At 38.5% G+C, this 57,931-nt stretch overlaps 4 protein-coding genes across 4 annotated transcripts; 1 reads left to right on the top strand and 3 right to left on the bottom strand.

The window, feature by feature from the left end:
* Window positions 1-12,614: 12,614 nt before the first annotated feature.
* LOC130712580 (cyclin-D4-1-like) lies at window positions 12,615-14,454 on the bottom strand. Its single transcript, XM_057562407.1, has 6 exons — window positions 14,188-14,454; window positions 13,889-13,975; window positions 13,686-13,784; window positions 13,388-13,589; window positions 12,986-13,107; window positions 12,615-12,851 (listed from the first exon to the last, which is right to left on the bottom strand). The coding sequence occupies exons 1-6, from the start codon at window positions 14,452-14,454 to the stop codon at window positions 12,615-12,617; spliced, it is 1,014 nt and encodes a 337-aa protein (XP_057418390.1).
* A 12,343-nt stretch (window positions 14,455-26,797) lies between these two features.
* On the bottom strand, window positions 26,798-27,742 carry LOC130712579 (uncharacterized). Its single transcript, XM_057562406.1, has one exon. It carries the CDS (start codon window positions 27,740-27,742, stop codon window positions 26,798-26,800), a length of 945 nt encoding a protein of 314 aa, XP_057418389.1.
* Window positions 27,743-40,932: 13,190 nt separating this feature from the next.
* On the bottom strand, window positions 40,933-42,337 carry LOC130709957 (mitochondrial uncoupling protein 5-like). The gene has a single exon (XM_057559094.1). The coding sequence runs from the start codon at window positions 42,115-42,117 to the stop codon at window positions 41,185-41,187; it is 933 nt and encodes a 310-aa protein (XP_057415077.1). The 5' UTR covers window positions 42,118-42,337; the 3' UTR covers window positions 40,933-41,184.
* Window positions 42,338-52,432: 10,095 nt separating this feature from the next.
* Window positions 52,433-57,611, top strand: LOC130714732 (uncharacterized). Its single transcript, XM_057564668.1, has 6 exons — window positions 52,433-52,709; window positions 52,805-52,846; window positions 53,783-53,898; window positions 56,337-56,442; window positions 56,662-56,715; window positions 57,163-57,611. Exons 1-6 carry the CDS (start codon window positions 52,482-52,484, stop codon window positions 57,319-57,321), a joined length of 705 nt encoding a protein of 234 aa, XP_057420651.1. The 5' UTR covers window positions 52,433-52,481; the 3' UTR covers window positions 57,322-57,611.
* Window positions 57,612-57,931: the final 320 nt, after the last annotated feature.

The following is a 57,931-nucleotide window of genomic DNA, read 5'->3' as shown; positions in this document are numbered from 1 at the left end:
AATTTGTTGCTTCAGCATCAATGCTGATCCAATTGTCCCCTCACCCTTTTACAGATCAAATTCAAGTCTATCAGATCCAATTCCTGATAAATGTATCCAAACATAAATCACGTCACTCAAACTCACGTTTACCAGATCCAATTCTTCCAGATTCAATTCTGGCCAGATCCAATTCTACTAACGCTAATCCAAACACACACTTAATATAAATCACTAAGAGCTTTTTGGAGTGTCTTAAGAAGTAGCATTGAGGAACATAGCGCCTTCCCCAAGTAATTGCTTGATTAAAGAAATGTTATGTTGGTTTCCTACCAAACTCACACGCAAACCCTAAACCTGAAATTTTTTGAACCAAAAAATTGGCACACGGAGCACGCCTAGTGGGGCTTGTATTGTTATTGATAAGTTTCCATCTCCAACTTACGACCTTTGTTGGGACATGCAAAAAAATTGTATAACAGTTACCTTAAGTTAATTAGTAAAAAAATTAGAAATATGAAACCTTTGATTTTACCCGCAAAAGATTAATATCAATGTATTTTTCACTTTATGTGATTCTTGGTTTATGAAAGAATTTTTTTACTATTGATTATCTTAGCCTGACATGTTCGACTTTGTTCCTACGTACTCCCTCTCACGATAGGAAAATCAAGGTTACATAGTTATTAACAAAGAACATGAGTTGGTTGACATTTTTTATTTTTCAAATTGGTCTTAAAAAAGACTTTTTTTTCGAGTGCCTGGCGAGTTCAACTCCCGATTATACGTATCTCTCAAAAGAGAAATCAAGACTACATTGTTATAAAGTTTGAATTTTTATTTAGTTAAGAAAACTTGTTTTCAAAAGGCGGCCTTAAAGATGACTTTTATTTTTGGAGTGTTTGGCGGATTCGGCCCCTAATCCTACTTATTACTAAAAAGGGTAACTAGGGTTACGTAGTTCTAGATTTCAAAATTCAATTTTTGTAGATTCGTTTCAATTTTGAAAGGATTAGAGATATGTCCTATGGTAAGGTGAAAGAGTCCATAAGTTAGTTAGAGTGTAAACCCTAAGAAATCTAAAAAAGTATTTTTACTTTTTTCGAAGGGATTAGAGACATATCCCACGACACGATGAAAGAGCCTTTTTTGGTCATGACCAAGGTATCCTCACAGTCGATAGCCGTGAGACTAATCACTCGCCCCACGGTCAGCGCACTAAGCGGTAGGGGGCTGAACAAGAAGTTTTTTCTATTGATGAAAGAGCCTTTAACCAAATTAGTTAGAGAAACACATTTTGATTTTATGTTAATTTTAAAGGGATTAAGTATATGTCTCACAGTAGTATAAGAATGTTCCTAAAAAAATTAGTTAGTGTCAACCCTAAGATATTCAAAAACGATTTTTTTTTTTTCAATTCACAAAGGGATTAGACGCATGTCCTACACAGTATGTTAAAAGTGCCCCTAATCAGATTAGTTAGTGTGTAATTCATAAGAAACATAAAACAAATTTTTATTTATTCAATTTTTGAAGAGATTTGAGGCATGTCCCACGGTACAGTGAAAGTTCCTCTAACGAGATTAGTTAGTGTTTTTGTTTTTTTTTTAAAGCCAAAAGAATGCATTATAAGGAGTACAAGGGTGAGGGGTGATCCAACCAATATAAGAACTAAAAAAACAGGGAAACAGCAGCTAATTTAGCTGGAAGTAAAAGAAGAGAAATAGCTTCTGTTAGGGATGCCAGGCCGCAAGCAATACAGCACACATAATGGCCATCACCCTCAATAGAACCATCCGCCTTTCCCACCCATCAAGTACAGCAAGACCACCCAACAAATTCAAGGCCCATTAGCTAGACAATAATTAGGATCTGTCTCCCCTTCATAATAGGATGCTATAAAGGATGAGACTCTTGCTCTTAGCCATAGCCAAGCCTTCCATTTGATTAAGCCGCAAATCTCCTCCTCACCAATTGCCCTTGCGTTGAATCTAGCAGTATTCCTACAAAGCCATACTGTAGCAACCAAATGGTCCTCCACAAGCCATCACTTTTCTCCCTTTTCCAAACAATTGGTGCTTTCATGAGATATGAGATATGGATGTTAAAGTGTAAACGTAAGAAACCCAAAACATATTTTTTATTTTTTAATTTTTGAAGGCCGTTAGAGGCATGTCCCAACGGTACGATGAAGTGTCCCTAATTGCTAGATAAATAGATATATCATTCCCTCCCCTTTGGGAAAAAAATAATATCAGTAAAAAAACGCATGGGCCCCCACTTTCTCTCTTGCATTTTTACATTTATATGGCATTTTAGGGTGCTTGCTCCGGTGCCCCAACATTCAGACGAGTGTACCATACACTAGTGATGTGGGCCAATAATATTAATACATCTGTGTTGACATGGATAAGTAAGTGGTGATTGAATATTAATTTTAAACAATCATGTATTGACCCTCGTATTTTTTAGTTTTGTATATACAACCCACATATTTTTTATTTAGTTTTTAATCAAGCACTTGACTCTCTTCTTATCTCCTTCTTCATCCTAGAATAAACAGAGCATGCCCAAATTAGGTTATCACCCCTGTTTCCAACCACCGCACCACCACCCTTCTTCCTCTTGAATGGGTCGCAAATCTTCCAACATCGTCCAGACTCCAGATCTGAACCGTGGTTCACCAAGCTTCGAATCAGCCTCCACAACCAGCACAAACTCAGAACTGAGAGATCGGTAGATCGAGAGAGACATCGAGGGAGGAGAAAGAGGGCTTCAGACGATGATAAAGTTTTGAACAAAACAATGATAAAGTTTCGATCTTGTATGTTTCAATTTGGAACAAAACCTCTTAAGAACAAATCTTCAACTTTTCTGGGTTTCATTCAATTTGTGGGTTTTCCAATTTTGGGGCAATTTGTTGGTTTCTTGAGGTAGATTCTCACTTGCAATTCGTTGGGGCAAATTCTCTTGGAGCAATTTGTGGGTTTTACAATTTGTGGATTTTGTCATTATAATTTTTGCTGTACACATAAAGGAATGGCTTGCGAGGCTGCTATATATATATATATATATGACAATGGTGGTGCAGCATTACAGATTTGGATAATTGTTGCAAAGGAGGGTGGGGCTAATATTGGATTTCCCTTTGTTCCTGGAAACTATGATACTTCAATTCTCCTATTTCTTTCCCAAATTTTGATCATTTTGTAAATGTTGTTATCTTTTGGGGCTGATACATAAATTATACGTAAATAGAAAAGTATTTTGTCATATAATTGTTACGTATGTTGCATTTTTTTTTTTAAAAGTACAGGTGTTAAATAATTAGTGGTACAACTCATTCCTGTAACATGCCCATAAAAAAATTGCTTGTACCACACTAAACGCCGCATTTTAGTAAGAGAACCTTTTGACCAAAAAAATGTAAGAGAACCTTTAACTACTTCACGTTTTTCTTTCCTTCAACGTGGATTCAACTAACATATATCGTGGATTCTAAAAAAAAGAGATTAATTTTGATGTTACCTTGAACATAAATAGTACATGCACACTTGTTCACATTAATAACGGCAAGCCAACTAATACCATAAATAATGAATCAAAGTGGTTGGAGTTTTACCAAAAATGAACTACCGACACAAGCTAAAGCCTAAAGGGGTCTCTTTCCTGTGTAGCAAATGATGCTTTCGGCTGTGCTGCTCCTCATGGACCGGTTACTCTGTAAGCTTTGCAGTGTCTTTGACACAGAAGTGAGCGGAAAGGACGCTATGATGAGAAATTGGAGCACGAGGTAGAACAAATTAAATGGTGATAATGATGATGGAGTCACTACAATATTTTTTGCAATTCGCATATGATGCTTTCGGCTGTGCTGCTCCTCATGGACCGGTTACTCTGTAAGCTTTGCAGTGTCTTTGACACAGAAGTGAGCGGAAAGGACGCTATGATGAGAAATTGGAGCACGAGGTAGAACAAATTAAATGGTGATAATGATGATGGAGTCACTACAATATTTTTTGCAATTCGCATGCAGCAGCTGAAAATGTAGTCATAGATACAAAATTATCAATTTTTGTTTTTCACAACTTTACACAACAACTAGTAACTGTTTCATATTCCGGCATTACATATTCTCTATGGGGACAATTTTTCATACTATATGATAATATGATAACGCTTAGAGAAAATGTAACTTATTGTAAGGAAAAAGACAATAATTATTACGTAATACTTGTTTCATATTATTACATAGAGAACACTTATTTAGTTTTGTTAAAAAATGTATCGCCTAAAATAAACCATTTATGGCAACATGCACACACTAATATCCGATGCACCTTTAGGCAACATTTTTTGCTTGTTACATATACCTTCATTGCTTAAAGTAAAATATGGTGTAGTGAGCTATGTGAATGCTTCCATGGAGTGGGAAAGTGTAAGAGGCTAGAGATATGGGTTGTTTGGAAGCTTGGAGCATGCTAGAATGATGTAGATGAAGGTATGGTGGTTGACGTTGGTGTGTTGCAGCTAGGGTTTTTGAGTGGGAAGAAGGAGAGGAGAATTTAAAAAAACGTGTTGCTCTCTCTCCCCTTCCTCTTGTGCGGCTGTTGTCGTCCCAATGATTCGGGGGTCTGGAACAGAGTCTGAAAATAGATTTCTAGGAATGCCCAGACATAATTTATTGTTTAGTAAATTCTAAAATTTTGTTTGGTAGATGAGTTACATGATTGAAAATATTTTCAAAAAAATGCAACATAAAAAATAGAAATATATGTGATAAAATATGGTAGAAATGTGAAATTGTCTTAAGAAATAACTTTCACTCCCATGAGAATTAAAGATTGTTACCATTTTCCTTGAAAATAGAAATATGACAGAACATGTCAATTCATATTTCCTGGGTATCCAACATACTTGGGAATATCTTTTTCAAAAATTGTACCAAACTTGAGAATATAACATTCTCAACCCCACTTTCGTGAAAATGTTTTAAAATGAGGGATTTTGGGCTTTAGCTGGTATTTTGTTTGAGAGAATTTAGGCCTTTTTCGTCTTGTGTGTGATTTTTTGATTTTTGTGAACATGGGAAAAAAATCTATCCGAAAAAAAGCTAACTAAACACAATTAAAATGAACTTGAACAAATTTGTAAGTTCATAACATTTTTTTTACTTTTCTAGGTTGTTAACATTTTTCATGGATTTTAAGATTTTAAGGTTTTTATGAATTTAACTAAATAACCACTACATTGAAAAAACGGGTAAAATTTGGGTGTTTACATTTACAATGAGATATATTTTGGAAGAAAAAAGTCTTAGAAAATACAACTTAAGTCAGCAGCTTATGTTGTCCAAACCATACCCTTGGGAGAAACCTGTCCAAAAATTGGGCGTTTACATTCACAGTATGGGCAGGTATACGCGGCAAAGCGTAATAAGGGTCTCAAAAGTTGTGGTTTTCCATAACCAAATTTGACCCCTTATAACACATTGATCACCGATAGGACTTCATTGGTGCAGTCGATGCCCATGGGAGTGGAAGAAAAGACAACTTAAGTCAGCAGTTTATGTTGTCCAAACCATACCCTTGGGAAAAACCTGTCAAAAAATTGGGTGTTTACATTCACAGTATGGGCAGGTATACGCGGCAAAGCGTAATAAGGGTCTCAAAAGTTGTGGTTTCCCATAACCAAATTTGACCCCTTATAACACTTTGATCACCGATAGGACTTCGTTGGTGCAGTCGATGCCCATGGGAGTGGAAGCCACATGGACTAATGCTTCCCCTTGGGTCGGCAGAGATAACGCCTAACCATGGACACCGATGAACAATCAATGGTATGGAGGAATGCCTTAACATCCATTCTATGAAAAAGAAACCCCACCATTAGATGTTCAGTACCAGTGTCCTCCTCCCCAAGTTAGGCAGACACAACCACTGTTGGGGATCCTAGGGGGCCAAACCTGATTGACTGAGCATGATTTTCGATGTAAACATGTGGCATTTCGACATTCAGGTCCGGCCACTCGATATGCTTGTCTATTGGAAGTAATATCCTGAATTGGTTGATAGGTTCGTACCCTTTCTAAGGGAGTTCAAAGTTCATGACTTTACTGCCTTTTCACGTGAAGACGAAAAAATCAACTATGGAACATGTAGGCCGATTCATGACCCAATTTAGTGAGTAGAACCAGAATGAGTTTTACAAGTTGTAGTTTTTCTCAAGATGCTTTAGATATAGCAACATGGGGATTAAGATTATCTCTCACTAGGGAAACCTTCAGCTGGTACTCTTCATTGCTGCTTAGTTCTTTACAAAACTTGGAAGACATGGAAATGAGTTTCCATGATAGGTGGTACATGCCCTACCTTGATATTTTGATACCTGATCTAATATCTATAAAATTAAGGGCTGATGAATCGGTTAACAAATACATGAAAAGATCTAGGAGGCTTAGGAATCGTTTCCAGGTATAGTGTAAGACCAAGTTTTGGTCAGGTTGTACAACTCTATGTTTTGATGATAACAAGTTTATATTTGTGTATGAACAATTATGGTACTCTAACGTTTGTCTTTTAAGTGTTTGACAAACAGGTTATGATTCTGATTCAAAGACATATTAATCAGAAGTTAAAGACCAAAGAGTAACCAGTAAAACGCTTCTGAAATCACTACGTTCTTCTGAACGGTGGTTAATGCTTCAGATGTTATGAAGATTAAAGCTCTGATGTGGGCTCGGAATATTCAAGTGCTGAAGTTTCTGAAGACCAGAAGTTCTGAGCGAACGGTCCAGAAGCTGAAGACTTGAAGATTCTGAAGTCCAAGAGAAAGCTTGGCTCTCAAGACCAAAGTACTTCTGATTCTGAAGGCCAGAAAAGTTCTGAGTGAACTGTCCAGATGCAGAAGTTATGAAGGTAAGAGGATCCAAGCTTCCTCGTGACTCTGATCAAGTTATCAGAAGTCAACTAGGATAAGGCAAAGGTCATAATCAATAGTACAAAAGCAGTGTACTATTCTACCGCCTTACCTAACGAGGTTCAGCCACAGCAGGTTCTGGAATTTCCAGAATTGCCCTCCAACGGTTAGATTCTTTCAATGGATACAACACCAAGACCTTGGAGTATTTAAAGGCTGAAGAGAGAAGAAATTGACTAAGAAACTATTGTGCAATCCAAGTGAAACTTACCCGCGAATACCTTAGCAATATTTCTTCATTGTTCTTATTGTGTTTACTCTTGCTTGTTTAGAAGCAACTCTTTGTAAACCCAAACCTTTCACAAATATGTTTGTATTTCCTTAAGGGACCGGGTAGGTCATATTCCTTGAGAAGACTAAGACTTGTGTGTCTTAGTGTTGCTAGTTCTTAGATTTGTTAGCCGCTGAGCAAGGTGTGCTAGTGCAGTTGTAACAATCTTTGATTAGTGGATTACCTTCATTCTAAGAAGGAAGAAATCACCTTAACGAGTGGACTAGATTAACTTGAAGGATTTATCAAGTGAACCAGGATAAAACACTTGTGTGCTTTTCTCCTCTCTTTATCTCTTGCACTTTGTGTTCTTAGAAACCGAGAAGATTTGCTAAAATCTTAAAGGGAAAGTTTTTAAACGTAAAACCCTATTCAAACCCCCCTTTCTAGTGTTTTTCATACCTTCATACAGGTCCCATAATTCAAGTATGCTTACACAGTCACAAAGAACATGCATCCTCAGTTAACTAACAAATTGATCTCCCAAGAATTCAACGACTTGGCCAAACTCAAAGATAAGACTTCTCACATTGAATCCTTCACCAAGGAGAAGGTATTTAAGTTACTAAACAAAGAAGGGAAATAACCCAATTTGGTATGCATCATTGATGGTGTACTCGAGGATTAAATGGATAAGGATCCTTGTATGGATATCATCTGTACATAACTCGTTAGGGGAAAGCCTTACACTTTCTCTACCTCAAGACCCCTAAAGGGTAAATGGGTTGATAGTTGAGAGGAGTATATATTTGATATATCTCAGGCTGACCATAAATTTGACTCACTTTGGAAGGACCAACAAGACAAGCTATCAAGTGGTCCTAAGGTTCCTCAAAATAATGAGCTTAAGGGGAAGAAGTACTGATGACCCGAGATTTAGGGTAATTTTTCTAATCATTTTGCATAAAGTTTCATTTATTAATTAAGGTATTTTAATCATTTTAGGATACTTCAGCCTAAGTTCATGCATTTTGGTGTTTTTATAGATTTTATTTAATTTTGGTTCGATTTGGTATATTTTCTCTTTTTTTTAGTTAAATTTTTTTTATTAGAGTTTGTTAGGATTTTATTGTCTTTTAGTGTTTTATTTCAAGGAGCAATCGAAGAAAAATTTCACATAAGTGACGTGGCTGCATATGTTGTGAGCTGTTTCTCTTAGCACAAACATTTGATTGACAATGCGATCAATAAGATTGAAGATCAATGTGTTGTCAAGTCTTGACCAATTATTTTACGAAAAAAGGTCAAAGTTGTCAGCTTTATATATAAGCTTGAATTTTATGATTTTTATCACATCTTTGTCATACTAAACCTATTGAACACTTTTGGGAGACTCTTGGAGGCACTTGCTTGGGGGAGAGGAAGGCTGGACCCTTGGGGGAAGGTGTCAGGTATCTTGGGTTGCACTTTCCTCTTTATCCTCTTTTTGTGTTTTTACTCTCTTTTTCTATTTGGGGTGATGTAATTTGATTCTTTTTTGTTCAATACATCTTTATACAATTATAATTGGTGGATTTTCATTATTTGATGTATCTCTTTGCGTTTAATGTGTCTATTGACTTATTTATGATTTCAACTTTCAAGAGTTTATATTAATTCATAGATAAATTGGTAAATTGGTATGAATTGATGTATGCTTAGTTCATCGAATGGGGAACAACACCTATGTCTAAGGTTTGTTGATTCTCTTTGTGAATTCATGTATCTATTGGCTATATGATGATTCTTAGGATTTCCATGACAATTGAGAAGTTAGTGTGAATCTAGTTTGTCAGAGGAACCACCCTTGCATCAGTCATCTTAAGAAGGAACCACCGTAGAATCTAGTTTGTTAGAGGAACCACCCTTGCATTGCGTTTGTGATGTAATGAAATAACACAAGAAATGGAGTTTGACTTGTGTTTTGATAAAACTTGATTTTTCAAAGTAATTATTAGTTTCAAAACCTTTTCACAATCGTTTAGTGCAGCGGATAGATAAACAGTATTAGTAAACGATAGAGACACAATATTTTTATACTAGTTCACCCCTTAAATGCTAGGGCTATGTCCAGTCCTTGGCTATCACCAAGATTTCACTGATCACCAAGTATCAAGGACTTCTCCTTTACAAGTATTCTACATGACTTCACCTTTACAAGTATTCTCAAGGACTTCTCCAAGTTTAAGTATTCTCAAGGACTTCTCCAAGTTTAAGTATTCTCAAGAACTTATCCTACAATCATTCTCACGATAGTTTTCTTCTACAAGGTTCTCTTCTTACAAGAGTGACCGTAGAAATATTCTAAGCTCAGGAACTACAAAGTATTGGATTTGAGTTTGACTCTAAGGTATACTTTAAGTTCTATATGTAGAGAGAGTTAGATGAAGAGATTTGACTCTTAGGATTTGGTCTCTCTTATGAGCGGACGAAGTGGATGAGGATATTTTTCTTAGACTTGATGAAGATTTCAGGATCAGAGTTTCAGTTGTGTGTTCGTCAATCTTATGTTGAAAATCTTCAAGTCTTCCTTTTATACTTCAAGTGCTTCTATGAGTGGTGATAGCTGTTGGAGCGTGTAGATCACACGAAGCTCTAGTCGTTGGATAAAACGTTCTTTTTTCCAGGTGCATTAAATGCATGCTACTTGTTTGATGGAAACTCTTTGCCAAAAAAGATGTAGCTTGTCAGCTAGTTGGTGGCTCTTGAACTCAGTTACCTTCTTTGATGAGAATATTTGACAACTTGATGTGACAATGCTGTACCTCTTGCTTTGGTCAACGTATATTGTAGAGAGTCACGTTATTTTGCTTCTTGAACTCTTCTCCAAGCTTGTCAGAGATATTTTCTAAAATCAAAGATGGTACCCATTCTGGATAAGGAAAAATAAAACATACAGGGAAAAAGAAAGCAAAAAACAAGACCAGAAAAATAAACAAGAGTCACATAACAAAAACAAAGACAACAAACAAAAGCATAGGAGATCATCAGCGGTCTAGGCAGCAAAGTTGAAAAAGAAACTCAAGTTTCAAGAAGAAAAGATCAGCAAGGGAAGAAATCTTCCAGACCTAGGCAACCTGTCATATGGGTGAAGCAGTGACTACAAGAATGATACCGGACAAAACCGCAAGATAGCACCCCAGAACTAGAAGAACCAGAGCAAAAACTCAATGAGAATCTGAGCACCACAGCATAAGTCTTTAGCTCTATTACAGCTTGATTTAGCTAAAGAATCGGCCGAAGAATTTGCTTGACGGGAGATATGGGAAACACCCTAACAATTGACTGTAGGCAGCAGAGAATCAATTTTATTCAGCTTATTAAGAATTTTGCCAGGGCGGTTTCTCTTGCAGTTTACCCAGCCCACAATGATAGAAAAATCGCTGCCTATCAGCATGTTGCTTTGAAGAAATTGATGACAGAAAATTAGAGCCTTAAGTATGGCTTTCTATATATACAATACATTTATGTAATTAAATTTAAATAATATAAAATCACTTTTTAAAGTAGAGACTAGTCTTTGTTGGGAGAAGGAGATAGGGAGAAATATTTCTTTTCTGGGGTCCACGGGTTGGGAGGTTGGGTCGGCCCAACTTTGAAAACTCCTCCATGCTGGTTTCAAGCTCCTCTAAAAATGTTATAGGGAGTGGGTCGGGTTTTGTGGGTGAGACAACCCAGATCGCTAAAGGAAATTCTCTTTTTCCAGACTCAGGTTTTGATTCTTTCAATGATCCTTTCCCCCATTCGGTTAAGGATCTTACTTTGTTTCCCTCAACATAGGCAGGTACCCCAATCCCGACAGAAGGTGCTTCTCCCTTTCCGTCTCCATTTCCCCCTACGCGACCAAGAGGTAGGCCTAAGGGGAGCAAGTCCAAGCGCGTCTCGCGGCAGAGTGCCCCTTCTCCCTCTGGTGCCACCAATGCTAGTGGCATGGACTCTTCTTCTCCGGTTGCCACTGAGTCCAACCAATTGATGGTGCTGCCCCCAGAATTTCAGGAGCCGCAGGGAATATTGACAAGGGCCATAAGCGCTTTATTGATGGGGAAAAGATTAGGGATGGAGTTTTATTGTAGTGAGGAATTTGATTTGAAAGGAATTGTTGCCCAAATATTGGCATGACGATAACAAATAGGTGAAGGGAAGGTGCTAGGAGTCAAATTTAGTAGAGGATCGCCCCATTGAGCTTTAGCGGTGGGCGGAGTTGATGATTATGAATATGAAAGCTGTGGGTGTTGTGGGTGCTGCAGGTGGCCTTGTCACCCTTTGGTAGCGGGTTCACTGTGGTCAATTCTATTAAAAGCTCTAGGAGTCAATGTGCCTCGGAGTAGAGTGGAAAAATTGGTTGTTTTTTTAATTCTATTTGGCTAAGTTCGGGTGCTTTAGGGAGAACCAAATCTGGTCTGTGCTAATACTGCAGTGTTCTTGCAGAGATTTGGATGTGGGCTGTTAATTTGCTTTTGAGTAAAGTAGCAGGTTAGAGGTTCTGTTTGTTGCGCGTGATTCTTTCTCTTGGGATGTAGACCAGCTTCAAATTTGTGTGTTGTAGCTCGTGCTCTCTTCTTTTGCTTCATGTTGATTTCATACTTTTCGTTGGACTTGTTTCTGTTTTCTTTTGTTTTTTGTTTTTGTTTTTTAGTGTCCTAAACTTAATGTCTTTTGCTATGTTTGTGTTGTCTTTATCCTGTATTTTACTCCCTTAACTTGAGAGGGTTGTTTTCTTAGATGCTTTTTGATTTATTAAATTATTCTTTTTTCGACAAAAAAATATTTGCAAGCATACATAAATTCATTATTATTCTTAAATATATCTTAAAGTTAATTTTTAATAACGCTTCAAGAATCACTTTTTGAAAGCAAAAATAAACATATCGATATTGGATAATCTTTATAATTCAAAGGTTAAAAAAAATTAATTTCTTTCAAGATCAATACATGATTTTTATTTTCCACATTTTTTAAAAATTTATATAATAATTAAATTAATTAAATATTTAATCATATCCTTAAAAGAAATTGGGTGACAATTTATAAGTAAGTTGATATATGTAATTCAGTTTATATTTCATCTCTTAAAAATAAAATGAAAAGATATAGCACACAAAATAATTGGCCTTTCTGTCGAAATATTCATTTATTAAAAGTTCCTTAACAACACATTATTTTTTATTTAAATTCCTCTCCCATTGACATCTTGATAACATTTATATTTTCTCCATAAATCGATTTATAAAATAAACTAGAAGCACCTCTTCTCCATGCTATAACCATGAGATTACAAAAATCTCTACCATGTTCATCCAAAACATACCCTTATTGAGTTTTGTCAATGGCTAACAAGAACACACTAAACTCACATTCAACCAAACCAAATGAACTTTGGTGAATGAGATAAATTCAAATATCTTAACTAGAAAGTCCCATCAGAGGGTCCAGATGATTTGAACCTCTTAGGATTTGGACTATAATACCAAGAATCTGTATATGATCCAACTATTAATGCATCACTTTTTGAGCTCAAGCATGCACTATCCAGTACCCCAACAGGGCTTTCAGGTATGAATGATGCCAAGTCGTTGCCTAAATCATCAGAAACTTTAATCAAAGAAAAATCTCTCATCAGATCAAGACACTTCAAGACTCTCTCCTGAAAAATGAAAAACCCCAAACTCATAAGACCGATAATTTAGAAAGGAAGATGGTATTAAACAAAAATTATCAATTTTCAAGGGAAAAGCACTGATATAAAATTTGTTCTTTCCGCTAATTCCACCATTGTACCTTTGCTACCATGGAGATACAAGTTAAGGCCTCATCTATATCTTTTGGTTGCGATTCTCTTGAAACAGATATTGCCACTGCTGCTGCAATTTCAGAAGGCTTGAATTCTAAGAAATCAACACCTGCATTGGTTTCCAACAAGCATTTCATTATTATCAAGACAACAAAAAAAGGACGAGAGTATAAATACTAAGTATTCATATTCTCTATAGCCTCTACAACCAATAAATCATCATAACTTCTATAATTTAATACGTTATCTTTAACTTTTTATTTAGAGTAATCTTCACTGTGAAATACTAAAATCAAGGGCCTATTATTTCATAATAGAGAGTTGTAGAACCTCTACTAGAGAGGAACCAAATTGAAAGACTAATTATGCTTGTAGAGTAAAGTGAATACATTTAGTTATGTTGAGGACGAGTTCTACTGATCTCGCAAATGACAAGTCTGTTAGTTGTTGCTCATGACTCATTTTTTCGAGGAAGTAGTCTAAGAAGGAACATGGCGTTAAAGCTTGCATTTTCCAATTCAATTTGCTTAACATCATAAGTTCCATTCTTTGATGGGCTTTACCATCAAATTCAAAATTTGGTTCTCCAACCTACAAATTACCAAGTATTAATTGAGATAATCAGAGGAAATACACAGGACAAAAAGTAAATTGACAGTCTTATAAGGTCATATAGTTCTATTATACCAGTAAATCTTTAGATTTCGTAAATTTATTCCCTTCCACTTTAGAAGCAATTGATGCACATGCTACAGCCAAATATCCCACAGCCCAATCCGGACCACTCTAAATCAAGAGAATAAAGCAGCAAAACCAATTAGACAATAAAACTAGAGATTAGGAAGTAAAACCCTTGTAGCACTAGTTTTCTTTCAAGTATTTGATCTCACCTGTAATTCATGCACTGATAGAAACCGATCCAAGTAGTTCACAGAGAGACAAAGGCTAAAGGGTCCCAAATCATGATTTGCATGAACCTGTTGAAAACAAAGAACAACACTGAAAATTCACTGCCAAAGAAGAAAGTAATAAATTTCAAGAAAAAAAAATCATAGAATAGAAAATCTAATCTTTTCAATAGAAAAATTACATTAAATATACTTGATCCATCAAGGTAAAAAAATCTACACAAATTAGTCATTAAATCTTAAAGGATTTTACTCTCCATGAATGAAACAAGCAAAAATACCTTTGAAATCAGTTCAAGAGCCTCCATTCTAGCACCCAAGTCCAAGTCCCCACTACGCAGCCTCATCAAGTAATCATCCCGGGGCAAATGTGCTTTCTCCCTCTCAATCAGAAACCCAGCATATTCATCACTATGAGTGAGAAAACCCATAAAAGGTTTCGATCCATGGTTGTCACTAATCAAACATAGATTGTTAAATTTACGTTTTTTTTTTTCCCACGAAGGTGATCCATCAGCAGCATTGCCTTCCCAATCATCAAAGCACATGTCGATATTTTCCAAACAAAGCAAGGTTGGGGTTGTAGGGTAAATTCTATCTGCCATTGGCAGAACATGAAAAACAGGGTAGAGACTGAGAGTGGGTTTGAGGAATATAGAGACGAGAAAAGTATGAATTTTATGGAAGGAAAAAACTTAGAGCCAAGGCCAATAGAACAATTGGAATCCTTATATACGAAACAAAAAGAGAAAGTAAATAATGTAAATATTAGAGAAATGAATGGTATTCGTGAATAATAAATAGAGAGTGACATTTTACAGCAAAGAAAAGACTGGTTTGTATATTTAATTAGGGGGCTGGTCTGGCAGGGAAAAACGTTTCGCTTTTCTCCACTTAGATAATGATTTTAGTTTAAACCAAGTGTATCCTCAAATAAGTCAATTTTGTTTACTTCGAGTTAGGTATGAAAAGTGGGCTGCAAAACCTTTTCTAACTAGTATTTGATGCAGTTGCATTCACATAGACTCTAAACTCGAGATCTCTATTAAGCTAGAACAACCCGACCTCATTTGATTTACACGCTCGACGGAATCCACTAATAATAATAAATAAGTCAAAAGAAAACTGATATTATTGTTATTAATTAATATTAATATTAAAGTTCATATTAATAGTAATTATAATGATAAGTAAGTATTTTTTTATATTTTTTTGACTTCTCAGAAGAGTCAATTTTGTTATGTTCAAGCTGCGTACAACCAATTGACAAAAAAAACTTTTTCTAACAAGTATTTAACGCAGTTACATTCACATGAACTCAAATTGGAAACATCTGCTTAAGTTAGAATAATCCAACATCGATTGGTAAACATGATCGTTGGTCTCCACTAAAAATAATAATTACGTCAAACAAACACTAATATTAACAATAATAAAATAATAATATTAATATTTTATAATAAAATACTAATATTAATATTTGATATTTAATATTTAATATTAATATCATCGATATTAATATCAATATTACTATTAATTACAATAAAGTATTTATTAGAGTTTCGGTTTTCTCCACTTAGTCAAAAACATTTTTTGCTGTTTATTGTGAATGGGAAAAAAAAATTAGGCTATGTACAACAAATTGACGGTCGTTCATTTTTAAAAATTATTAATCGTTGTTCTATTCACATGGACTCGAACTTGAGACTTCTACATAAATTAAAACAACCCTACCAGATTTGATCTCACATTTGGCTGTGTCCAGAAGTAATGATAAGTACCTCAAACCATCAAATTAATATCAATAATAATAATAATAATAATTATAATGACAAGTAAGTATAAGTTAGATGCATTTCAGGTAAAATGTCCAGAAAGAAAAAAGAAGAAAGTAAAAGAAACAAAGAGTAAAATGCATTTCAGGTAAAATGTCTCGATTGAAAGCCAAAAGGAAAATATGAAAGGGAGTGTAATCACTCATGAAATTTCTTAACCTCTCATTTGAAAAAGATGATCTTTTTGTGCAATCAAAGGGTAAGCATATAAGTAGAAAACTCGCGAGGGGGGGGGGGCGGTATTCTATCTCTTTTAAAAAATGATAAATCCTTGCTTTCTCTTTAAAATTTTCATCATAAAAAATGGAGAAATTTTAAAGTTCAATCGCTAGTCATATCGTTTATCATATTTTGAATGATAACAATTTTCAATGATATAAGTGTAATGATGATAGGAATTTATATATGGTTTTTACCTTAGTTTTCTTGTCTTTTGTTTAGGTTTTATTATCTTTTTAGTTAATTAAGTAGAGTCTTCAGTTGCATTTAGGTCTTTTATTATTTTAGAGTCATCATTTGCATTGGGGGCGGTATTATTTCTCTTTAAAATTTTCATCATAAAAAAGGGAGAAATTTTAAAGTTCAAACACTAGTCATATCATTTATCATATTTTGAATGATAACAATTTCAAGGATATAAGTGTAATGATGATAGTAATTTATATAGGGTTTTTACCTTAGTTTTCTTGTCTTTTATTTAGGTTTTATTATCTTTTTAGTTAATTAAGTAGAGTCTTTAATTGCATTTAGGTCTTTTATTATTTTAGAGTCATCATTTGCATTATAGTCCTTTTTGAGTTTTTTATTGCACTTTTAGTCTTTAGTATTGAGTCTTTTTGCATTAAAGTCATTGGTCTAGAATGTTATAGCAATTGAGGGCATAATGGGAAGGAACTTTGTGATCATAATCTGAACTTCAAAAGGCATAATATGCATTAGATTAGTTGTTTATGGTTACAAATAATGGCTTGATTGTGTGTTCAATGTGCAACCCTTAGTAAAGACACTTAAAGATGAAATTCCCTTGTCCACGAAATCTTTTTGATGAGGAATAACAAGAGTTGATGAAGAGTTGGAGCAAAGAGGTTTCATAAATGGACAATAAAGGCTAGAGGAGTTACAAAGCATTTATGGAGGAAATGAGCTGAAGAATTGAAGAAGCTCCTCCAGCGGAGCAGCACGCACATGCCTGCCAAGTCAGGTCCTTGGTAAATGGGGAAGGGTTGCACGCATGTTCATGCACCATATGGCACGCACGTGCGTGTCAAGTCAATTTTTTGGCTGTTTAGGAAGTGTTGCACGCACATGCGTACCTGTGCGACATATTATTCCTATAAATAGGACTTTATTATTTTAGTATGGATCTTGGTTTTTTCTTAAGTCTAAACTTGTGTAAGGTGTTTTGGAGCTTCTCTAAGGTTCTTTCTCAGGTTAGAAACTATGTTTACCTTAGCCATGCATGGCTAAGTTTCTTTTAGCATTTGCGATGTGAATCCCTAACATGTTTATGCTTTAACTTCTGAGTTTTATATAGAATAAGGTTTTCTTTATATGAGTTCATGTTCCCTTTTACAATATTAGCTTGAATGCATGCAAGTTATCTTACTTATTCTTTGCACAAATGGAAGTTTGGTTTAGAATAGGGGATCTAGGATGAGATTTATTAGAGCACTTGCACCTTAGGTATAAGGGTGAGGTCTAGTGGTTGATGGCTTGAACTAAAATGAACTTAATCTTCTATTAGATTGCTCAGTGATGAGGAATCAGACGGTGAAATCTATTGAAAGCTCTATTTGACTTGAGGAATCAACACTTAGAGAAATAGGTTAGATCGACAATAAAATTAATTCCATTTGCATTCCATATAAGCTCATTTCTTTTAAAGCATAACTTGTTTTGGTGAAGATAACCCAAGTGCAAGCTTCTAAACATTGTTTCTTCTTCACTTCTAAATTCTAAGTTCTTGACCAACCAACCAATTATAAATTGTTTTTACTTTTCTTTTACTCTAAACAATCATTGCTTTTGTAAACTGGTTCTTCCCCAATCTTTGTGGTTTGAAAATTTTATATATTACTTCGGACATTCTGTACACTTGCAGATTGCGTATCATATTTTTGGCGCCGTTGACGGGGATTGGATTGAATTACCAATTTACGGTTGTTTTTGTTGTTTATATCATTTTTATTTCTTTGCTGAATTTTGTTGTTGGAATAGGTGCTTTTATCTCTGGGTTCTTGTATGCGAGGTACAGTTGATCCTAAATCATTGCTTTTTGATCCAGAGATTGACAAGATGTACCGACGAAGGTTAGCATAGTAAAGAAGGACCAATCAAGCCACTGACATGGCTGAAGAAACTCCAGCATAGCTTGAGGCAAGGCCTCATGCTGAGTTCGATGCTCAGCTCGAACAAGAAGTCGTAAATCGGTTGCTTAGACAGTAGCAACTAAGGGATGAGGAGAATGCTCAAAGGTCTCTCCGAGACCTCACAGCTCCACGAGTGGACTACAACTTTGAAGGAAGCATCATGGTGCCTCAAGATGCTCCTCCCAACTTCCAAATTCCACAACACTTCATCACTTTGGTCTATGAAAACCAATTTGGTTGAGGTGCCACTGAAGATGTTCACACCTACTTGGAGCGATTCACTCGACAATGCTCCGGCATTATAAGGACTGTGAACCTTGACACAATCAGGTTGATGTTCTTCCCTTTCTCACTTAGGGATGTACAAGAGCACTATGACTAATCTTCTATGCCTACTTTGCTTTGATCAAGCCAAGAAATATATATATTTATATGAAAGAAAATTCAATTCCTAAAAAGAAGCTACATTTGATTGATCAAATCTTATCGTCGAGCTCAAAGTGATAAATAGAAAGAAAACAGAAGGATCGTCTGAGGAGAGGAGACTATTATACAAAGAAAGTTGCAGTGTCTGAAGAATGAGCGCCATCTTCAAATTAAAAAAGATCTCAGGCACTCTTGGAAAGTCTTAAGAGAAGATCACGTGATCTGACAATGCACAATGGCCAAAGATGAAGTACAACGTTGTCACAATCAAGTTGTCATATCTGCTCATCAACGGATAGAAGCAAAGACCAATGTTACCTACCAGCTGATAGACGACATCTTTTCGGCAAAAGGTCTTCGTCAAGCAGTACCATGTATTTAATGCACCTGACAAAAGCACTGTTTGATCCAACGGCTATAATCTCTGTGAAGTACAAGCTCCAACAACTATTATCTCTCTTACAAGAGATCTTGAAGTATAGAGAACAAGATCTGAAGTCACTGCAAGTAGCTTTTCAAGCTCACACATAAAAGACTTATCCACATCGTCTGCTTTAGAAATATAGAACTTTTCCTAAGAGTCAAACTCTCCAGAACCAGAACATAAGTTAAATCTCTAGAGTCAACTAATATCATATACTTTATAATTCATGTGCTCAGAAAGGGGTAAATAGCCAACTTGCTCCATGAATGTGTATTTAGTCAACAACATGGTCCCTAAACTTCGAAAATGTCTCTTGTGGTCCCTAGAAGTGGTAAATATTCTTCACGATTGTCCCTAGGTTAAAAAAAGAAGACAGACGTTAATGGAAGCGCGACATGGATTTTTTTTTGTAAAGCCAGAAGTATGACATGTGAACTTTAGGAATGTTTGGGAAGGGTTCAATTTAGTCATTGCCTGCGTTTATATGATGGTGAACCCTAAAATTTGGGGTAAAATCCCAAATTCTCAATCACTAATAGGCGAAGCTTCCTTCTTCCCCATCTCTCGTCTCTTTTTGGTCAGATCTCGGTGATTTAGTGGTGGTTGGAGCTCACTCATGATCTCTCTGATGGGTTGACTGAAAGAGGAACTGGGATTGCTTTTGTGCGGTTTGAAATGTTCTAGGTTTTCTTCAATTTCTATACTTGAGGTGATAAGGGGTTGAAATCAATTTTAGTGTTTAGGACGCTTCTTCAAACCCAAAACCCCTCACTCCCCTACCCAAACTTCTCTTCCTAAACCATGTATTTGTAATTTGTTTTTCTTTTTTTCCCATTTCCCTATGCTTTTATCATATACATTTGTCTCTGATTTTCTATTCATTATGCGTAGGTGCCACCATGGGTGCAACCGATGCTTTTTCTGGGAAGGGAGGAAGACATAGGTGATGGTGGTGAGGGACAGGAGGAAGGTGGGTGAGAGAGAGAGAGAGAGAAAATTTGAAGAGAGAAGTTGACTTTTCAACTTCCCGGATCAAATTGACATTAAGTTGGCAATATCAAGGACTGAATTAATATCCAAGTGGCAAAAAACGTGACATGTCATCCTTCTGTTAACGTCAGTCTACCATTTTTAACCCAAGGATTATCGTGAATAAGTTTTGCCACATTCAGGGACCCTATGAGATATTTTAGAAATTTAGGGACCAAGTTGTAGGCGAAATACACATCCATGGACCAAGTTGGCTATATACCCGCTCAGAAAGTTTCTACCATCACTCTTGTATGAACAGATTCTTGTAGAAGAAAATCATCTTGAAAAAGATTGTTTAGGAGAAGTCCTTGATAATACTTGTAGGAGAAGTCCTGAGAATACTTGTAGGAGATGTCTTTGATACTTGTTTATTGAAATCTTGGTAAAGTCAAGGACTCGACGTGACCCCATGGTTTAGGGGTGAACTAGGATAAAAAAGTTTGTGTCTCTTCACTCTATTCTTATGCTTGTTTATCAGCTGCACCAAACGATCTCGAAAAAATTGTTAACACTAATAATCTTTTGGAAATCAAAGTTTTAAATAGCACAATTCAACCCCCCTGTCTTTCTTGTGCTATTTCTTTACATCTCATTTGTTTGTATTTCACTTGTAATAAATTCAAGTACTACATCAACCCAATTGATGTGGTTGTAATATCCCATTACGACATAATAAAGCACATGTTATAAAATGTATTTTGCATATTCGTGTAAGGAAATGGGCTTTTGATTTTATTCAGTACTCATTGAAATATGTTTCTTTAAAAGATATAAAAGGGCAAGTAGCTGCATACTTCTTAGTTGATCACCCTACGGCTAGAGGAGTACAAGATGAAAATTATGAAGCAATAAAATCTTAGAAGTTGTATTTTGATGGCTTTCGACATGAAAAAGGAACATGAATTATGATCTTATTGATCTCACCGCAAGGTATCCCGACCTGGTTGAAGTTCAAGATTTGAGACTGTTCCAACAATGAGACAAAGTATGAAACTTTGAATCTTAAAGGATTTTACTCTCCATGAATGAAACAAGCAAAAATACCTTTGAAATCAATTCAAGAGCCTCCATTCTAGCACCCAAGTCCAAGTCCCCACTACGCAGCCTCATCAAGTAATCATCCCGGGGCAAATGTTTTTTCTCCCTCACAATCAGAAACCCAACATATTTCATCACTATGAATGAGAAAACCCATAAAAGGTTCCGATCCATGGTTGTCACTAATCAAATATAGATTGTTAAATTTACGTTTTTTGTAGTCCCACGAAGGTGATCCATCAACAGCATTACATTCTCAATCATCAAAGCATATGTCGATATTTTCCAAACAAAGCAGAGTTAGGGTTGTAGGGTAAATTCTATCTGCTCAGGCTAATGGGAAGGTCGGAAGCCAAGAAGAGGGTACAAAACTTTAAATCATACTACCTTCGTTCCTATTTGACTGTCCAGAGAGAGAAGAAACACACATATTAAGGAGTGCAATTAACTTTGTTGATTTTCAGAAAAGTATTGGTTGTTTTCCTATTTTACCCTATATAATGTGTTTTATCTTTCTTCATTTATTGCTCCAACAAGGGTATTGTTAGGAAAAACATCATTTAATGCTCTCTAGAAATGCTAAGTGGACAGATGTATAGGAACAAATTTTTTTCTTAAAAGTAGACAGTTAATAAGGAACGGAGGTAATATCATGTGTTGTAGGCATGTAAAACTTCACCTAGAAAGGTGACATGGTTTACTCTTTTTAAGTTGAGTGTTCCAGCCAAGAACATAGAGATAGGGTATAGTACCAAGAGTGAAGGGATTGCACAAGAGAGAAAATCTAGAGAGATGAATGTGTAACTTCCTAGAGAGAGAATGTAACCGCTTAGAGAGAGAAAATAACTGAATTGAGAGTTTGTTATTAAGCAAATGAGCTAAGAGTCCTTTACATGTGGTAACCGCTCCCTATTTATAGGCTAGGGGTTGTGCCTTGTTAGTCTAACTACCCCTATTAGGCCAATTGGGCCTCGTGGGGGAGGCCCAACTCTGAGCTTGCGTGACCGCCACAAGGCGGGCAGCCTTGGGCGAGGCCCTTTCGAGGCTCGCCCAGTCCACAAGTCCACAAGATACCAAGCTCGAAGCATGAGAGCTAAGTTGTCTTTAAAAATAAAGTTACAAATATTAAATAAAAGTTAGCCTAAGTCAGGACTGCGAAGAAATAGAGTAGGTCGCCAACATGGCGTGAAGCGAATATAAATTTCCCTAAGTCCACAAGTCCACTTGGGGCGATGAAGATAAGCCTGCTCGCCTTGTAGCGCTGGCGAGCGCCCGCTAGTTTGGTGTCTCGGCACGTGAGGGTCACGCAGGATGTGTTAGTTGAATCACAAAGATCAGCGAATCTTTAGAATCTTAACCGCTGCACTTGAAACGTCCCCTCAAATCATGATAAAGCATGTCCCTTCAGATTTACGCCAATCAACCGTTGTTGCTTCCCATTTAATGCGCCACTTGCTCTTCCCAAAAATCCGTGCCTTTCCCAAAGTTTTTTTTTTGATAAGCCAAGATATATTGAAGAGAAGCACAAGGGGTACTTCAACCCAATACAAAGTAATGAAAATTACAAAAGCTACAAATAGCAAATACAAAGGAATACTCAACAAACCCCAAACTAATCATTTCTTTTCGTCATGATGAGGCACGATTCTCCACTTCCTCCCCATGATCTCAACTAACCATCCACAGGAGATCCACACGCGTCTCCCTCCAACAGTCACCCCTTTTCTATAAGAACCCTGCTCTTTTACCATCTGCCACTTTCGAAACCTCCACTCCTTGCACCCTTATTTTGCTCTCAAGAACTCCTCAAAAAATATCCTCTCCAATGCCACTACTCTCCATCCCTTCAGATTTTCCCTGCTCAAATTCCGACTTGCTCCTCTTCTTCCATTCCTTTTCCGAGAAATGTCTCCCAAGCGCCATACTAGAAACTCCTCCCAAAACTCGACCCTGGCACTAATGACTCCTTTTGACCCCCCCTCCCCCTGGAGGAGTCCCCCTTGGCGAGGAGGAGTCCAATGCCTTCTAGTTCAAAATATTCGCCACCCTTCCCCAATCCGTTTCCGAGAGCCCTGCTCAGGAGGCCATCCGCTAGCCTTCTGAGCATACTACTGACGAATCTGTCGCCGACGTTGCTCGTTGGGCCGGTGGGCTTTGCCTCGAGAAGCCCCTCGAATCTATCCTCTGTGCCAGTGGTTGCAAGAGTAAAAACCGTCCGTGGCAGAACAGCACGATTGAAGCCGCCGCAAAAAAGAAGAGGTCTCACTTCTTCTATGTCTATGAATACCTGCACCTTGACCTCGGAATAAAATTCTCGTTCTCGCCGTTCCTCTGCTAAGTAATGAAGGCAGTCAACGTCGCCTTGTGCCAACTGCACCCGAATGCCTGGGCCTTTGCAAAGTGTTTCGAGATGCTTTGCGATGCGGTTGGCCTTGAGCCCTCAATCACCCACTTCTTCTACTTCTAGTCGTGGAGCCTAAGTCCTTGCGGTCCCGCGACTGGATGTCTATGAAGTCCCGTACCGGGTGCCAACGTCTTCATCCTTACAAGAGTAATGCCAAATACGGATTCGCCCGTCGGTACTTCCGGGTAATGATCTGTTTCACGTACCCCGAGGTCTTCAACTTGCGGGACGGGATCGCCCGCTTCTCCTTCTACTGGACCGAGGCCCCTCATGATGTTCCCCAGACGTTAGAGGCATCACTGAGCGACGAAGACAAGATCATCCTCAACTTCTTCGTCAAACTCCCTATCCTCGAATGCTCCCAATTGCTGAAGGCTGCTCGGGAAAACACCCTTCTTCGGCTCTAAGGTCACGATCCCTCTCGCCAGGAATTCTTTCCTGTTTTCCCTTATGTTATTTGTCATATACTCTGCCTTTAATCTTGCTAACGTTTTGTTTTCCCCTTTTCAGAATAAATGAAGTTCATTAAGGCCGAACTGACGAGCGCTCTCGCCACCAAGGTTGTCCAATTTCCCCCTGAGTTCAACACTGGCGGGGGAAAGAGGAGGCGTACTGCGGCCTCAGATGTTGCGGCTTAAATGCTCATGGTGAGGCCGTCGGCCCCTCGCCTAAAAAGAAGGTCAAGAAGGCTAGGAAACTGGTGTCCGGCGACACCTCCGCCACTCAAACAGCCCCGGAGGGCGAGGTGGCTATCCCACCTGCCCCCCAGGGAGATGTTGTTGTACGTCCCGCCCCCGAAGATACGGTTCCCACTCCATTAGACAATGTGCCCAAACATTGAACCCTTTAGGGCGAGACGGGCCTTCCTTAAACTCCTCATGTCTGCTCGCCAGATTCCCAACTTGAAAATCAGGTGCCTGCCAACCAGGTGTCGCCCCCGCCATTCACCGCCATCCCACTTCATCAAACTTCCCCTGCTTCTAACCTCCAAGGCGCCGGAGGAAGTCACACCACACCTTTGGAAAGGGAAAACGAAGGCCCCCCAGAGGACCGCCCAACAAACCCTATTTTCTTCATCCTTTCTGATCCTTTCTTCTAGACATTAAGGGGAGAAGGAAACCAGAATCTTGACGACCTGGCTTAGGAAGCCATCCTGAGTCTCCTTCGTACTGGCTGCCTATTCGCAAAGGTTTCTCAAGATTCCTTGGGGCTCACTGCTGAGGTTAAGGAATTACGCCGGACGGCGGAGGAACTCCATGCCGCTACGCTTAAGGCTGGCGACAAACAAGACAGGCTGTTGACCCAGGTGGCAAACCAAGAAATTACGTTGAACAGGCTGGGGTATGAAGTTCATGAGTTTGAACACGATTTGTCCGCCATCCTAGGGAGGATCGAAGAGCTGGAGGAGGAGCTTGAGGAAATGCAAAAAGAGTCGGACGCACGTGCTGAAGTGATAATCGCCAAGGAGGAGTCTATTGCCGCCAAGGATAAAGAACTAGCATCCCTACGCAGTGACCTGGCGTCAAAGGACGAGGATCTCGTGGAGGCTAAGGCTCAGGTTGAGGCTAAAAACCAGGTTGTGGCGGGCCTGAAAGCTCAAGCATCCTCCGATGCCGAGGCGCTTGAGGAAAAGTTGAAGGATGAAGCTGTCGCTGCCGCCGCTGAAGAGCGTGGTCTTGGATTCTTTCTTGCCAAATCCCAAGCTCGACACCTTCATGACCACCTGGATCTTCGTCCAATGGGGGCTTTCAAGAAGGTTACTCCAGCTGGTTTGGTCGGTCCAGATGATCCACCGGGCTTTAACGAGGAGTGTTTCCTGGCTGCTGAAGATGAAGAAGGGGAGAATGTTAATGAGACTGTTTAAGAATGATTGTAATTGTGTTTTACCTTCGTTTGTAATTTTGACCGCCCTTTGGGGCCGGTTCTTAATGAAAAACAGTTGTTATTTTCACTTCATTTGTTTAACGTTCTTCTTGCTTTTCTACTTTCTTGCCGTGTTTGATATTGTCATTTTGTATGTTTTTTACTTAGATCTGAATTACGCTTTTAACGACATTGAAAATGTATATGGTTTAACTAGGACTTTTCCTCAATTTGTTTGAACCAAGGCTTTGTTCACAAGCTTTTCCCGTAAGAGCAGGTGTGGCCTCGCCAACTCTACTCGGCGAGGACTTACAGTGGCTCGGGTCCCAATGGCCATTTGGGTTGCCCAAGGCTTGGCCTAGTTAAGTATGCTCACCCTTATACGGGGAGGCTTTTTGGATAAGAAGCTTATCCCACACGTCGCCAATAGGTAGAAACGATTGCGCCGGACTTTCCGGAGCGATCCCTAGACATCAAGGTCGTGTTGGGATCGCCACCTTCAGGGAAGTTTTCCCACCGTGAAACTGTTACAATTCAGTTGATTTGTAGGAGTATTGCTGAGAATATCCTTTTATTTCATTGTAAAAAATATTTTTTACATTTTTTGAGGGATGCCTCATTAAAAAACTCCCGTGGTGGAGAAAAATAGAGCATATTTATTTTTAGTTCTAATTTTTGCTCCAAGCTTGCCCTCCTGAAGCCAAGTCTTCACTCATCTCGCCACGCTAGTGGCCGCCCTACTAATTCTTCAAACCTCTGTCGCCAATCAGAGCAGCTCGCCAAACGTCTCGCCCTTCAAAGCTGAAGTGCTCGCCACCCATCCTGCATCCGCCGAAAACCAATCCTCTCGCCCGGTCCCTTTATGCTGAGACTGGTTTTCACCAAGCTTGACTTTATCCTTAAGTTGTTGAACCGCCTTGGAAGGCTTGAAACTTGTCGCCCCTATCTTAACGAATTTCCTTTGATCGCCATCCTGCTGAACAGCCTTCCCCTTTTTTTTGTTTCTGCCACGATGTTTCCGATTAAACGTTGCAGGCTTCCCAAACTCTTCACGGCCAACATTGTTCTAGCGATGCTCCGAAGGGACCGCCGCTTGCTGCTCCATCTTCCCCTTTCCATCACCCTCGAAGCGATTCTTTGGGAAAATAGGCTTCCTAAATTTGGGCAGCCCTCATTTAGCGTCCTTCTCACTCCAATCAAAAAGGTTTAAATTTTTCCCTAACAACTCCTCCAGACGGTATTCTTGCTCCATTGTATGCCCAGGCTCAATCGCCAAAAGTCCCCTACTAAACTTGAAAAGCTCAAGATCTCCGATCACGCCTGCCCACCGTTCCTCCGCCAGAGGGCCGGTGAACTGCCCATCCCTTCATGTCCTCTTTTCAGCTCCTTCTTCATATCGGTTCGCTCTGCGCCTGCCGTTCCTTGCACCAACCAACTGTCTCGGCCTACCTATTCTGTCCTGGTCCTGTTCTTGAACGCCCCTTTGCTCCCGATCGCCTTCTAAAACCTCAATTTTGTGGCACTTGTGACCCACAACAGCTCCCTTTGTGTCGCCCGCCGCTGATCAACCGTTAACTTTCCTACCTTACCACTGTCTAGCGGATATTTCACCGCCAGGTGAGCCGTTGAAATCATTGTGCACAGGCGATTCATTGTGTTCCGACCAATTATGACGTTGTATGACACTACCACCTGCAAAACCAAATACCTTACTCGCAGAACCTTTGCGTTGTCATCAATACCAAAAATCATGTCAAGATCCAGGTAGCCGCGCACCCAAACTTGTTCTCCAGAAAATCCCACCAAAGTTCTTGTGTACGGCGTCAGGTCTCGATCTGTCAGTCCCAGTTGGTCGAACGCGTCGCCGTAGATTATATCCGTCGAACTGCCTTGATCCAGGAGTACTCGCCTTACGTTGAAACTATTGATCCTTACCATGACCACTATAGGATCATCCTTGTGGGTCTTGATCCCTTCAAAATCAACCGACGACACAACTATATCTGGATGTTGAAAACCAAACGGAATCTCTTGTACTGAACTTACCACTTTGACGTGCCTTCGCCTCGCCGCCTGAGAGTCACCTCTGCCACCGAAGCCTCCGGCGATTGTATTGATGGTTCCAACTGGCGGCTCCAGATATTTGTTAAAGGTCTCCTCAGCTTTCTTCTTTTCAGTCGCCAATGTCTCCTTCCGGTCCCTCGTTGGGGTCGAGCGACGGTTGTCCTGTCGGCGCTCCTCTCGTTGGCGGTTCCCTTGCGGGCGATCACCCTGCTGACGATCGCCTCGGTCATATTGCTGTGAGCGTCCCGTCTTGATCACCCTCTCAATCTCTTTCTTCAAAGTGAAGCAGTCATCAGTGTCATGGCCCGCCGAGCGGTGGTACTCGCACCATTTAGTCTTGTCTACCGCCACTAGCCTCTTGCTCGACTTCCGCAACTGCATGTGTTGCTTTGACCTCACGAAGCAGATCTGTCAGATGTGCGCTCAGGTCCTTGTTTGCTTCCTCTCGCCGACGTGATCCTTGCTGCAGCCAAGGGGGACGTCGCTCAAAACTCTCTTTCTTTGGATAAAGCTGCTCCTTAGCGTATTTCTCTGACGACTTACCTTTCTTCTCCCTTCGCTTGTTGCTTTCACCTTTCTCTCGGCCTTGCCCGTCCTTTTTCAATTGTTCCACTTGTCCTCCATCTTATTCCTTCTTCGCGCGCTTTCTTTTGAACGCATCATCCTCCCCGTCCAAAATGTAGGTGTTCCCCCGTGCGCGAATATCCGCCATTGAATGAGGTGGCTTCCTGCTTAGCTTGCCGTTCAACATTCCTGCTTAGCTTGTTGTGCAACATTGAAGGCTCTCACACAAGCGTGCGGTTCCAATTCTTCTATCTTGACAAACGCTACGTTGTACCTCGCCACATACTGCTTCAGAGCTTCTCCGTCTAACTGCGAACGTTGTACAGGTCATCAATCTGGATTTGCTTGAGCTTGCTCGCAGATAACTGAACAAGAAACTTTGAGGAGAAATCACGGAAATTCGTGATGGATCCACGAGGTAGAGTCGTAAACCACATCATCGATGTGCCTTTGAACGTCGACAGGAATATTCTGCACTTCACCGCGTCCGAAGCCGCGCTTATCACCATCTTCGTATTGAAATACAGAAGGTGATCCTTCGGATCCGTCTTGCCACTGAAAGATTCCAAGACGAGGTTCTTCATATTGTCCGGAATTGCGACCTCTCTTACCATCACTGAGAAAGGCTCGAATTCCGCCACAACCTCCGCCTCTCGCACTCCTTCGTCCTGTTGCTCATGGCGGAAGTAGTCAAGCTGCTCTTGCAAATAGTCATTCCGTTGTCGAATGTTGTCGACGTTGCGCATAAAACGCCGCCAATCTCGCTGAGCAATTGGCCTCTGATGCTGCGGTGATCCGTTTCTGGGAGGATGGGGGAGTTCTCCGGAGTTCCTTGCTGCGAAGGTGAGGATTGCAGAGTAGGCAACGGAGGCGTTGGAGAAGGAGGAGGAGGAGGCGGTGGAGGTGGAGGAGGAGTCAGTTGCTCAGATTGCTCACGATGAACCTCCTCACGACGCGATCTCCCCCTCACACGACGCGGTGGTGAACCGCGCCTCTGCTCCTACGTCGACGACGAGGAGTTTCCATCGGAAATCAACCGTAAACCAGAAAGTCAAACCGAAAACAACTAGAAACCATGAAATTCCACAGAATTCCGAACTTCTCTCGATCGTACAAGCAATCCACGTAGTCTGGGAATCGAAATTCACCGATCCCCACAAAAGGCGCTGAATGTTCCAGCCAAAAACATTGAGATAGTGTATAGTACCTAGAGTGAAGGGATTGCACAAGAGAGAAAATCTAGAGAAATAAATGTGTAACTGCCTAGAGAAAGAATGTAACCGCTTAGAGAGAGAAAATAACTGAATTGAGAGTTTGTTATTAAGCATAGGAGCTAAGAGTCATTTACATGTGGTAACCGCTCCCTATTTATAGGCTAGGGGCTGAGCCTTGTTAGTCTAACTACCCATATTGGGCCAATTGGGTCTCGCGGGGGAGGCCCAACTCTGAGCTTGCGTGACCGCCACAAGGCGGGCAGCCCTGGGCGAGGCCCTCTCGAGGCTCGCCCAGTCCATTGAGCTATGGTCACGAGGTCGTATTACAAGTTTAAGTTAAAATGAAATCCATAGATTGCTAAGGAAATCAAAAATCCTTCGAAATGATTTCTGGAATATGTGTTCGACGAAGAAATCCCGCGAAATGATTACTGGAATATGATGTTCAACGGAATGATGGATTTGGATGAGGAGTGAATGGTTACCTTGGATTCTTACTCATCTGCCAGGAAAATGTTCCTTACATCCAGATAAAAATAACAGAATGGAAGATAAAGAAACTTTAATCAAACTTTTAAAAGATATACTAGCTAGCGATCTAAACTTTGAGACAAGTGTGGCGAGAGAAAACCTAGCAAAAATTTGAAGGAATGTTGTCCTGGTCTTAAGATATAATTCACTTACTAAAGTTCAAAGCGAGGTTGCAACCTTTGGATGAAGAAAAACAAAAGTTACGTTTGTCTCTAACCTTGAATTATTATGTGGTTGCTGCAATAATTTTTAAGGGCTTTATTCATTACAAAACTTATTTGATATATATATATATATATGAATATTCGTTGGTACCAATGCTAATGAATTGAAATTGGCACATATTAAAATTAAAAGTGAATGAAACTCTTCTAATGACATTATATTCATCTAATATCTAAACATACATTAGTTAAAAGAAGTTAATGTTGTAGCACAACTGGTAGATAGTTGGGCTCCTTAACCATCTAATGTAGGGTTCGATTCCTGGACGGTGCGTATGGAGAAGCATTTGTTGGGAGAGGCCTACCCACCTAACATGATCTCAGAGTCTCGAAGGATTAGTCTCATGGCTATAGACTGTGGGGATACCTTGGCAAACAAAAAAAAAAGAAGTTAATGTTTTCTCTTGGATCATTGTTTCATTCTTTCCTTTTTGAAGTATCCCATACTTTACCATGCTTTCCAAAATTAGTTTTTACATTTCACTAATGATTGTTGAACCACTAAAGACGCATAGATTTGTAGCGGTTCTAAATTGTTACAAATCATCCCTCATAGCTATACAGTTAACTTTTCGCTTTTGTGGCACGGACAAAAGTATAAAGTTATTGGAGGAAAATCAATATAATGTCGAATCGGATGTGAAAGCCCTATAAAATAGTGTCCTAATGCCAAAGGTGGTTAAGGTTTTAACTTTTTTATGAACTTATTAAACATTTCGGTAACTTCCATTTACTAAATGAAATGCCATTGAAGATAAATATTGTTTAAATCTTGCCAACGCCTAGTAGCCATCTTTGCACATATTCCTTACTTAGGAATAGGATTCCACAGTGTCTTGTTAGGTAACTTCTCAACTTTTTTTTTCAAGTAAATAACGACAAATATCATAAAATCTGCTTAAAAAGGGCACAGTAGGAGTTAAGGAAACTTCAATGAACGAAAACCCAGAACAAAACAAAATTAAATAGGCAAAGGTTATGAGAAAAACTAGGTTTTTTATATCTTCGCATAGCCCCGGTTTATAATGTGGAGTGTGGACATGTTATACCTATAACCTGTTTGGCAAATCTTTGATGCAGTTGAAGACAGAAGAAGCAAAACTACTGGAGCATCCAAGTACCAAGCTGGCCAGGTCTCTTTTTCAATCATTGATAAGAAAGATTTCCAAAGATGTTGGTTCTCACTTCTCAGACAGATCACAAATGGCAGTAAGTAACTTGTACAATCTTGAGAATGTCGAAGGAGAATTCATGAAATTCATAAGGCATTTTCATACTCAAAGCCTTTCCGTTTTAAACATAGGTCTTAAAACCATATGAGAATTTCATCCCTATTTCATGAAATTCATAGGTCTTAAGTAATAGTGGTAATTAGAGTGTAAAAGGTCTTAGAAGTTCCGGCTTTTTTTATGACAATGCTGGTTTAGTTCTTGGAAATCTCACATTAGAGAAAACCTTGATGTGTGTTTGCTTTATGAATATGAAAGTTGGTTCACTCAATCGAAATGATTGTTTGTTTTTTCCAATGACTCAAAGTGAAAATACTTTGCTCAAAAAAAAAAAGTGAAAATACTTTGGTTTCAACCCAACTCAAGAGTTCTATTGGGAAAAAGTGCGACTTCACTTCAGGATTCATGCATGGCAACCAATTGATGCCAACCCAAAAACAAACATGTCCGAATTTCTTTCTTCTCTCTTTTACATTGAGCTGAATTGGAAATTCAGAAATTACAGTACGTACACATAAACTCTGTTGTAACTGAAAACTAAATTGAGAACTCAGAGACTCAATTAAAAGCAAAACAAAATGTTGTTCCTTTGTTGTCATCAATTTTGTTAAAAACAACCTGATGTCCTAGCCGATGTTGTGACATCTGCCTTGGTGAAGGCCAGGACATCCGCCCCTGCTGGCATGCAAGTGGGTCCCTTATGGTTATGCTTTATGGTATGTTCTGTGCTTACTTGAAGGTCAAGTAACTGATTGTTGGGAGCCAGTTGCGGGTTGTTTTTGTTGGAGCAAATCTGTGACTAAAAAGATTTGTTTCTATTTTATTTGTTGATCACTCATATCAGATCTTGGAAGATTCTCTACTGATATGAGTTGGATCAAAGTGTTCTTCAGCCCAAATAAACCCTAGCCGCCTCTGTTGAAGTATATATAGACAAAGACCTGAACCTTGAAGTGATCGAGAGAATTACCTTGAAGATCAAGTGTTCTTAAGAGTGTAAGTTGTTCTTTGTCTTTGTTAGTTGTGAACTCGTCTTGCTCACTGATTCTATAAAGTGAGACTGAGTTCTGTTTGTGTTTGAGTGTCAAACAAACCTTGTGTTATTGTTGTTACCAATCACTGGGGCAGTGATTGAGGAAAAGTGAGAGGGGCTCTCATACTTAGGCTGTGGTTCTAAGTAGAATACCACTGGGTAGATTAGGTTAAGAACAATGAACTTGATGTGTTCATGTGTGTCTGTAATACCTAGTTCTTGAGATAGTGGAATTCCTTTTCATTGGGCGAAAGCTAACCAGACGTAGGTGTAGTTTCACCGAACTGGGTTAACAACTTCCTGTGTCTTGTTTCTTTTAGTTGTTTGTTGTTTTGTGTTCATGCCTTTCAGTCGTATGATGTTCTAATCGATTGTCCCAGCATCGTGCAGGACATATGTTCTAAGGGATCTAGAATTTCAATTGGTATCAGAGCAGGCACCCCTGTTCTGTGTGGGTGAGCTCCAGGGAGATATTTTCTTGATCTCATGGACAATAAGGAGGGAGGATCGATCAACAGGCCACCAATCCTGGATGGCTCCAATTATGATTACTGGAAGGTTCGAATGATAGCCTTTCTCAAGTCTATTGATATCAAAACTTGGAAGGCTGTTGTCAAAGGCTGGAAGCATCCTGTCAAAGCTCAAGCAGAAGGAAGTACATCTACTCCTGAAGAAAAACCTGAGGATGAATGGACAAGTGCTGAAGAAGAAGCTTCTCTGGCAAACTCAAAAGCAATGAATGCTATCTTCAATGCTGTGGACAAAAACATGTTTAGATTGATTAATACTTGCACTGTTGCCAAAGATGCTTGGGAGATTTTGAAAACAGCACATGAAGGTACAACCAGGGTGAGGATGTCTAGACTCCAGATGCTTACTACTCGTTTTGAGAACTTGACAATGACAGAAGATGAGACTATTTCTGAATATCACATGCGTGTGCGTGATCTATCAAATGCTTCATTTGCTCTGGGAGAACCTATGTCAGATGAAAAGCTTGTGAGGAAAATCTTGAGGTCTGTAACCAGCAAGTTTGCAATGAAGGTCACTGCTATTGAAGAAGCTCAAGATATCAGCAGTTTGAAAGTGGATGAGCTGATTGGTTCTCAGCAGACTTATGAGTTAAAGTTGGGTGAAAAACCTGAAAAGAAGACCAAAAGCATTGCTTTTGTATCCAACACCACTGAAGGAGATGATGCTGATAGTGAAAGTGAGAATCTATCTGAAGCTCTGGCACTTCTTGCTAGAAAATTCAACAGAGCTCTAAGGAAGATAGACAGAAGGACTAGGCCAAATGTCCAGGACATTAAGTCAGACAACTCTAAATCCTACAATTTCCAGCGAAAGGTCAAAGAAGAGGACAAATCAGGCCTAAACAAGGGTGTTCAGTGTCATGAATGTGAGGGTTATTATGGTCACATTAGATCTGAGTGTGCAACCTACTTGAAGAAACAAAAGAAAGGCATGGTAGTGACATGGTCAGATGAAGATACTGAGGATGAGGAAGAGTTATCTGCCAACAAAGTTAATGCCTTCTCAGGGGTTGTCAATGACTCAGATTCCAGTGGTGATGAAATGACATTTGAGGATTTGGAAGAGACTTACAAACTCCTACATGTTAAATGGAAGGAAACTTGCAAACATCTGAAGGAGCAAGAAGATGAGATGAAACAAGTTCAGACTGAAAATGAAAACCTTAGGGAAACCATTGATAAACTGCAAGATGATTTGGATAAATGGAACTCAAAATTAAAGGATGTTGAAAAAGCCAAGCTTCTGTTAACTATAGCTGATCTTCAAGAGAAAGTAGCTACATTGACAGCCAAACTGGAAAATACCTACAAGTCAGTACGTATGCTGAACAGTGGATCTAATATGCTTGAAGAGATTTTGGAAGAAACAAGCAAGCAAGGAAAGAGTGTTAAAGGCATTGGTTTCAGTTACCAGTCTGAGAGTAGAGGAAATCAGAAAGCATCAAGGAAGTTTGTAAGAGCTAAGGAGAACTCTGAGTTTAAAAACCCAGAGAACTATCAGAGGTCAAGCCCGATGTCACAACATATGCCTCCACATCCTACTACTCAGAAGGCTACTGCTCAAATTCCATGGAGATGTCATTATTGTGGTAGGTTTGGTCACATTAAGCCCTACTGCTTCAAGCTATACGGATATCCTCAGATCCAGAAGGTTCTCAAGACATCTAAGAAAGCTTGGGTACCCAAAGGAGAAGTTTCATGTCTTATAGCACACACATCTTTTAGAGTCTCATCAAGTGAAGACTGGTATTTTGATAGTGGCTGCTCAAAACACATGACTGGGAATAAGGAGTATCTGGAAAATCTCAAGGAATACTCCAGTAAATCAGTCACTTTTGGAGATGGTGCTAAAGGAAAAATCAAAGGCATTGGGAAGTTGGTAAACTCTGGATCTCCTAGTCTGAACAACGTTCTTCTTGTCAAGGGGTTGGCAGCAAATCTAATCAGTATAAGTCAGTTGTGTGATCAAGATCTGGATGTGAAGTTTAGCAAGACTGAATGCATGGTTACCACTAGTGATCAAGAGATTGTGATGAGAGGTGTCAGGTCCAAAGACAATTGCTACATGTGGATTCCACAAAAGAAAGCCCAAGTGTCTAGATGTTTGATATCAAAAGTGGATGAGTTGAATCTATGGCACCAACGTTTAGGTCACATCAATCTCAAGAGTATGCAGAAAGTTATCTCTAAAGATGCTGTACGAGGGCTACCAAAACTGAAAATAGATGAAGAAAAGATATGTGGAGAATGCAAGATTGGAAAGCTGACCAAAACTTCTCATGCAAAGCTTCAGCATCCAACTACAACAAAAGTCCTTGAACTTCTTCACATGGACTTGATGGGACCCATGCAGGTAGAAAGTCTATGAGGTAAGAAATATGTTTATGTTTGTGTTGATGATTATTCCAGGTTCACTTGGATTGACTTCATGAAGGAAAAATCAGAAACCTTTGACATATTCAGAAGGCTATGTCTGAAACTTCAAACTGAGAAGAATTGCTCTATAGTAAGAATCAGAAGTGATCATGGAAGAGAGTTTGAGAACTCCAAATTCTCTGACTTCTGTGATTCAGAAGGAATAAGCCATGAATTCTCAGCTCCAATTACACCTCAGCAGAATGGAATTGTTGAAAGGAAAAACAGGACTCTTCAAGAATCCACAAGGGTTATGCTTCATGCAAGGAAGATTTTCAACAAGTTCTGGGCAGAAGCCATGAACACAACCTGTTACATTCACAATAGAGTAACCATTAGAGCTGGAACCACAGTCACTCTATATGAACTCTGGAAAGGAAGGAAGCCAACTGTGAAACACTTTCATATCTTTGGGAGTAAATGTTATATTCTGGCTGATCGTGAACAAAGAAGAAAGCTAGATCCTAAGAGTGATGAAGGAATTTTCATGGGATACTCTACAAACGGCAAAGCTTACAGAGTGTACAATTCTCGAACAAAGGTAATGATGGAATCTGTAAATGTCTCTATTGATGATCAACCAAATGAAAGAGAAGACACTGGTGCAACTGAAGATGATGATGGTCCACATGTCACAGCCGATGTCCCAACTATTGACCTCAACATTGAATCAGAAACCAGTTCTGATGAGCAAGATCACCAGATGACCTCTGCAAATAAAGCTCCATCGATCAGAATTCAAAAGAATCATCCTCAAGAGAATATTATTGGTGACCTCAAAGAAGGAGTTACTACCAGGGCTAGAAGCTACATTGCTCATGAATGTTTTATATCCAAGTTAGAACCCAAGAATGTCAAGGAGGCTCTGACAGATGAATACTGGATAAATGCTATGCAAGAAGAACTTGATCAATTCAGAAGAAATGAAGTATGGGATCTCATTCCTAGGCCTGAGGGAGTAAACATCATAGGAACCAAGTGGATTTTCAAGAACAAGTCAGATGAGAATGGTGTAGTAACTAGAAACAAAGCAAGACTGGTGGCTCAAGGATATACTCAGATTGAAGGAGTAGACTTTGATGAAACCTTTGCTCCAGTGGCTAGGTTGGAATCCATAAGACTTTTGCTTGGTGTTGCTTGTCTTTTGAAGTTCAGATTATTCCAAATGGATGTCAAAAGTGCCTTTCTAAATGGTTATCTGAATGATGAAGTTTATGTTGAACAGCCAAAGGGATTCACAGATCCACATCATCCTGAACATGTCTACAAACTCAAGAAAGCCTTGTATGGATTAAAACAGGCTCCTAGAGCTTGGTATGAACGCCTTACAGAGTTTCTGGTGAGCAATGGTTATTGCAAGGGAAGAATAGACAAGACATTATTTGTGAAAAATGAAATAGGAAAACTCATGATTGCACAGATATATGTTGATGATATTGTGTTTGGTGGGATGTCGAACACGATGGTGGAACATTTTGTCCAACAAATGAAGTCAGAGTTTGAGATGAGCTTAGTTGGTGAATTGAACTACTTTCTGGGACTTCAGATCAAACAAATGGAAGACTCCATGTTTATTTCCCAGAGTAAGTATGCTAGGGGCATCGTCAAGAAATTTGGACTTGAAAAATCTGGACATAAAAGGACTCCTGCTGCTACACATATCAAGCTGTCTAAAGACAATCAGGGAGAGGATGTTGATCAAAGCTTATATAGAAGCATGATTTGAAGTTTGTTGTACCTCACTGCTAGCAGACCTGACATTACCTTTGTTGTTGGTGCTTGTGCAAGATATCAAGCTGCTCCAAAGACCAGTCATCTCTTACAAGTGAAAAGAATCATTAAGTACATAAATGGTACTTGTGACTATGGAATTCTTTATACAAATGATACTAATTCTTCTCTTGTAGGGTATTGTGATGCAGATTGGGCAGGGAGTGCTGATGATAGAAAGAGTACATCTGGAGGGTGTTTCTTCTTTGGAAACAACTTAATCTCTTGGTTTAGCAAGAAGCAAAACTGCGTGTCCTTATCCACAGCTGAAGCTGAATATATAGCTGCTGGAAGCAGTTGTACTCAACTTATTTGGATGAAGCAGATGCTCAAGGAATATGAAGTTGAGCAAGATGTCATGACATTGTACTGTGACAATTTGAGTGCTATCAATATTGCCAAGAACCCTATACAACATAGCAGAACCAAACACATAGATATCAGACATCACTTCATCAGGGAATTAGTGGAGGATAAAATTGTTACTTTGGAACATGTCCCCACAGAGAGACAATTGGCTGACATCTTTACCAAACCCTTAGATGCTGCTACATTTGACAAATTAAGAGGAAATCTTGGGATTTGCCTCTTCGAAGAAGCATAGCAATTAAAGCCCCTTTTCTGTCTAACGGCTAGTTTCCTCGTAACTACCATTAACTGCCGTTGTGACATCATTGCTTCCTTCTCACACAACTGCTATATAATCATCACCAATGGCTTCATCACAATCTCACAAGTTGTCAATCTTGCTCTAACAATTTCTGGTTCTCATCACTTACATTTCTCTCAATTTCTTGTATTTGTCCGTTTGCTTTACCAGTTCATCATGTCTTCAAGCAAGAAAGAGTCTATGAAAGGAAAGATAGAGAGAACTGCTGGTGGTGCTAGGGTTATGGGTTTGCACACAAGTTCTTCCACTCAATCAAAGAAGAACTCAAGAACTCCTTCCAAGAAGCACTACAAGTCTCGTGCAACCCCAATGCAAAACCCAGAAGCCCCTGTGCCTGAGGAAGTCTCCAACACTTCTGTCTCTGCAAATGATGAAGATGATGTCGCGACATTGTCTGATAAGCCTGCCAATGAAGTTTCACTCTCAAAGGATTCTTCCTCTTCATCCAAGAGTTCTGATTCCAAGGCTGCAAACTCAACGGATGTTTTGTCAGAGGAATCGATGAAGACCCCTCCTATTGTTCATGATGTCTCTGATGATGAAGATTCAGAGGATGTGCCTCTGGCGAGTGTTGCTACCAGAATGCTTAAGCGAAGAAGAGCATCTGTTGAAGAAACCCCTGTTGTCAAGAAGAAGAAAACCAAGATCACTACTGGATCTTCAAAATCAAGGGCAACTGATGCGTCACGGAAAGGCAAGCAGAAAGCTGTGGAATCATCTGGGAAGAAAGCCAAGAAGACTACTGGGAAAAAGCATAAAGTTTCCAGAATTGATTTGGAGACTGAATCAGATGTTGAAGGTGATGTCCTGGACATCACTGCCTCTGAGAAGAAAATGTTCTCTGGTAAGCGTATTCCCTCAGATATTCCTAATGTTCCTCTAGATAATGTGTCTATTCATGCTCCAGAAAATGCCTTCAAATGGAAATATGTCTATCAAAGACGTGTTGCCAGAGAGAGGGAGATTGATTCTGATGTGTTAGCCTGCAAAGAGATCATTGCCTTGATTGCAAAAGCAGGGTTGAGGCAGACTGTGATGAACATAGGAAAATGCTATGACAAGCTTGTGAAGGAATTTATTGTCAATCTCTCTGATGATGTTAATAATTCTGCCTGTCCTGAATTCAGGAAAGTGTTTGTCAGGGGTAAGTGTGTGAATTTCTCTCCTGCTATCATCAACCAAACCCTTGGAAGAAGTGTGGTTGAATTTGTTGAAGAAGAACTTTCTCTGGATACGGTTGCTGAGGAATTGACTACTGGAAGAGTAAAGAAGTGGCCTGCTAAGAAGCTTCTGTCAACTGGGGTTCTGAGTGTGAAGTATGCTATTTTGAATAGGATTGGAGTGGTGAATTGGGTTCCCTCTAACCATACTTCTGCTGTTTCTGCTATGCTTGCCAAGCTTCTCTATCGCATTGGGACTGAAATTGCTTATGACTTTGGCAACTTTGTGTTTTCCCAAACCTTGAAGCATGCAGAGACATGTGCTGTGAAACTCCCCATCTATTTTCCTTCTTTACTGACTGCTATCATTCTGAAACAACATCCTAATATCCTCACTGTTGATGATGTTTCTGTGCTCAAAGGCCCTCTCATCACCTTGGACCAACGGTTGTTCCTGGACCCTCATGTCCTGGACATTGATCTGTCATCCAGTAGGACATCTGTTCCTGCCTCTATGTCTGCCTCAGGCACTCACAGTGTCATTGCTGAACTTGAGGCCATTTCCAAGGAACTTCAAGAGACGATCAGGATTGCTGCTGCTAGGAAGATTAAGGTGGATGCTCTCATTCAAACTCTCCAAGGGGAAGCTGGTCAAGAGGGTGAGCATGCAGCTGATGGTGAGAAGGAAGGATCTGCAGAAAATGATGAGTGCATCTCCTAGTTGATTTTTTAGTTGGCCTTGGTTAAATTCTTTCCACCTTTGCCAAATTTGTGCTAAAAAGGGGGAGTAGTAGTGTGTTGTACTTTGTTTTTTTTGAAGACTTGGTATTCTGGTTATGTTATGTAATAAGTATGCAGCTTTGTCAAGACAAGTTCAGGAGATCTTTTATGTTCAAGTGCTTCAAGCTAGCTTCTGTTCAAGTGTTACCAAGTGTGGTTGTTTTAGTTTGTACTGCTATGCATATGGGTTCTATATACTTTAGGCAGTGTTTATTTGGATGCATCTTTTGAGGGGGAGTTCCTCCGTGTTTTGGCTGTTGTGGATGCATTGGTTTGAGGGGGGGTATTTCTGCTGCTGACTCTGATGATTTTGATATTTTTTCCCTCTCTGGTAGTGAAGTTGTTTTTAGACAAAATTTGACAAAGGGGGAGATTGTTGTTCCTTTGTTGTCATCAATTTTGTTAAAAACAACCTGATGTCCTAGCCGATGTTGTGACATCTGCCTTGGTGAAGGCCAGGACATCCGCCCCTGCTGGCATGCAAGTGGGTCCCTTATGGTTATGCTTTATGGTATGTTCTGTGCTTACTTGAAGGTCAAGTAACTGATTGTTGGGAGACAGTTGCGGGTTGTTTTTGTTGGAGCAAATCTGTGACTAAAAAGATTTGTTTCTATTTTATTTGTTGATCACTCATATCAGATCTTGGAAGATTCTCTACTGATATGAGTTAGATCAAAGTGTTCTTCAGCCCAAATAAACCCTAGCCGCCTCTGCTGAAGTATATATAGACAAAGACCTGAACCTTGAAGTGATCGAGAGAATTACCTTGAAGATCAAGTGTTCTTAAGAGTGTAAGTTGTTCTTTGTCTTTGTTAGTTGTGAACTCGTCTTGCTCACTGATTCTATAAAGTGAGACTGAGTTCTGTTTGTGTTTGAGTGTCAAACAAACCTTGTGTTATTGTTGTTACCAATCACTATGGCAGTGATTGAGGAAAAGTGAGAGGGGCTCTCATACTTAGGCTGTGGTTCTAAGTAGAATACCACTGGGTAGATTAGGTTAAGAACAATGAACTTGATGTGTTCATGTGTGTCTGTAATACCTAGTTCTTGAGATAGTGGAATTCCTTTTCATTGGGCGAAAGCTAACCAGACGTAGGTGTAGTTTCACCGAACTGGGTTAACAACTTCCTGTGTCTTGTTTCTTATAGTTGTTTGTTGTTTTGTGTTCATGCCTTTCAGTCATATGATGTTCTAATCGATTGTCCCAGCATCGTGCAGGACATTTGTTCTAAGGGATCTAGAATTTCACAAAAGATGCCATCAACTAAAGAATACCACAACTGCATTCTAATTTCTCAATCACAAATGCTAATAGTTAAATCATGCCAAATAAATTGGCATATCTGAACTAAACAATTCAAGTATGGCTCAAATATCACACATCAAACTATCTAAAAGAATGATATGTTTTTGACAACAAAAGATTTTATTGCATGAGAAAAACTACATGAGAACAATTCTTTCATTAAATAGAGGAAACAATTCAATCACCAGAAAAACCTAAGATAAAAACTTAGTGAAGGAAAAAAAATATAACATTTCCTAAGAAGCCTTTGAAACATTGCCACCATGGCACCCACTAGAAAAATCAAAATATGCAAGTCTATTTGTCATTCTAATTTCCAAGAATGCCCTAAAAAACAAACAACTTTGCCTCCTTAGTATATCAGCACTTTGAACCTGCATACGCCTCAGAAACTCTAGAAATCCTTAAGCAACTTACGAACCTGTTCCAACGTCACGAAAAGCACAACCGTGAAGGGTCCCTGCCTCGAGATCGTGGGAATAAAACCCTTGTAAAGAGCCATGGGACCTTCCGCGCGCACCGTCTTCAAGGCGCAATCAATAGCACCGGAGTACGGTGGCGCCGCCCCTGGCTCCACCTTCATGTTCATCACCCTCGTCTTGATCACGTCCACGGGGTTCGACGCAACTGCCGCCACAAAACCTGCTGAGAAGCTCGCGGTCACGTGAGTCCCGAGCCCGTCACCCATCAAGCCCCTCTCCAAGATCATTTCTTTAAACTGGTCGTACGAAGCAAGCTGCGACGCCGTCACCAGCATGGCGCGGTTCACCGTGAGCGATGAGCCGCGCCACAGGCTGGTGACGCCCTCGTCCTTCACCATCCTCGTGATCGCGTCGACCACGGACTTGTAGTTCCGCCGCTGCGCCGGTGGGAGCCTCCCGTCGGCCTGCATTCGGACCATTGCCACGTCGGCGGGGTTCCCGACGGCAGCGCCAATTCCGCCAGCTATCAGCCCCGCCGCGATCTTGTTCGTGAGTGGCATGGTGCCGTTGGGATTGGACCATTTCTTCTTCATCATGTCGTAGAGCCCCATGCGAGTGCTGGAGTACAGGAGCTGGCGGAGAACGGTGGCGGAGACGCCGGAGAATAGTGCGGCGAAGCCTTCCTGTTGGACTAGCTTAACGCCGACGGCGATGGGACCCGGCCTGGCCGCCGCCGGTGGTGGTGGGTGGGTAGAGGTTGGGTTGAAAGCGAGAGAGGGTCGGAGGTTTTGGGATTGGGCCTCTCCTTGGAGCTGCATTCGGACCTTGATGAGATCAAGAGGGTGTGTGGAACACCCTGCAATCATGGATGCTATGCCTCCTTCGACGAAACCCTTGATACCCATTTTGAGATTTGAGGAAAAGTTTACAACTTTGATGCAATCAATCAAAAAGAGAATGTGGGGTGCATTTGATTATGTCAATCAATTGAATCAATGATTATGACCAATTGGGGTTTGGGTTCATCTCACTAGAAACCATGACATGAGAATGGAGATCAAAGGCTATGGAACAGGAGTTGAGACATACGCTGGTGGAAAGAATGAGATGTTGTTTAGGGATAAAATAAAAAATGGATTTCTTTGAATAGGGGAAGGGAATTTATAGTAAAGTGTTTTGAAAGAAAGAACAATAATGGAAGTTTACGATATGAGCATCATAGAAAGCAGCATAAAATAGTCAAAATCTTCTCAAATTTCCCCCAATTAATAAACGCGCTTGTGTAGGCCCTCCAATAGTTTTGATCTATTCTCGACTATTAAAATGCTATTTTTTGATAGATATTAAAATGCTATTAATTACATTTGAATAACACATGATGTATTTTCCCTTATTTTTTCTATGTGATATAATTCTCATGCGTTATATCAATTTATTTTCCACTTTCAAAAAAAATTATTTTCAACATTTTTTTTTAAATATTAATTGTAAAAAAAAAGTAACTAAATATATTTATAAAAATATAAAGAAGTAAATATTAAAATATTATTAACTATAAAATAAAAAGTAATTTTATTGAGACATTTCAGTAAATATTAATAGAGTTCTATTCATGTAAATATATAATATAATATTATTCAAATTAAATTAATAATTTAAATTTAATAATTACCATTTAAGTAATTCTGGAAAATTAATATTGTATTTAATAATTAATAAAATTATTTAGGAAAAAAAAGTTGATAATTAATAGTTAATACAATTAATAGCATTGATTTTAATCTTAATTTATTTTCTCGATTATTGACTAATAATTCAAACTAAATTAATATTAATCTTAACGTTAATATATGATAAATTTAAAAGATCTCAAATTAGTTAAAAATAAAAAAGGTTATTAACTACTAATTAATATTATAATTAATATAAAGGTCAAGTCAATTTTATTTATGACTGTAAAAAAAAAGTCAATTTTATTTATCATTATTATTATTATTATTTCATTATTATTATGATATAAATTTTTTCCAAAAGTTGTGATAAATAACTAAAATTTAAATAATACTATTTTTTAATTTTCAATATGAGACATTGATTTTTTTATAATTATTAATTAATATAATGAATAGTATTAAATTTTATTTATAAATAGTTATTATTGTCATTATTATTTTTAAAATTTTCTCAAGTTTTGGAATTTAAATATTGACAGTTTTTCTATTTTTAAATATGAAAAACTGAAATATGAAAAACTGAAAATATTTACAATTATTTATTAATATAATTGTACCAAAAAAAAATTATTAATATAATGATTATTAAAAACTAATTAATATTGTTTCTAATGTATGGATCAAGTAAATTTTTCTTATTTGTGTATATCACTTATTATCATTATTATTATGATTTAAATTTTTCCAAAAGTTGCGATTAATATTTAAAAAATTTATAATACTAATATTTAATTTTATATGTTAGAAATTGATTTTGTATAATTATTAATTAATATAATGAATAGTGTAAAATTTTATTTATAGATAATTAATATTTTAATCAATGAAAGTCAATTTCACTTTTAATTGTTATTTTAAAAAACTACTCAAGTTGTGCAATTTAATAATGATAGTTTTTATTTTAAAATATGAAAAACTGAAAAAAATTAACAATTAGTTATTAATATAATTATTTTTAAAAACTAATTAATATTGTTATTAATGTATGGATAAAGTCAATTTTGCTTATATATTGATGATAATGATTGATTATTTGAATATTCTTTAGAGAGTATTGATTTTTTTTTAAATGCTTTAGAGTAATGATACGTAAACATATACTTTTTTTTACATAAAGTATACATATACTTTGGTAGTACATATCTAATAGATACCTATTTGTCAATATTTTTAACCCCACAACACTTTGTGTTGGTTAATAACCCTCACAAATGAACCGGACAATTATTGAACTGGAAGTTGGACCGGTGAACCTGTCAATAATAAAAAAAAAAAAGGTCAAAATCGGCCGGTCATCATTAAAACAAATTTTGTCACTATTCCAATTTGAACCTTGGACCTTGCAGCTTCAAAAAGCATTGTGCCAATAGGCCACAAACAAATCATTCAAAACACATATTTAACTTAGTAACCATGCATTTTTAATAATATATTCATATTACTTACCATATATATATTTTTTATTTATCTAACATTAATATATTTTATATGATTTATTTCTATTATTATATAGAAGAAAAATAAATTTACAAGTATAAATTCTTTAATCTAACATAATTATATGAGATCATTTTACATAAAGTATTTTTTAACATATGTAGCTTCAGCAAATCGATAGGACACTCCGAGGAGCGAGTCATAATCCTTATCCGACCTATCGGTTACCCTGACCTGACATGTCACGATGCCTGCCTTGCTGAGCTCAAGAGTGGTGGCAGACTTTTGACGTCACGAAAGCGACCTCTCGTAACCACCCGCGACAAAGTAGCCTGCAGCGCCGTAGTTGACCTGCGTCGCATGCTGAGCACTATCGTGGTAGCGCGAGGATAAGTTCATCGTTTCACTCATCGAATTTCGAGTCCGCAACCTTCTTTGCAAGCACCTCAAGCTTCGTCGACGCATTTTGAAACTTTTCGACGTTCTCACTGGCAACAAATGTAGCTTCGGCAGCCAACATGGCTTGGTTCTGAGCCTCGAGCTGTAACTTTGCAACTTCGGCCTCAACCAGGTTCATCCTGCCCGAACGTCTGCGGAATTGAGGAATGGCATTCTGCATAAAATGAAGCATGCTTGACAGGTTCTGTGTCGAGCGGCGAACAACAACTTTCAAGAGAGTTGATCCGTGTCGAGTCAACACAATACTTCTCATCTTCCCTAGTATAGCAAACAGAAGCAGCTGATCCTGATGCCCACATCGTTGCAGGCCTTTGAGAACCAAACTGATTGCATCAAAAATGGAAGCTCCTCACCATCGACCTCAACCTCTAGATGAAATCCTTCCCCAACCTTGGGAGAAGCATCCAACGTACCACTTTCAAAACACTCCCGAGAGGTCCCATCTCAATTGCAATAAAAGAAACTGAGTTACTATCGCACGTGATAATAATTAAAAGAACCAACCGGAAAGGGAATAATGCCCCGATGACCGGTACCTATGCTAGCCATCACATCGTCTGAACTTTCCAAAAGTAATACTCGAAAGTGAAAAAGAAACGACTGGTCCTTATTCTTTCGGACACATGACCTGAGGATGCCTTTAAATTCTAAGTCCTCGAGAGAGATATTCAAGTCGGGGACCAATAAATGATTGGGCTCGACGTCGTAATTTTCCCTTGTCCAAGTCATTGGGAACCTATCCACCAACTCACCTTCTTTCTCAACCTTCCACCAAGTTTGTACGTCGTTATTGGCCAAGGCGTAACGAAAGAATAAATGCTTAAAGCCCTTGTAATAGTGGGTGAAGGCTTTCAGAAAATTGAAATTCTTGATCCTTTGCAAACTCACCTAAGACTTCCCCTAGTGTAAAGAACCTGAGATACATGAAATAAGTTTAAGAAAAGATCCAAAGAAGGGTTCGACTGATTCATCAGGGCACACAAGGCCTCAAAGCCTCAAGTATATGCATGTTCACCCGAAAATAGTTAGGACGTCACTCAGAGTTTCTTCACCACCATCTCGTACATAAAGAAACTCGAGGAGGAAATACTGCAAACCCACTTGTTTGGAAGGGGGCCATCACCTCATATTCCAAGTCCTCCAACATCCCCAGGTGGGATTCAAGACTTTCAACCTGTTCCCTACCGAGCGTGATGGGAGTCTGCTTGACCTCCTCGGTCATCCAAGCAAATTTTTCTTCATACGGTGAAATCTAATGAAGCACAATCACATAAGCCTTCTTATAGGAGCATTTCTTCGAAACACGAAGATGGTCCTGACACAATCTACAGAAGGGTAACTAATGTTAGAAGTTAACACAGGTTCGGCCGAAAACTCGAGCGCATAGACTAGCCCAACTGCTAGGATCCCCCTTACATCGGGATTCTTAATACTAGTCACCACCTCGGCATACCGATGTAGTTTGGTCTCGAAACATTCTCAAGTCGGCTCCTTCTGCGATTGGCTGCCACCATGTGACGTGGTCCTCATTGGGTTTTCGTCATCACCCGACGAGTAGTCGCTTAGGTCGATGAAGTTGCACATACGGAAAAAGAAAAGGTTAAAGAGAAATAACCAGCATGTACCTTTCTGGAAAGATAAAGGATCGAAGTAGGCCGACAAACCCACTGGAAATCGCCCCATCTACGTTGGAAGTCGCCTTTACCAAACCACAAATCTCCTTCTCTGTGCCGGTAATCACTTCGGTCGTGTCGAAAATCGCCATCGAATATGGCAAATGAACCTCACGAGGGGTCCATCCCCTTTTATAGGACAAAGACCGAGGAATTTTTTCTCTTTATGTTAGCGCAGAAGACAAAGCGAAATTTCAAACCCTAGAAGCTTGAACGACGCGACCTTGGGATAACCACGAAGACTAAACGACGCATCTTGAGACACGTTTAAACTAGAAAACCTCCGAACTCCAACCGGCGCGCCCTAAAGTGACGTGTTATATCCAACGTTACTTGGAAGACCGACCATCGCGGTATCAAATGACGTGCCTCATGACGCGCAATTACTTAATGTAACTAAACGCAATAGGGACATTGCAAGTCTATCAGAATGCCATCTAGCTCGATCTCATTAAGCTCGAGGCCATAGCTGAGGGACTAATGTTACAGGACGATCCCACCATCTAGCTCGGCCTTAGTAAGCTTGAGGCCAGAGATGAGAGACTACTTTTATGGGACAATCCTACGACGAAACCTGGCCTTGGCCAGTCTAATAGGACACTCTGAGGAACGAGTCACAATCCATATCCGACCGATCGGTTACTCCGATCGTAGATGTCGCGACGCCTGACTTGCTGAGCTCAGGATTGGTGGCAGGCTTTTAAGGTCATGAAAGCAACCTCTTGCAACCACTCATAGCTCTGCAAACGCCGTGGTTGACCTATATCGCACGCTGAGTGTAAGACCCTGAATTAAATAAATAGATTATTGATTTATTTTCGATTTATTAATTTAATTGAGTGTTTATATTCTATTTTTTTTATGTTTGTTTATGGCAAGTGTTCCATTACGAAACTTTTGACTGTAAGATCGATAGGTTTCGCTTTCCGGAAATCCGATAAAGTTAGACTTTATCTCCGCAGGGACTTAAGCGAGACCCTGAACCGTGTTCGAAGCTCCTTTCAGAGTTTTTGTCCGCGTTGTTTTAATCCTTTCATCTCTATAAATCTTTTCCGTGAATGAAGTTTTCTCATCCGGAGAATATTTCCTTAATCAGTTTTGTGTCAGATTTTGGAGCAGGTCGTTTCCAAAATATTTTCTCCTCAAATGATAATAATTACTATTGTCATTTTCCTATAATTCATACTTAGCTTAGACGCATAATATGACGACGTCATATTTGTTCTAATTGTCTCACAATTATTCTTTAACTCTGTTTCTACTCATTTCTTGGTTCATGAATCATTTTATTTTGCTCAAAGTGATTCAAATTTATATTTTATCATTTCATAGAGTTCATCATAATTTTTGATATAATAATATATCACTCTTATATTTTTCTCTTAACTCTATGAGTTAAATCATTCGGTGTCTAAATTAATTCGTACCAATTTTAAAAATATCTTCTGAAAATATCTTCAACAAATATCTCACCATCCTAATCCCTCCGTCCACCTCATCCTCGGTTCACTCTCATTTCTTTCTTCCTTCACGTTTTTTTCTTTCTTTTGCTGCATACCCATTTCATTTGTCCTTCTCCATATTTTCTTCACATTTTCTTTCTCTGGCAGCAACCCACACCATGCCTTTCTCTCCATTCATATCACCATCAACGTTTACTTCACCTCATATTCATAACCAGCACCATTTTCTTCCCCTTGGCATGATCCATAAACACACGCACACCATGGTCCCTCTCATTCTTTTTAATGTTTCTTTGTGGCAGCACATACTACTTTCTTCATCAAATTCCATTTTCATCTCTACGTAGCCTCACCAGAACTTCTCATTCAACGTCATCATCAATTCATCTTCTTGTCCAGCACAACACCACCTCACCATCTTTATCTCCTCATTTTTATGGGTACGAAGGACGAAAGCGCCTCGCGGCGAAGCTAAAGAATAGAATGAAGCGAGCCGACGTGGAAAACAAAGATGTGATTGGATTGAAGTTGCAGTTTAGGAAGGAAATTGGTTAAGGTAAGGGTAACTCAGTTTTAGCGCGTCTTTGAGTCTTGCATGCTTTTATCGCACTGCATGCGTTTGAGATGAATGTGTATAATTTGATTGAAAATTGATTGAAATATTTGCATGTTTTGCAATGTTGTATGTTTGTTTATGTTGAATGTTTTCTGAGGCTTGTGCTAAATGTTTTCTGAATGCTTCGGTCGAGTGAACTTATTGAGACGTGTGTCTCCGTTTTCTGAGAGGTTTCGGCCGTTTACTGGTTTCTGTCATTACTGCTTTCTAGTTGATAAGACATGGTTATTGTTGATACCTTGATTGTTGTTATGTTGAAATAGTGAGCTGAGTTAGTATTCATTTTGATGAGACGTATATTTGTTGATAATATGAATAATATGTGATTTTGTTGATTTGATTATTGAATTTGAGATTGTTGTTTGAGTGACCACTGAGTTGGATGAGATGTTTTGGTTTGCTTGAAGTGGCGATGAGGTGGGTTTGTCCCACGAGATTGTCCTGTCTTTCGAGGCGTTATAAAGTGACATTCAGGGGAGTCCGTTCTCCGTCTGTCCCGTCTTTCATGGGCGTTATTAAGTGGCAGTGGAGTGGATATCTTCACATAAATGTCCCGTCTTTCATGGGCGTTATTAAGTGGCATTCAGGGGAGTCCGTTCTTCGTCTGTCCCGTCTTTCATGGGCGCTATTTGGTGATAGTTCAGGGGAGTCTGTTCCTCGCTCTGTCCCGTCTTGCGAGACATTATTGATCGATCCATTTTGGTTGCAGCATATAGTTGCATTATAGGGCAATAATATTTGCTTCTGATGTTTTGGTTGATAGCTGATTTGATGTTATATTGTTAAGGTTGTTGATATCTGATTTGATGTTATGTTGTTGAGGATTGTTGATATCTGATTTGGTGTATATTGTTGAAGTTGTTGATATCTGATTGATGTTATATTTTTAAGGTTGTTGATATCTGATTTGATGTTATATTGTTGAAGTTGTTGATATCTGATTTGATGTTATATTTTTAGGGTTGTTGATATCTGATTTGAGGTTATTGTCATATGATTTGATTCTATATTGTTGAGGTTGTTTATATCTGGTTTAATTCTATGTTGTTGCTTCTATTGATATCTGTCTTGGATTATATTGTTAGCTTATCTATTTGTGGTTATATGTTGTGAAGTCATTGATATATGTTTTAAATCCCTATTTACGATTTCGTTGATAGGTAATTTGATTTCATATTGTTGGATGAGTTGTCATCTAATTTGAATTAAGTTGCTAATTTATTTATCATGTTATGCAAATAAATTTGAATAACATGCTTTTCTCTTTTATACGTGGTAGTTGTATGGAGTTAACCCTTTCTATTTGCTACTTGTTGTTTGGGCGCTTAACGCTATTAGGCGATGGAGAATCTTCGATGGAGCTTGACCTTCGTACGAGTCGGAGTGAAGAACTTGAAGAACTATGAATGATTCGAAGAATAGAGTCGGGTGTAGGGCAAGAGCCTTGGGTTAGAGAGCTTACCGTTATTGGTTTAAGCTTGCATAATATTTTTTTGAAATTTATATTTGGGGTTTCGGATACTAGCCTTGTTCAAGGTTTGATGTAAATTTATTTACAGTTGGGAGTATGCATGACATGTTTTGGAAATACTTCGAAAAGAAAAAATATACTCGTGTTTATATATCCTTTTGGAAAACATCGCATATTTATTTTATCAGATTGTTACTGTAACCCCTGAAATTCGGGGCGTTACACTGAGCACGCTTGGCAATCCAACATTCCACAAGCCTTCAACCACTGCCACTCCTTAAGCCCAAGGCACCCACAACCACTATAAATACTGACCTCTAAAATATGAAGTCTAACATTCAAAATATTCACTAAGCATTCAACTGATCTAAAATCTAAACTCTCATATTGATGACCCTAGGGTTCATTAGTTTTTTCTATGTTTTTCTTTGTACTTCTCTTGTGTTTATAGAGTCTTATATAGTGTTTTGAGTCTTTTTATCGTGTTCCATACATTTGCACCTTATTTTGTGTTTTCACTACTTTTCTAGTATTTTTGGTCATTTTTAGTCTTAATTTTCTATTTATGTGGTATTTATTGTGGTCAACTATAATGGGTGTTTTAGTTGAACGTGTGAAGGTGGGATACTCAAGATCATGGAAGGACTAGAAGATTCTGAAGATGACTCAAGAGGTTGATAAGATGAAGAAGACTACTCAAGCCGTTGTAGAAATGAAGAGAATAAGAGAAAGAAAAAAACAAGTCTAAAGATCATATGACACATTGTATATGCGTTGGGAGGGCAACACTCATGTGCTAGCCCACTGACCCGCCAAGGCATATGCATTGGGAGGCAGCACTGATGCGCCACACCACTGGAGCCCAATGCTTATGTGCTAGGTTGTAGTGCATGAGCATTGCGTGTCTTTTTAATCTTGTAAATTAGGTTCTTTTCTATCACTTTTTACCATTTAATCAAGATAGAAGACTTGCGATTTTGGTGTATTGAAGGGAGAATAAGAATTTTTGAACAAGAATCATAGATTTGAACTTATTTCTTGTATTCTCTCTGTAATTATGTCTGGCTAAACTCTCCTAGGATTAGGGATTGATCTAGTTTTCTCTAAAACTATGTGTTGAATGTATTCTCAGTTATAATTATGGATTGTTTTTTTCCCGTTCATGAATTCCTTCTATGTTTTATCTAAATCTAATTGCAAGTGGATTATTTTGCTAATCTCTATTCAATTGAGAAATTGGTAGATTTTAGGAATTGAGGAGGAATTAGGTTGTACCTTAGGAATAAGGGTAACAAATTGATTGTGTTTTCTTGAAATTGAACTTAATATTAGGTTAATTAGGATTAATACTAAGGAATTAGTTACCACTAATTAGCTAGAATAGACTCTTAGTTAAGTGAACATCTAGGTTTAACACCTTGATATAACAAATTGAATTCATATTTATAACTAACTACGAAGATAAATAGGGGGATGAGTTCATGAAATCAGGGTCTCTAATGCGTTTTTACATTAATTTCACATCGGTGATGTTATTTACTTACTTTTATTTTATTGCAATTGAATCCCAATCCAACAATCAATCAACTTCTCTTTTATTTTTATTTTTACATCCTCAAGTAAGAAGTTCGATTAGTTTAGTGTACACAACTTTATAGTTTTTTATAGTTTGGTATCTTTTATCACTTTATACAACCCTGTATCAAAAATCTAAGGCTTAATTGCATTTTTGGTCCCCCAACTATTGCCTTCTTGTGAAAATCGTCCATAAACTTCAAAATTAGCAAAAAACGTCCTCCAACTATACATGCTGTTGCACTTTTGGCCTGCCGTTTGCCTTCCGTGAGAAAACTAACGTGAGAAGCTGATGTGACTCCCTCACGCGTGTCTCACGTGACTTTCTTCAGAGAGCTTGATGACTGGACAAGTCACATGCTTCTCACGTGACTCTAAAAGGCTCAAACTGCCATCTCCCTCCTCCATCGTCTTCTTCACCATTACCCCGTTTTAGAGTCACGTGAGAAGCATGTGATTTGTCCAGTCATTAAGCTCTTTGAAGAAAGTCACGTGAGACACACGTGAGGGAGCCACATCAGCTTCTCACGTTAGTTTTCTCACAGAAGGCAAACGACGGACCAAAAGTGCAACGACATGTATAGTTGGAGGATGTTTTTTTGCTAATTTTGAAGTTTAAGGACAATTTTCGCAGGAAGACAATAGTTGGGGACCAAAATCTAAAATATTCTCTCAAACATTCAACTCTCCCAAACTTTCAAAAAAAAAAAAAACTCTCCCAAACTCTTCAAAAATGTAAATTCTTTGTGCCATAAGTAGTAATTTTGTAAATTTTCAGGCTAACACCAACATAAATAAATAAACGATAAACGAACACCACTAATATTTGAGGAGGAGTGGAGATGCTTGTCGCGGCAACAATACCCAGTTATCAGCACCGTATATACGCTGCTTCATTCTCCGCCATCGCCAAGGCCAAGAAAGTCACGATGGCCAGCACCAGCAATTCAGGGGCATTCACCACAATCCAAGAACGAGTCTCCTTCGAGAAAGAGATCAAGAAGAGCAAGTTCATCGCCATTGCTGGCCCCATCTTCGATGACAAATCCGCCATGTCTTTCCTTTCCCAGGTTCGATTCTTTCTCCATTTCTTCTTCTCTTCATATTAACTCTCAATCGCCTTCCATTTATTGATATTTTTTCCATTTCGTTGTTAATTAATTAGGTCCGGGATCCACGCGCTACTCACAATTGCTGGGCTTATAAGGTATCATAATGCCTTTCATATGAATTTTTCACTAAATGAGTACAATAGCATTAGTAGGTTTCAGTCTCGGAGGGACAGTTGTTTCGTTCTCATTGTTAGAGTCCGACCAGAAATGTGTCTATGAAGGAATTGTATTCCGTGATTATTATTGATACTTGACAACGTATTTATACAAGTGAGAGTTGACTAAACAATAGAATCTAAACCTGATTACAAGCATATGTAAATAAATAAAGAATATTATAACCTAATATTCTATTGTATTCTAAGTTCTAACACTCATCTGTGAATTGGAGGAATTGAATGAGCTTGGGTTAGTTTTAGATTGTTGCTGTCTATTTTCAGTTTCGGAGCTATACTTGGTTTCAGCTTGATTTTATTGGCTGCATCCTTTTTAATCAGTGACAGAAGCTTTGTTTATCATGTAATTCCAGTAGGTGGTGTTAGATTCTTGTTATTTAGGCGGGTTGGGACCTTGTATCGTATGAGCTTGTTCATGTTGGGATGTGGTTGAAGGATGCTTCTTAGTTTCAGCTTTGCTGCATTTGTGGCAATTAGCTGGTCCTTACTAGTTCTGTTTAGTATCTGTCTTGTAACGGGTTGAAGTGCCCCTTGTACTTCCTGTCAATGAATTTTTTACTTATAAAAAAAAATTAGTACTTTTGTGTCCCTTGAGCATTTACTGAAGTTTCAGCTATCAATGTGGCAACTATAGTTAGTTGCTTCTGCCTCAGGGTGGTTGATTAATTGCCTTGTTCATTCAGTGGAATCGCATGTGCAGGAAACTGTTGGAGGTTGTACACCTCTGGTTCTAATTTGTTTCATCACTAGCTAGAGAACATTATAATGCATTGTGCTATAATTCGGTTCTAATCATGTGCACTTTTCCATCTTATATTCATTAGTTCTTTTTTTCTTTTGTATATTGTATAATAGGTGGGAGATCAATACCGGTCCAATGATGATGGTGAACCATCAGGTACGGCTGGGAAACCAATATATTCTGCTATTGCTTCTTCAGGAATAGATAGAGTAATGGTGGTTGTAATCAGGTTATTACTCTCACAACCTTATTTTAATATTTCTCATACATGTAGTATGATAATGTCAAGGCTTAACTATTTTTCATCCCTCAAGGTGCACTCACTTTTGAAAATAGCCCCTAAAAAATTTTTATGTTTTTCATCCTCACTTTTTCCACGGTCAACCAAATTAGAAATGAGATATGTTAAGTGATGATGTGTCAAATGGAGTGCCACATTATCAAGAAAGCACATAATGATGGGTCACATCACATCTTACTCCATGTTAGCACACATGAACAGCACATGGGACAATCTTTCTTTCCAAAAATCATAACATAACCCACATCCAATGTTGCTAGGACACAATCAATTGAAGAGGAAAATGCTGCTAACTGCTAACGAAACAGTGAGAAGGATATAAACGCAGAAGCCGCTGTTGTAAGGGCACAAAGGTAACAGAGAGACAACAATGTAGTCCTCGTTGATAGGAATACTTTTTTACTTGCACACATGAGGTGTTTTGATCTTTTTACTGCATAAACACTATCCTGTATTTAGAGAGCCAAATAACACGATTGTAAGATCATATCAATCAAATAACATGCAGTTTTAAGCTCTTGAGTACTAAAGAATGATAGCAAAGTATGCAGATAAATTTAAGTATTGCAAAAAATTAGTTTTTCTAAAGAAATTATGTCATTGGATGAACCAAATATCATTGCAGCGAAAATTCTCCAAAGGCAATGACTCCTTGATTTCATTTTTCCGGTTCCTCTGTTTTGCAAGGACCTTTGAAATTTGGATCAATGAGCTCTAAATTCGTCCAGTGTGAAAAGAGAACTAGAGGTTGGGTTATTTCACCATGATATTGTAGACACCTTAGATTCTGTATGAGAAGTTAAGTTGATTAATCATTGTCATGTGACAGAAACACAAATAGATAGTCTACCTTTCAGTATGTTTTTATCATATGACAAATCAACATTGAGTTATGCTGTTTACTTGAAACTAATAATGGTTTTATTTAATTGATTAGATCACTTTCTTCTGATAAATTCTCTCAAACATATTATGATCTAATATTTAAGAAGAAATTTCAGCTATCCTATAACTGGAAAAAGGGAAATTGTCTATGCTTTGAACACCTATATTTACTTGAGTTGAATTAGATATAAGATTTAAAACTGAGTTTTTCGATCTAGGATTATATGTCATTCCCTAATAAAACTTTCGAGTTTAGACTTTGGAACTCCACTAAAAGTAAACAAGTATGGCTGCTTTTGATATCTAATTTACTCTTCTGTTGGAACACTAGGGCAATAGCCATGCCACAAATCTTCATAGCACGAAAATCCAAATACTTCAAAACTGTTTCTACTGGTACTCCAATGGCAAGATGTATACAGAATTGTAGAAGAGAAACTATTCAGAGTCAAAGTGATTCCGAAACAGAGAACATATTATTATTGAGAGAAATAATTTCAAGCTCTGAGAAGAGAGTCTCACTCAACTGATTCCCAATGATCAGTTCCACCTGACCTCTAACTTCCCAAAAACTACTAACTGAGGTGTAATAACCTCCTATTTATTCTCACAGGATCACTAACTGTCAGTCAGTCAGTTATTTCTGTTCACTCTATCTTGGCGCCTAACATGTAAATTTTCAATAAAAAGCCTAGTTCTAGCATTAAGCCTGTCAAAAACCCACTCAGCAAAATCAAAACCAGAATACTAAAAATTGAAATACTGCACGAAAACCAGAATATTGATTGTACTCTTTCTTTGCTTTGTTGTCTCTTTTTCACCTTTGTGCCCTAACACTGGTGACTTCTGCGTGATGTCATCTTGTTGCCTCAAATTTTCATTCCCTAATTACTAAGAGTGGTAAACTGTTCATCAACATCTTCCGCCTTAATGGATCGCGCCTTACAATGGTGAACATGGGTATGTCCCGGTTTTTTGGGAACAAGAAATACCCTGAGACACGTGCAATCTATTTGCTATCCTTATTGTCAACTGATGTGGAATAAAATTTTCCACATCATTAAGGCGGTGCCATGTGTCAGTGTCGCACTCTGTTTGCCACATCATTAGTTAAAATATCTCATTTGACAATAGGGAGCAATAGCCATGTAAAGTGAGGATGATAAACATACAAAAAGTATTTTAGAGGGACTAAAACCAAAAGCAGATTACTTTAAAGGACTACAAACATATTTAAGCCTAGCCTAAATTTCAATTACTTTGAATCAATGAGTTCAATTGGTGTACATCCATTTAATATTTACTATTTCTTTTCTCCCTTGACAAAGTCCTTAGACTAACTACAGCATGTGCTTATGGATTTTCATGTGTGCAATTGTGCATGTGCTTATGGATTGTCTTGTGTGCATCAAGCATTAAGCTATTTCATTTTGGTATTTGGTTAGGAATATAATTGTATTTTGATCTATAAAAAATTGCAGGCATTTTGGAGGTATCAAATTGGGAACAGGGGGCTTGGTCAGGGCTTATGGAGGAGTTGCATCAGAATGCCTGAGGAATGCTCCGACTTGCCTTGTCAAAACAAAGGTGGCTCTTAGCCTGTGTTTTAGCTACACAAAGTCTTTTTCTTCTTGATAGGTTTTCTTGAAACAAATTTTATATATCTACACACACTTTCTCTTTCATCCCATTTTCATCAACTTTCTCTTCTCATCTCTCTTTTTTTTTTTTTAAATATCATATCTCATTCTTGAAATCAATGTCTTATGGTGTATCAATTTATGAATAATCTTATGAAAAATGCAGGTACCAATGGGTGTAGAAGTCCCCTTTAACCTTCTTGGAGTTCTCTACCATCAGGTTAGTTCTTGCAGATGTATATTGATGAAAAAATTGGTTGGATATTCATAGTAGTTGCCATAATCAGTCATTGCGACTGAATGAATTGTACATTAGTTCTGGTTCTAGTGGCAGTGGCGATTTCAGATGGTGAGGGACGAGTCTACTGTGTACTATGCTGCACCATTATAATTACCACTTGCTTTTATTGTAATTGAACTATACAGTTGTGTGTTCTAAGCAGGGTTGTTAATGGCGGATAGCGTAGCGGCAAGCCCGAAAAATGTTATTTCGAGCGCTACTGCGGTGCTATAGCGGACAATAGCGGCAAATAGGGGTGAATAATGGAGTAGCGGTAAACCCCCAGGGTGCTATGCTATAGCACTATTATGCCGCTATAACACGCTATTAACAAGCCTGGTTCTAAGTGTATCTGCATCTTATGTTCATTGCTAATGTCATTTTCAGCTGCAGTCTTTTCATGTCGAAGACATCAAACAGGATTACGATACGGGCAAAGATGGCATATCTATGGTTACTTTTAGAGTTGAGTTTGACCAAGCTGAGAAATTGGAGGATGCACTGAAAGCCAATGTTAGCCGAGAATTGAAGTTTTATAATCGTTGAGAGTTGAGATGCAATTTGGATTATAGTTTTCGGATAAAAAATATTCTAAGGCATGGTAGATACAGCTTCATCTTGAGATGTGGCGAATGAAACTTGTACAGGCTCAATAAATAAGATTTTGCACAACATTTGTTCTGCTGATAGGACTAATTTCCAGATATCAAACCTAACTGGTTAAAAGACTGGTTTGAAAAGTACTTGTGATTTAGAAAATCTGTTATACTTTGTAAATTCAGTAGAAATTCTTACAAATCGTTATCTTTATAGATAATACATTTGTTTTGCACTGTTGCGATGTTTGTCTGGCATAACTCTGATGGCAGCAACTAGGAACTTATATCTTAACTTCATATGAATTAAGAAATGACAGACATATTTACTATTTATCAGTCGCTTATAAAAAGGATCAAGTGACATCAATGGATAAATGAATGACTATGACTATGAAATAATTGACTGAAAGGTTAAAAATATTCAGCTGGGACAATACAGGATGGAATAGAAACTGCAATCGGATTCCTTATAATTATGGAATCATGCAATTGCAGTCAAGAGTACTTATCCATTCAATGAAGGTATGCAGATTGGATCATGGATGATTCCAACTTCC

This window comes from Lotus japonicus, chromosome 4 (genome assembly GCF_012489685.1).
Source record: "Lotus japonicus ecotype B-129 chromosome 4, LjGifu_v1.2".
Lineage (NCBI taxonomy): Eukaryota > Viridiplantae > Streptophyta > Magnoliopsida > Fabales > Fabaceae > Lotus > Lotus japonicus.
This window is presented reverse-complemented; position numbering and strand designations above follow the sequence as displayed.

Bases quoted from the DNA above. Each gene is read 5' to 3' on its own strand.
- LOC130712580 (XM_057562407.1), bottom strand. From the start codon at position 14,454: ATGTGCTTTGATGATTGGGAAGGCAATGCTGCTGATGGATCACCTTCG. The intron at 13,590-13,685 runs GTATAATAGAAC...GGTAATTTGTAG, and splicing joins CGAAATCTAAAGATTTACTG to GTTGGAGAACCAAATTTTGA. The intron at 12,852-12,985 runs GTACAATGGTGG...TTCATTTTTCAG, and splicing joins GTATCTCCATGGTAGCAAAG to GAGAGAGTCTTGAAGTGTCT.
- LOC130712579 (XM_057562406.1), bottom strand. From the start codon at position 27,742: ATGCAGTTGCGGAAGTCGAGCAAGAGGCTAGTGGCGGTAGACAAGACT.
- LOC130709957 (XM_057559094.1), bottom strand. From the start codon at position 42,117: ATGGGTATCAAGGGTTTCGTCGAAGGAGGCATAGCATCCATGATTGCA.
- LOC130714732 (XM_057564668.1), top strand. From the start codon at position 52,482: ATGCTTGTCGCGGCAACAATACCCAGTTATCAGCACCGTATATACGCT. The intron at 52,710-52,804 runs GTTCGATTCTTT...TTAATTAATTAG, and splicing joins CCATGTCTTTCCTTTCCCAG to GTCCGGGATCCACGCGCTAC. The intron at 53,899-56,336 runs GTTATTACTCTC...AAAAAATTGCAG, and splicing joins GTAATGGTGGTTGTAATCAG to GCATTTTGGAGGTATCAAAT.